The 72089-nt window shown below is 44.7% G+C and overlaps 2 protein-coding genes, 1 long non-coding RNA gene and 1 pseudogene across 3 annotated transcripts; 2 read left to right on the top strand and 2 right to left on the bottom strand.

Moving 5' to 3' along the window:
* The window catches only part of LOC127775608 (replication protein A 70 kDa DNA-binding subunit D-like), an 8196-nt pseudogene extending 1580 nt beyond the window's left edge, over nt 1-6616 (top strand).
* A 29117-nt stretch (nt 6617-35733) lies between these two features.
* LOC127777114 (cytochrome P450 89A2-like) lies at nt 35734-37507 on the top strand. The gene has a single exon (XM_052303627.1). The coding sequence runs from the start codon at nt 35734-35736 to the stop codon at nt 37276-37278; it is 1545 nt and encodes a 514-aa protein (XP_052159587.1). The 3' UTR covers nt 37279-37507.
* An 812-nt stretch (nt 37508-38319) lies between these two features.
* On the bottom strand, nt 38320-42016 carry LOC127777113 (galactan beta-1,4-galactosyltransferase GALS1-like). Its single transcript, XM_052303626.1, has 2 exons — nt 40562-42016; nt 38320-39070 (listed from the first exon to the last, which is right to left on the bottom strand). The coding sequence occupies exons 1-2, from the start codon at nt 41779-41781 to the stop codon at nt 38725-38727; spliced, it is 1566 nt and encodes a 521-aa protein (XP_052159586.1). The 5' UTR covers nt 41782-42016; the 3' UTR covers nt 38320-38724.
* Nucleotides 42017-55539: 13523 nt separating this feature from the next.
* Nucleotides 55540-70462, bottom strand: LOC127775815 (uncharacterized). The gene is made up of 6 exons (XR_008018041.1): nt 70040-70462; nt 58317-59010; nt 57986-58241; nt 56933-57891; nt 56109-56844; nt 55540-56025 (listed from the first exon to the last, which is right to left on the bottom strand). It is a non-coding gene; the product is annotated as an uncharacterized LOC127775815 (long non-coding RNA).
* Nucleotides 70463-72089: the final 1627 nt, after the last annotated feature.

Genomic DNA, 72089 nt, shown 5'->3' with positions numbered 1-72089 from the left:
GCTGCGGCCCTGTGCGATGGACATACAGAGCATGGTTGGAACATCGTCTGAACCTTTGCGGGTAGATCGGGGTAAGAGGCCGCGTTCCCTTATGGATTTTTCAGCTGGCTTATCCAAGCTGCATAGACAGCACCGTTGTTTACTGCGGTCAAAGCTGCCTTCTTTGCCGCCACCACACGCTCCTTCTGGTATGGTAGAAAGTTATTTTCATAGACATGTTATCCTTCTGTTATACCCACGCCGATTAAGACATGGTTATGATCTGCCTGTATTGTAGCTTCTGCTAGCAGGCCAAGCACTGCCTCATCAGCAACAGATAGGGAATACATCCAGTCGCTCAAGGGTTCGTATCCTGCAATAGGAAAAACAACCTATGCTTTGTTTAATGAAAAAAACATGTTTGTCTCACAATGGTAAAATGTGTGTCTTACAGCGTCCTACCCAGGCCGGTCATACTATGGTCCTCCAAAGCATGAGTGTCCATATTGTGGTGCTGTCTTTTGGTTCCAGGAGAGGGTTAAGTCACTCTCTGCTGTCTCAAAAAGGAAAATTGTCTATAATCTATGTTGCAAGAGCGGCAAAATACAAGTGCCTCGTTTTGAGCAGCCCCCAGAGCCTCTTGCGACTTTGATAAAATCTGATGGTGATGCTCGATCGAAGAGATTTTTAAGATAGATTGGATCATACAATTCATCCTTTGCTTTTACTTCGATGGGCGCAACCATCGACAGATCAATTAACACTGGGAATGCACCTTACGTTTTCAAAATCAACGGTGTTGTGCACCACAGGATTGGCACTCTTTTGCCATCGCATGGTGCGACATCAAAATTTGTGCAGCTTTACATCTATGATCTTGCTAACGAGGTCTAAAATCGGTTAAACATTTTCGAGAATGAACGCGATAGCAATGATAGGCCTGACCCTGAAATAATCGCAGCCTTATCGGCCATGCTTGACACGCACAACAAACTTGTTCAGAATTTTAGGTATGCCAGGTCACGACTTGCTGAACATGGCGATGAGAAGATAACTTTTTGTTTGCTAGGCTGCAATGCTAAGGATGATGTTCAGTATAATCTTCCAACAAGCGGTGAAATAGCTGCCATAATAGTTGGTGACTTTGATGCGAAGGAGTGCAAGTTTGATGTGCTTGTTCATGATAGAGATCATGGGATGCGTCATGTCTCATCGCTACATCCATCGTATTTAGCTTTGCAATACCCTTTGCTTTTTTCGTATGGCGAACGTGGCTTTCATCTAGGCATTAAATACGCTGATTATGATGGGGTTGGTAGGAAATACATTATGATGCAAGAGTTCCATAGATATCTGATTCATTACAGGCTAAATGAATCTAATCCTTTCACGTGCTATGGCCGGCTTAGTGACCAGGCCATTGTTGATGTTTTCTCAAGCATTGAAGCTAATAGGATATAGTTTATAATCGATCATCAAACCGAATTGCGTGCTGAGTCCGTTGAAGGGATTGTAGATGCGATTGATAGAGGGGTTACGAGCGGAGATTCAGTTGGTAAACACCAGGTACTCCCAGCTAGCTTTACTGGAGGCAGGAGGTATATGGTTATGAATTACCAAGACGCAATGGCAATCTCCCGTTTGTATGGCTCGCCTGACCTGTTCGTGACATTCACGTGCAATTCTAAATGGCAAGAGATTGCTGAAACTATCCGCTTCGAGCCTGGTCAGCAACCATCTGACAGACCAGATGTGATTGTTCGAGTCTTTAACATGAAGGTGAACGATTTCATCACTGATATTAGAGAGGGGAGAACGTTTGGTAAAGTGCTTGCAGGTACTAGCTCCCCTTTCCTGTACGTTGTTTTTCATGCCGCCAATTTTTCCGCTCATGCTCTTTTCCTTACCTCTTATTAGTTCTCTACACCGTCGAGTTCCAGAAGCATGGTCTCCCACATATACATTGCTTGGTTTGGCTTGCTACGCCCACCGCATATATTTCGGCATCTGTCATAGATAGCTTCATCTGTGCTGAGATACTCGATTTCGACACTGATCGCCTAGGGTATGAGCTGGTCAGTGAGTTCATGATGCATGGTCCTTGTGGCGAGGCAAACAAAGCATGCCCTTGCATGAAAAATGATAGGTGTTCGAAACACTACCCTAAAGATTTCCAGGCTGAGACTGTTATTGATGAGTCTGGATTCACGATATATAGAAGGCGAAATGATGGTCGATATATAACTAAAAATGGCATCCGTTTGGACAATAGGTCGGTTGTACCCTACAATCTCAACTTGCTCAAAACATATGAGGCACATATCAACATTGAGTGGTGTAACAAATCGAATATGATTAAATATTTATTCAAGTACATTACAAAGGGACATGACCGTGCAAAGATATACTTTGAGACTACTTCCAAAATAGGGAACATATCACCAAACCATGACCTAGCTCCTCCTGATGAAATATTAGAATATATGGATGCTAGATTTCTTTCTACCTGCGAAGCACTTCATCGCATATTTGAATTTGACATACATTATAGAATCCCACCAGTTGAGCATCTAACAGTGCACTTACCTGGCAAAAACTATGTTAGGTATGAGAAGGGTTCTGACTTGAGAGCGGTGCTTAACAGCCCCGGTGCAAAGCGATCGATGCTAACTGAGTGGTTCGAAGCTAATAGAAAATATACTAAAGCACGCTCATTGACATACTGTGATTTTCCAAAAGAGTGGTCATGGGAACCATCATCTAGAACATGGCGAGAACGTACACCAGCTGCGAAAATAGGCAGGATCTATTACGTGTGGTGAGCTTTATTATCTCAGGATGTTATTGATGATAGTTAAAGGAGCACAGAGCTACGCTGACGTGCGCACCCATAATGGCATTGTTTACAGCACTTTTAGAGAGGCATGCGAAGCGAGAGGGCTGCTTGAAGGAGACAATGAATGGTATCTTCTTTTTGATGAGGCTATAGTATCTGCATCATCGAAACAGCTTATGCAGTTGTTTGTCACTGTTATCCTCTATTGTTCTGTTGGTGATGTTCGATCCTTGTTTGATAAGTATTGGCTTCACATGTCAGACGACATCCACCATAGGTTAAAGAAAGCGTTAGATAATCCGCGGTGCATCATCCCACACAAACACTTGCTTAGCATCCTTCTCCATGAGCTTACAGCTATCTTTGCGAATAGCAGTGGAAATATAAGAGATTTTAATCTCCCAGTCCCAACATCTGCCTCACATATGCCTGCTGGTAATAGATTAATTGATGAGGAGTATGCACCCGATCCACTCATGATGTCTATGCACGCCGCAGATTCTTTGATTTCACAGCTTAATGCTGACCAGAAAAAAACCTTTGACACTATAGTCTCCTCAGTTTCATCGAAGCAACCTGGTTTTTTCTTTGTGAGCGGGCATGGGGAAACTGGGAAACATTCCTGTGGAATGCTATGATTGGAAAGCTTAGATCACAGAATAACATTGTTCTTGTTGTCGCTTCATCAGGAGTAGCGTCTCTGCTGCTGCCTAGAGGAAGGACAGCTCACTCCCGATTTAAGATACCAATCGATATTGATGAAACCAGCCTTTGCAATATAAGACGAGGCACTATGCTTGCTGATCTTCTTATTGAAACTACGCTGATTATATGGGATGAGGCCCCAATGACGCATAGGCGCTGTTTCGAAGCGCTCGATCGAACGCTGCGTGACATCCTTTCTGAAACTAACCCTGCAAATTCGATTATACCTTTTGGGGGTAAACCTGTTGTTTTAGGTGGTGACTTCCGACAAATATTGCCTGTTGTTCCAAAAGGCTCACGTCTAGCTGTTATGAACGCATCGGTTACAAACTCAGATCTATGGAAACATGTTACAGTGCTAACTCTGAATATTAACATGAGATTGCTGAGGCCAGCGTTGGCACAGAACGATAGGGACGAATTACATGAATTTAGTCAGTGGGTGTTGGCTGTTGGTGATGGCACACTGCCCATGATCGCAAAAGAAGGCGAGGTGGAACCTTCATGGATTACAATCCCTGACGATCTTCTCGTTGTAACAGACGGTGACAAGATTGCTGCTATTGTCGATGAGGTGTATCCCAGCTTCATTACATCATATAAAGACCCTGCGTATCTAGCTTCTCGTGCAATTGTTTTGCCCTACGAATACGATAGTTGATGAAATAAACGATTATGTTGTTGCGTTGCTTCCAGGAGCTCCAAGAATATACTTAAGCTGTGATACAATATCAAAATGCTCAGAGCAAATCCCAGATTTTGACCTATTATACCCCCCCTGAATTTCTTAACTCTATTAATGTTACTAACTTCCCTACTCATAACCTTGTGTTGAAAGAGGGTGTTGTGGTTATGCTGCTATGAAACTTGAATCAATCAGTGGGTCTTTGCAATGGGACAAGGTTGTTAGTTGCTGGTTTAGGCGAAAGGATTTTGAAGTGGATCATACTCACAGGATCAAACATAGGCGAAACCGCTTATATACCAAGAATCACACTGAGCACATCGAAAATAAAATGGCCTTTCACGCTTCAGAGAAGGCAATTTCCAGTTCGCGTGTGTTATGCCATGACTATCAATAAAAGCCAAGGGCAAACACTTGACCAAGTTGGCGTATACCTTACAAAGCCTGTTTTCATGCACGGCCAGCTCTATGTTGCCTTTTCAAGAGCAACAAGCCGATCAGGTTTAAGAGTGCTTATCTAGAATGATGATGGCTCATGTGGAAACCAAACAAGAAACGTAGTTTACACTGAGATACTATCCGCTGTGCTACAGGCGGTGATGTCCTCGTTGCTCTTTCACACATGTTCTTTCTCTCTTAACAGCATGACAGCCAGCATTATTTTTCCTTTACAGGCTGCGCCGCCTGGCGCTTAGCGCGGCTTTCATGAACAAGACATGGCCGCTCTTGTACATAAATTTTGCCATAAATATGTTCCATCTGTATGTTTGTACTATATACTCCTGGTGCGTCATGTGCTTGCTAAACCTGTCTACTATTTTTGTTGTTGTTCCCCTTGTTGCAACGACCCTTGCATGTTTACATGTGCCTCATACTTTTCATGTTTGCTGCAGGCTCACTATGGCGTATGTCCTTATTTCTCAGCTTCTGTATGGAGACACCAGCAAGCAGATCAAGACACGGCTCTCCAGGCTATGGGATTTCCACGATATCAATGATGAAGAAAAAATATATCACACTGAACTTGCCTTGCTGGATGAAACGGTAATCATTGACCGCACAACCATTCTCCCTCTTCCTCGTCTCCCACACACACATTCTCCCTCTTCCTCGTCTCCCACACACACTCCATTCATTCTCCAGTGCATACTTTAAATAGCACTGACATGCCGCTGTATATTGTAGGGCGCCAGTATACATGTGCAAATCTATCCATCCCTAAGAAATAAGTTCAAGGATCTCTTATAGCAAGGGAAGGTCTACTACATCGACTCTTTCTTTGTCAGATATGCCAATAGGACATACAGGCCTGTTGCGAATCCTTTGATGATTTCATTTACTAAATGGACTACCTTGGAAGAATGCATTGAGATCCCTGACAATTTCCCTAGCATCACGTTTTCGCTGACACCGTTCCAAGATGTTCCATCTCTTGTGGAAAAGAATCATTTCTATGTTGGTGCGTCTCCTTTCGATCACATTTGTCATCTATGTTTGTTTCCAGTTGCGGCCCTATATTTATCAAACTAATTTTCAATATGGGCAGATGTTATGGGTATCATAACTGAGGTTGGCGCAACAGCCACCATCCGCCCTAAATCAAGCAACACCGACAGCCTGAAAAGAACCCTGCAAATTTCAGATGCAAGGTAAGTAATAGCACCTATTTTTCTTCTTTCATTATGCACTATGTTTGGCTCACGATACGTGCACTAACCACCCTAACAAGCTACTAATATCCAACACCAAATAAATCATGCACAATTTACAAAAAACAGCGGCTGCACACTGCCTGTCACACTCTGGGGGAAAACGACAACTGCCTTTGAAGCACAGGCGATATTCAATGCTGGACAGATTGAGCCTCAAGTTGTTGTCTTTGTTGGAACACTTGTACGAAACTACAAAGGGATAGGTATACATGTACCAGCCTATCAAATTATTCCTGCACACATTGTATGAGCTTCTATCTAACACTGGTCTAATCCAATGCAGGCCTGACTTTGACTGGAAGCTCACCGTGCAAATGGTATGTCAACCTTGATATGCCCGAAGTTGCTGCCCTGAAACAGAGGTAATGCAATCCACACCGCTGCTTTTCCTCATGCCTCTAAAAGCATGCATTAGTGCTCCTATCATACACCACAACACATTGTTTTTAAGTATGCTTCTTCCGTGTAGCTTTACAGCAAAGTTTCAGCCCATCAAGTGGGTTGACGACGGTGGCGCAGCTTTCAGGCAAGATATTCCACAGAAAAAACTATACTGCAGATCCTTAGTCTCAATCCACACAAGAATAAGGCTTGTTCCGCTATATTTGCTTGCTGATCTCTTTTTCTTTGCCATCTGACATTAGCGATCAAACCGCATGTGGTTGCAGCGGGACCGTTTTGTCGTCAATATCACCATAACCAGCATAGCACAGCACACTTCGTGGTGTTACAACTCCTGCGAACTTTGCTCAAGAACCTCTAGGCCATATGATTTCACCTACAGATACACCCATTGTTCCTACATAGGTGTTCTTCGCACCTCCTATGTTGTCAGTTACACACCACATTATACCAGTTTTGCTTTTCCATGTAGGTACAAGGTTGTTCTAACCGCTACTGACAGCACTGGCGAGGCTACATTTATTCTCTTTGGAAAAACAGCGCAGCGTATCATACGCAAACCAGCTGAGACACTCATTGAGCAAAATCCACCTGACAGGGAATATATCCAGATGAAATTACAGCTCTTATCAACCAGACCTTTGTTTGGAATGTTAGCTTCACAGAGGATATCCTCATGAAAAACCAGGAAACATTACAGGTCAATAGCATCATTTCATCTGGCGGTACAGCACAACCCCTATTGTCTTCCTCATCAGATACAACAGTGCAGCCATTGGCTATTATGCCATCGGCCTCAGTGAGTTGTCTTCAGTCAGCACCAGCAGCAAGTGAAACCAGCATTGAGTCAAGGATGGACACAGCTACAGGAAAAAGCACATCTACAGAGCAGGCTTCGATGACGCCAACAACATACCCCGTAAAGCCCCCATCGGATTAGTGCATACAGCGCACAATCAACAAGCAAAAAGAGCTATGTTCTACCCATATCTACACCGCCTGCTCCACCCATTCAGGTTTCATGTGACCCCAATGTTTTTTTCACTTCATTACTGCTCGTGCCCTACATAGTTTCCCTTATTAGAACGTATGTCGGCTAACATTTCTATTCTTTGTGTCAGGCAAAACCTGTGCCAGATGTTACAGGGGTAGCTGCACAGCCTCCACCATCTGTCAACCTGTCCACCAAAAAAATCACCGAAAAAAGGTTTGTTCTCCTACCTTTCCTACCTTACGCTAATCTTTCTGCTCGAACCACCATAACCATTGTCTCTGCCAAATAGGGCCATGCCTACAGCCTCGGCCCCACCTGCTAAGAAATTGTTCAAGGATGATAGCCCCAGCAAGGGCGACAACAAGGTAATTACCTGGGTAGTCATCTCGCTTTCCCACAGATAAGTATACATGCTTCGCTCAATGCAGCTGACATACCCTTTCCTCTGTTCTTTTTGCAGTGAATCAAAGAAAAAGTATGCTGCTACTTTTGTTTCTCCCTACAATATCGTTTGCACCAGCGGATGTACTCCTCTGCTAGCCAGGCCTTTTGTTCAAGACCTCTTCCTTATCAATTTGCATAAGTAGTCTTTGTTTCCTGCAGTCGTTTTTCTGTTCGTCTATATCTATCTTTGGACCTTGAAAATCCACTGTTACTCCAGAACATAGCACTCTTATGTAATATGCAATGTTCCCCTACCACTCACACCTATGCTATATGATGTGTTTACATGTTGGGATCATCAGCAGGTCATCTTGCGCCACATGTTGCGCTTAATTTCTCTCTCGGATTGGTATGATAGCCGCAGAGCCATCTGCCTTAGCTCTGTTTTTGCAGCCTATGACAACTGCCGCATCCATTATGCAGCAGCGCACGCTACGCTCATCGTCTCCGCCGTTCTCAGCGCTGCTGCAATAGCTGCTACATTGTCCCCCATTTCACGCTATAGCTATGTTGGTTCTCCCAGCGTCAACAGAGAGGTTACCACCAGCCATAACAACAATCTAGCTCATCAACGCTCTCAGCCAAAGATAACTAGCTGGCAATACCCACATAATATTCAGATGTGCTTTCTAGCTGTCTAGCGCATCCATGCACATAATACAACCCAGTCCAAGAACCTACTACATGGTTCCTACAGCGTACAGGTCACCATTCAACGCAGAGCTAACACACTAGGAGCATACACCATACGATATAATCCCTACAGTTTACTAACACATTCATCCCTGCTCATTTCATACGTTTACACCTTCTTGCCACCAGCATGCTTCCCCTCTTCAACGACCGCTGTATTTTAGGCTCCAATCAGAATCAACGCTCATGCCTAAAGAGCTTCCTGCTGAGCTGCTGCTTTCATCACCATCTTATACATGCATAGACAATAGATGGTATGGTGGTCAGAATTTTTCTGTGTTCACGTATTGATCGACTAACCAAAGAAAATAACCAATACTTCCTGCGATACGTTGAAGCCTAGCTTGCATTTCAAATGCTTCCCTTACCACATCTGGATCCTCATACATCTCAGGATCTGGTTCTGCAGCATTCATCCATAAGTTTTAGAAACACAAGAAAACACAAATGAGCCTCACCTAGCCACACACTAGCTTTCCGGCATAACATTGATCTTACCTTTGGCACCAATATCACCCTCTGCCTCTGTGTACAAGCGAGCCTCCAGGTTTACCAGAAACAATTTCATGCAAACTACATCGACTGTTTCATACTTTAGTTTCAGATATGTAGACCTTGGGATTGATTCAACGCTTTTTGCAAAACCACAAACATAATGTTCATTTTTCGCCGCGTCAAACCTATAGGCCTGTGGATCGCAGAAAGATGACACCAAAGTCTCCATCTTTGATGGATGGTTTGCATGTTCAGAAACATTCTTCACTTTGATTTCAACTTTTGTCGTCCATTTTTCGGTGCTCACACCGTACGCATCTCTCCACACCCTGTTGGCTGCCAGAACCGGCCCACTTTCCATCCTGTTAATGCCATCGTTTCATGCCAACACAGCATCAGAAAAAGAAGTATTAACAGACAACCAACATTCACCAACTAACCTAGAGAACCACCTTTCCCCTTCCTATCTCAGCTCCAATGCCCACCCCCCGCGCATACTAAGCATGAAACATACAGCTAAAATATCCAATGCATCAATGCAAAACCAAAATGCAACACAGATCTCACTACAGAGGCATAATAGTCTACGCCTACATTCGTGCCACACTTTTACCCCACCAACCAACATACACCCAGATCCAAATATGTTTCTAGATATCTGCTCACATTTTCTTCGCACCAAAGCAATCTATACCACACTGCACATACATATGAAACAAAAATGCACTACCCTAACAAAACAGGCGATTTTAACCAAACAAACCTTCAGATTCACAAGCGATCCAGGAAACCCTGCCCTCCTCCACTATTCCCACCCACTAGCACAACCTCTTTCTTTCCTTCCTTCTTCCAACCTGCGCTTCCCCACTTCTAGATCACACCGCTACACAAGAGCGCCTTTCCCCTCTTATAACCTAGGTCAACGCTGCCGTCCTCCTGTCGAACACCCTCTGCCCAAATACCCCCCCCCACCCCTCCTATCTCCCAAAATATCCTCTGACAGTACATAGCTAAAAACAAAGTCCCATATATCTCCGTTCCTGCTACATGCTATGGCCCACAAAGCCCATGCCTATCTTCTTTCTTATTTTCTACACACTTTTCCTCCCAGCTTTCCACGGGTGCTGCGCGCGAAGCGCGCTTCCTCCGCTAGTATTAATTAATTGCAAGTAGTCATAGAAGTCCCCACATTAATCCTAAAAATTAAAAAAATAGAAATTCTAATGCTAATATTTCAAATCTCTAGTTGAAATCTTCCACACTGAATTTGTTGATTTAGTAAATTAAGAACTAATAAGAGTGAAGTGCACCAGCGGTCCCTAAACTTATGCGGGTGTGTCATCTAGGTCCCTAAACTCTCAAAATGCATTTTTGGGTCCCCGAACTTGTCTTACGTGTCATATAGGTCCCTGAACACAGGCATGGCTGTAGAATGCCACGCTCCTGCACCTTGCCACGTGAATAGGGCCATGCACTGCATGCATCTATCCACACGTGCTACCGAGCGGAGGCCAGCGAGTAGCTACGGCGGTCTGGCCGCCGTGTCGCGTGGAGAGGTTTGTCGTGTCGCGCCTGGGCGGGGAGGCGACATAGCCGCGCGCGGCCAGCGGAGTCGCACGTGGCGGCGGCGGCGACGGCGGCGAGCCGCGCGAGGTCGCAACGTCGACAGCATAGGAGTTGCGCGTGGCCGCGGAGGGGACGGAGCCGTGGCTCAACGCCGAGGCGGACAACCACGACGGCCGGAGCCCCTCGGCGTTGGCAGAGTCGCGCGTGGCCGTGGAGGCGACGGAGCCGCTTGCCGACGCGGAGGTGACGCCGTGGCCCGCGCGGAGGTGGTCCCTCGACAGCGCTTGCAGCGAGCCGGAGCTCAAGCTAAGGCGGAATGGCCTTGGCCATCGCGAGAGGCGAGAGTGGAGGTCGTGGAGCGGCATGCGGGTTACTCGACTGAAGCCAGCGGAGTGCTAGGCGGAGCTAGCCACCATACGCGTAGCATGCGCCCATGCATGCTACATATGCACGCAGCATGGGAATCCAATGCATGCCGCCTGTGCATGCAACCATAACTATGTGGGCTAATTGAACAGAAGCCGCGACGTCGCTTGCGGCGCGGAGGGTGCCGAGGAAGCGGCCTTGGGCGAGGCGAGTGCGGCATCGCTTGCGGCGCGGAGGCGGAGGCGGCAGAGCTCGACGCGGAGAGCCGGCTGAGGCTGCCCGGCCGGGCCGAGGCGGGTGCGGCTTCGCCCGTGGCGAGGAGGCCAGTGTGGCGGAGCCGGCGGAGCCTACACATGTAGGCCGCCGCGCGCATGCCGGTGAGCGGAGGCGGTGGAGTTTGACGCTTATGGTTTTTAATTTTATTTTTATACATATGACTGACATGTGGGGTCCTCACCGACACGTAGGCGTCACCGGGGCATGCCACGTCATTGGATGGACCTATATGACACGCAAGACAAGTTCGGGGACCCAAAAATGCATTTTGAGAGTTTAGGGACCTAGATGACACACCCGCACAAGTTTAGGGACTGTTGGTGCACTTCACTCAACTAATAAATACAACATAGTTATACTCAGTTCGACTCTCAATATAGGTTTTCTAATGGTCAGTGTCAAGAATAAGGTATACCTCCTATACATGAATTCATGGAACACGCTAATACCATATACCGATTGTATACAAGAAGGTATTCTTTACTTAAGAAAATACAGTAAATAAATAAAGAAATCATCTTCCCGGAAAAGAAGGTGTCAGATTCCTATTTAGGGAAGATAAGGTCTCCTTGGGGTTGTACCTTGTTTTATATCTTTAAGTTCTACTTGGAAAGGAAGATAATATATGTTATAAATACGGCCCCCTAGTTCAGGTAGGGGTATCGAGTTACAAGCCATAGCCAGAATCGCAAGGAGAAGCAATCTGGAGGGAGCTAGAGCCATATTCGTCGAATAAATCTTGTCAGGCCATTCTCGACAACTTCTAGTCGGTGGGTTAGTTCAATCTTCTTGTTTTCTATTGTACTCCTTTTGCTATTTCCATCCATTATTAGTATAAAAAACGATTTTTCATGGCGTCGCCCTATAATTTTCGCTGGCGGTCATATGCAAAAAAAACGCCACTAAAAATGTAACGAAGGGTGAGGGGTTACGGCCACTACACCACGACATAGGTACAGAAACACTTGATTTGTTGGGATAAGTAGCTATCAGTGGCAAACCGTCTGTCGGTAAAGACTACTACCGACACACAGTTTGCCATGACTGTCTGCCAGGGGTCCAGCAGTCGAGAAAAACATCTACCGACAGACCTTTTTTTTGGCGGCAAATGTCTGTCGGTAGTTCAGTATTTTTCCTGACAGACAAGATAATTTCCAACAGACAAATACACCTTGACAGAAATTTCACTCCCGGCAGATGTCTGCCCTTATTCTTTGTTTTCCTGGCAAACTCTTTGCTAGATAATTCCTAGGAGATATTCTGCACTTTTTATTCTGTTTGAAGAATTTCAAATATCATGGAAAATATTTCACTTGTGTGATGCTTTTGCTTCCACAAGATGTTTCTGTGCCTTCGGTTTTCATTCATAGACATGCATGTAAAGCGCATCAATGCGATCCCAGTTTTCATTCATAGATATGTAGTAAAGCACATCAATGCCATCAACAGGCTAGAAGGAAATCTTGTGGCATATCCATCAGTAACAACACATTAACCATAACTTCCATAACTAGGTCCATATAGATCCCCACGTCACAAAATAATAAGTATGCTCATATGTCTCCACTGTATGCAGCAAAGCTACAACCATAAATCGATGAGCTTATATATCTTAATCCTAGCAAACTAGAATCTCCAAGATAACAGTATAGTACTCCTAACCAAAATATAGTACTTTAGATTTAGGTCCACTTTAAATGTCACAGTTTTAAAGCGCTCCTAATCAAAATATACCACATGCTACACCTAGATATGTTCAAAAGATTTCACACGGCAATCCATGAGTCTCCACCTTCCAAAGTCTTCAGTCATGCTGTGAGCTCAGCTCCTACCACTACCTGAAAAATAAAATGCATAAGGGGTTTATACAAGACAAGTGTAAGCCATACAACAACCGATGATTCAGTAATTGATTGCTACATTATAACATATTACAAGCACCATACAAGACACAAGTTTAATTTTTGTGAAGGTTCAATCTAGTTGACAATCAGTGAATATTTGGAGTAGTCGGAAGAATTCGAAAGGAAGTAAAACAGTAAACTTAATGAGTGAAGCATTATCAACTTTAGATAGTGTCTATAATTAGACAAAAGAGTGCATACCTGACTGATCCCGAGTTAGTAGTGCTGCATTTTCATCGTACTTGATCTATAAAAAGTTAATAGGAGTTAGTAGTATATATGCAGATCACACATAGGTAAAAACACAAATAATTTAGCCTATACATTACATGAGTACGTGGCCAAGCAATTGATCGCCCGAAAGCATTTGCCATTGTTTGTATGCTCCCATATGGACGAGGAAGCACTACATCCCTTTTAATGACTGAGTTCACAACCACTTCATAGAATCTTGGACCAAGAGCAGTTCCACCCACCAATGTGCCGGGGTTACTTGTTTGCACAGTAGCCTTCGCCACAGGAAGATTGTATGGAGCCACAAGAGAAAGAAGTGTGACTTCTTGGCCACCCTACAACAATATAACACGGTTTTCACAAAAGTAGGACTATAATTTATTTATCAAACTAAAGCTGAAACATAGATATTAACATAAGGACTTTGTAAGAAATTATACCCCCATATTTCTTCTTTCTGGGACTGCAACTGTCTTACATGGTAACTGCACATTCATAGAGTTAAGTGTCACCATTTTTTACTTAGTCCGACATAAAACACATAAAAACAATCTAGAACCAATAGCAAAGTGTTGCATACCTGCTGCCTGTAAGCATGGTTGCTAACTTCATGATCACTCACTTGTTGATCAACCTACAATGATGTGGCACAAGGTTTAGAGAAGAATATAACAAGTAATTTATTAGATCGAAACCAAAAACAGAAACATTGTAAAGTAGGACGAGTCTAAATTTATTAGGCTGGGGCCAAAACATAAACATTGACAGCAAGAATATCTAAGAAGTTATACCCCATCATGTCTTCCTTCGGGGATCGCAGCTCTCCTACGTGGTAACTACACATTTTTAAAGTTTGTCACTTTTTTCAGTAAGATCTATATGAAAAGATGAAAAATAAGCCAATAGCTAATGTTGCATACCTTCTGCCTGTAAGCGTGGCTGCTCAGTTCTTGGTCACTCACTTGTTGGTTGACCTACAACAATATAGCAGATTGTTTATAAAAGAATATTCAAAGTGAGAAAAGAGCACCGTTAGAGACTGTTGCTTACATGCTGCCTGTAGTCATGGTTTCTCACTTCGTGGTCATTCATTTCTTGGTCATACTCAGCCTCACTTACATCCACACTATCCTCGCTGGGTGTAGGATTGGAACCACGTTCAAGAGGACTCCCAACATTTGGTGTAGTTTCTCTTCCTTGACTAGCATAGAACATCCGCTTCAACTCTACAATCTCATCCCGTAGCTCGTCCACAGTTCCTTTAAGCATTGTGACCTCTTGCTCAGCTTTTTGTCGACCACGAATTGCCATTTGAACCTTTGTTGGAGTATATTTGCGATGCCCATGAATGCCCAAAGTAGAGGGTGTAGGTCCTAAACCAATAGAGCGAACATACCCCCTTGGCTCACGTCCAAATACATGAGAGAAAACATCACCTTCCTGCACAGTTTTCTCTCTCAATTCTGGATACTTTGTGGTTGCTTCTTGAAGTTTTCTCTAGAACAGAACCAATTTTAGCAGCAAAAAAATATGAATGAATGTAGATGTAAAGTTGGACTAGCTTACAATACTCTCTGCAGCTTGTGTCAATGGAGTCCCATTTTTACGTGTATGGGTTTTGATATACATCTCATCTCTGCGTGGCTTGTAACCATGTTCCACAAACTGCATTCATCGAAACAGTCTAGTGACAAAAAGGCACAAATGGAGTGAATACTAGCAAAAAAAAATTGTTTGATAAATTTACCCATTCATGTCGGGCACAAGCAAATGTCATGCTACCAGAGGTATGTGGAGTTAATACCTTGCCACGATTCATTTTGCCTCTTAAGCTACGAGCCTTCAAAATAAATTTAATTAAACAAACAACAAGGAAAACAATTAATGATTTAATCATCAGTGTACCTGTGCTTCTGGTGATAGCCAATGATGGACAAGCCACTCCCAATGTTCAGGTAGCACTCTTTTATCACAAGCTGCAATGAGTTCCTCCTCAGTCTTTGTCTCATTAAAATGGGCTTTCTTCAGATCAGCTTTGTAATCCTTCCACTTCTTCGCAGCAGTAGCCAAAGAATAATTTTCAAGCCATTCATCCATCTCATATACGCACTATGCCAAGAAAGGTTACATCCATTAGGTCAAAAGAATAATCCAAAATCAGTTCCTACACCTAGACATATAGCACATAAAAGCTTAGCTAAGAGCAGAGAATAACAGGAGCTACATTATTATAATAAAACAAGGGCATCTGTATAAAGAAAAAAAGTACCATGTCTTGAAGTCTTGATTGTGAGCACGATAATAGAACAAATTATTCTATTAATGTAGCCAAGACCTAGAGATGTAACGGTCTTCTTTGCTTCATAAAAGTTTTTAGGTAGTGCTGCACCTTCAGGAAATGCCTCTCTAAGTAAGTCCAGTAGCATGTCAAAGCTTTTATCACTCCATCCTCCTAGAAATTTTGTATGCAGCAAACGGACTAAGAAATTTAGTTTAGAGAAGGTCTTGCAACCAGGGTACAGCTCCTGACTTGCATCATCTACTAATCTATAAAAATCATCAACATCATTATTGGCATCCCCTGAACTGCCATCAGCAGCACCCCCCTCCCCCATTTGATCTAAACCATATGCCATATCTCTAAGCATTTCAGGAATTTCATCACGATCAACTGCCCTCTGTTCTACTTGAACTTGTTCATGTGTAGTGCAATGTGCAGAAGATGATGCTTCCCCATGAAAAATCCACAGCCGGTACCCATGCTTAAATCCATCACATATCAGGTGTTCAATTACAATGTTTGCTTCCAACCATGAACAATTAACACACTTCTTGCAAGGACACAGTATTTTATTTCCTTTTGCTGAATGAGTAAAAGCAAATTCTATGAAGTTATTGACACCACGTCTGTACTCAGTTGTGCTCCTGAAATACTATATTATTAGAGTTTGGACAAATGAAGATAGTGAGGCTAAACAATTCCATGCTAGTAATTGTGTGTTTGTACCTAGGCAGATCCATCCATCTCTTATCCATGCTTGCCTTTTATAATGAAATACTAAATGTCTGAATATAAAATGCAAATATTTGTTATGATACTGCAAAAACACAAATGGTTGCCATAGCTCTCAAGCTCAACAAGCATTCCAGTCATACATTCAAAAGGCAAAACATCGTGTAAAAAAAATAAAGTATGTAAAAGTAGTTAGTAAACCACATAGAAGTTAGAAAAACTGATGTCAAAGAGTAAGGGAAACACATATGTACCTTTTAGTTGTGCGTTTGCTTGTTAATTTGTTCTGGTTTGCTTCCAACCTTGTTGGTGTCTCTGATTACTCAGCAAGACCTTCTACATTTTTGGATAATAAATACAAAATTTTAAATGCAACCTCTGCGATATATTTTGCTCTTGTGCAATGCAATTGAAAAATTAAATAATCTGAGTGACAATCCTCAGGTTTAGAAAAGAGCATCTGTATTTCTTTTTACTTAAGCCACTGAACATTTGTATTTTCAGATGAAATACCATAAACAAAATCAAGTAATCACCCTGTTTATATGCAGTACAATGGGTTAGTTAGATACCATATCACTTAAGGTAAATTTTGTTAATTGTTAGCACAAATAAAAAGGCAGCTATACACCTAAATCCAGACAAAAATGGATGCTCGCATTTGATGGTCTGCTGCTTTACTTACATAATTAGAGGAGCCCCCTAGTCATAAACTAATAAACAGAGAAGGAGTTCCACTTCCATACCTAGCTAAATATGTCGGGGAAGTCAAGTAGACAAGAATTAAGCAAATTCCACCATAACTACTGAAGATAGATCTGCAATGGAAAAGGTAGAAAATTGGTTATGCCAGGGTGAAATAAGCACACATGAGTAGTAACATCTCAGAAGGGATGGGACAACAACCAATTGGAAAAATATTCCTTTTACAAAGACAGTAAGAACCATCATCTATCATTTCTACCCCATTAGTAAAATTAAAAATCTTAGCACAAGACTGAACATAAAACAGAACAAACAACAATGAACTCTGCTCCATCACCACATCTGCCTGGGGAATAAAGTTAAGATAAGGGGGAAGAAACATTAGGAGGGAAGGGGAAGAGGAAGCAGGGAATGGGGGGACAAGCTTGACCTTGTGTTGTTGATTGCAGTGGACAAAGAAACGCCGTCTTGAGCTTCAAGAAGGGACGATGGTGCCCAGAACCTCAGGTGAAGCAGATCTGGTGAGCACAGATGCAGGTGGCTCCCTAGGAGTGATGAGGTCGTGTTCTTGGTGATGAATCGCAGCCAAATGCGACCTCCCTGCAGGAACCACCTTGGGGGCGTGGAGATGGTGGATTCATGTGGGATGGGCCACATGGATGAACCACCGGGGGCAATACATCGTGGATGATGTGGGGGAGATGGAGGAGGGGACAGGAGGAGGTGGTGGCGCTGCTTGGAGAGGAAGCGGCAGCGGCGCTGCTGGTTGGGGAGGAGATGAGGCGGAGGCGGAGGCGGTGCTGCTACCTGCTAGGTCTTGGAGTGGGGATTTTTTCAGGTTTCTGAGAGAGAGTGTGTGAGAGAGAAGAGAGGTCTGTTTGTTTGGAGTTTTGGTGCTGAAAATTTTGTTCCGCGCCATTCCTTTTTTTGTTTAGCGCTCGTTTCTCCCGCCGATACATTTGGGCCGCGCCTTTTTTTTCGCCTGGGCATCTACAGATATAGCGACAGACAATTGGACGGGACAGATCAATTAGTGGCAGACAACTTGCCACTAATCTTTACCGACAGACAGTGTGTTAAAAAAATTTATTTTTACCAACAGACTGTGTGACAGGATATTTTTCGACAGACAAAGTGACATCTAAATTTTTTTCTACCGACAGACGACTGTCTTCTTTTTAGTGTTGTGGTGTAGTGCGGACCACTAGCGAAAATCAGTTTTCGCTGGCAGCCACGCTAAGAGGCCCGCCAAAAAAAAAGCTCTATTTTCGCTGGCGGTGGCTCTAAGAGGTCCGCCATAAAAAATCGGGTTTTCATTGGCGTCCGATTTTCCCTGGCGGTAACAGCACCGTCAGCGAAATAAAATTTGATGCTATAAAAGCACCACCCCCGCACCAGTGAAAACCCTGTTCTCTTCGCTTCATCCTTATCCTATCTCCTCCTCCTCCCTCCACTCCCTTTCTCCCTCCAAACCCTCTCTCCCTCCAAATCCACAGGCGCGGGCGACGGAGGAGTGCGCTCGCGAAGGCGGCAACGAGCTCGGGCACGGGCGGGGAGGGAGGATCCGCCGCCGCCGGACCACGGGGAGGCCGGCACTAAGCTCGACACCGTCGACTGTGCTGCCCAGCTCCCTCCTCTCCGACCGTGCTGCTAGACGTGAATTTTTTTTTGTGCATGTTATTCCAGATGATGCACATGTTTCGATCTGTGTAAATGATGTTTGGTCTGTGGACATATTTCATTTTCAAATTTCCTCTTCACACCTGTGGGCATATTCATTTTTGCTTTTCAAATTTCCTCTTCGCTAACGGCTAGGGCAGCTACATGGGTTTGATTTTCGCTGGCGGTCGATTTAACACGGCCGCCAGCGAAAATGAATTATCCCAAGATCTTGATCTTCGCTGGCCTTTGCTTTGTAGCGGCTCCAAATTCCGCCAGCGAAAACCTAAAACGGCCGCCACGAAAGATGGTTTTCTTAGTAGTGAATCTATATAAACTGGATTAGGGTTATTACTCATCTTGAGAGTCCGAACTAGTATAAATCTTTGTCTCTTGACTGCTTGATATAGTCTCGTGTATACCTGGTTCCAACGTTACACATACTCTACAAATACTATGGTCAGAGTATCCACCCTTGACACTAATGATCTAACAATTCAAATTTTTAGAATTAATAAAATAAAAGTTGTACTTGATATGAAGTCTTAATAATAATTTTTGATGATTCAATCATTTGAAAATTCAAAATTAATAAATATCAAGTTGTACTTGGCAAATTAGCTATAGGTTTTGTTATGATTTGTTACGAAATTAAAGATTAATAAAAACTAGTAGTTTCTTTCCTCAGGTTTTTTATGATTTAATAAGAACAAAACTCGAAATTAACTAAAGTAATAATTAATTCATAAACATTTACTTATACTTAGTCTAGAGCCTCAGTTAGCCTTTTTGGCGATTTCATCATTTTCAAATTCAAAATCAATAAATACCGAGGTGTGCTAAGTTTGGTAGTATCTAAATATAAGGGAGAATAGCTATTTTAGTCCCTAAAGTTTCTCTGTAGGATTAGTTTAGTTCCTAACATTTTAAATGGTTCAAAGAAATCCTTAACATTTATCATAAGGCCTAGAATAGTCTTTGGGTCCACCAAAATCATCATATGGATATGCCATGTCATCATTCATGCAAAATCTATGATGAATTGTCCAATTTACCCTTACATATATCATTAAAAAAATAAATATAAGGATGAATTAGACATAACCATAGGAAAAAAAATACTTCTTTTTTCACCCTTTTGAGGTATATTTTTTCTCTTACATATACCATATATTTTTTTAACTTTTTCCTTTTGTTTTTTATTTATGCGTAAGGGTAAATTGGACGAATTATATAGATTTTGCGTACGAAGGTGACATGGCATATCCATGTGACGATTTTGGTGGGACCAAGGACTATATTAGCTCACATGATAAATTTAAAGGACTTGTTTGGACAATATGAAAGATTAAGAACTAAAATGACCCAGGAGCGAAACTTTAGGGACCATATTAGCTATTCTCCCTAAATATAATATTCTTTTTTCATGTTTTTATACTTATAATATCCGTATTAATATATATATCCCAGTTATATTAATTGTTTAAAATATATAGCACATTCAGATGCATGGGTTGATGGCTAGAAAATGCAACAAATTACATAGATTGTCTAATGTGAAAATACAGTTCATGATACACGACTTGAATATTAAGCCGGCAGGAGAGGTCAGAGGATAGCGCCAACAGCGAGACCCACATTTCGGCGAATCGCATGCATGTAGCTGGCTAGATAGGCCCCACCCGTCAGCAGAAATATGGAGGAATGTTAATTCTTCTTCCGTGCAGGACATAGCTACCCAGCCATGGTGCGGTATCTCTTTCGGCCAAATCAACCAAAAGCTTTTATAAATTTTTTTCGCCGACTTGGAAACAAAAGGTTTTGCCTTTGCAAAGGTAGGAGCTAGCCAGATCACAACCGATCGAGTCAGTGGACGGCTAGCTCTCGCTGCTCCTCTGCTGGGTCAAGCTGCTGGGCTTTTTTCACCGGATAACGCCCATGACATGACGCTGCTGATGCAGCAGGGGCAAAAGTTGTAAAGCTAGGCTAATAAGCTAAGCTAAGCTGAGACATTGCTTTGCATCGCAGTATCCAAAGGGGATCTATCTACTGCTACGTACGTATCTCTCCCATTGTCTTCTCTCTCTTTTTATTTCACATGATCGCACGTATGATTGCTAGCTGCAAAGCCAACTTGGATTGGAATAATAATCATTCAGGTAATAATCAGGGGTTTCCTTTCTATCGGTTTAGTTCCGTGGTTGATTTGCCACGCTAAAGTCGATAACAACTGGCTCGTTACTGCAAACTACATACTCTGGATGATCTTCATTACGGAACGTCGGATGGCGACTGGCCCCGATGGATCATGGGCGGAGAGCTGCTGCAGCTAGCACGTAGTACAATGGATGATCGAGTGTTGAGGAAAAACAAAGAAAGAGAGAGAGCTGGCGATGTTGGGATATGTATATAGATGTCTATGTCGTCAGTATCGTTGATGGCCATGACGCCATGTGCTGTTACGATAGCAGCGAGAGAGAGAGAGAGAGAGGGGACGGCGAGCCAGTTTTGGTCGAAGGCCAGCAGAGCAGCTCTGCTGCTGCTCTGCTGCTGGGACAGCCTGACTTTGCTCCGTCCGCTGTGACCTGACTACCTAAGGGATATGCTCTTTTTTTAGCATTAAACTTGAGATATGGTGATCCACAAAGAAAAATCTCCACCCTCCAGTATCTTGTACGATTAACGGATTAACTAGGCACTTGGGCAGTTGGGCTTCTCTTGACTTTTCTTTCAAACAAACAGACAGAAAGCAGAAACAAGTGACCAAGGCATGAACAGGACCCAGAATTCAGATATGGTCAATTCTGAAAGGAATAAGTCCATATTGCGTCCCTGAATTTGTGCTCCCGATTGAGTCAGCCACAAAACCAGGTATAATACTTTCTTCATATTCGAAAACCGGTAAAAACCGACTCCTTCAATGGTTTGGAAAGTGGTTTTGAAAATCGGTTTTCACATGTAGATCCTATATGTCAGTGAGATATGATAAAACATATGCGCTTGGTCCCATATGCCGATTTATTTTCTCCTTCCCTACCTCTCCCTCTCTCTCTCTCTCATGTTCTTCTCCGCTGCGGTGCGGAGGACGTGCTGGCGCAGGCGTGCGGCGCGCGAGTGAGGCCATGCCAAGTCCCTTCAGCGTCGACGGAGGCTTTCCCGCTCACCGTGAAGTCCTCCAAATCCTACGGTAGCGAGACGTCCATGTCGCCCTCCCTCCGGCGCTGCTCTCCCTCTGCCTCCGGCGTCATCGGCAAGCACGTCCAGCGATAACGACCGTATCTCCTCCTCGGCGCCCTCGCCACCATGGGTGGACATCACCAGCGAGAACAGGGAACGCCATCGTCGCGTGGTGTGAGTGCGCCGCGAGGCTGCCAAGCACACGCATCGCCGTGGCGGTATTGTCCCCAGACGGCCTCCTCAAGCTCCATAGCTGCCGGTTTTGTTGTGATTAACTTTAAATTGTACGGGAACAAAGCTGCAAGTGATATGCACACGGTGACGTCATTCAGGAGCGAAATACTCACTCCCTCCGTAATTTAATGTATAACGCAATTGACTTTTTTAAGAACGTTTTACCATTTGTATTATTCAAATTTTTTTATAAATATAAAAATATTTATATCATGCTTAAAGAACATTCGATGATAAATCAAGTTACAATAAAATAAAATAAACATAATTACATTTTTTAATAAAACAAATAGTCAAACATCTTTAAAAGTCAACAGCGTCATACATTAAAATATGGAGTACTATGTAGCTAGCCAGATTCGTTTCACTGTTAATATATACTTCCTCCATCCTTAAATATTTGATGCCGTTGACTTTTTTAAATATGTTTAACCGTTCGGCTTATTAAAAACTTTTATCAATATTATTTAAAAACTTGAGTAGTAGTTGTATATTTAACAATAAATCAAATGATAGAAAAATAATTAATGATTACTTCATAAGATGAACTGTTAAAATGTTTAAAAAAGTCAACGGCGTCAAATATTTAGGGACGGAGGGAGTATATATATAGTTTGATGGAGGTACTTGATGTATGTCTCGGAGGAGGGAAATCACTCTGCGCGGCATGATTTCGTGTTGCCGCGGTGGTGACCGGCCAGGAGGTGGACGGTGACCATGGCGGTCTTATCCGGACAACCTCCTCGATCTCCATAGCTGCCTCTTCGGTGATGCCTCACCCATGCTGGGCTGCTGGCTTGTCTAGCTCGTCCGATACTTGCTCTCCGCCGCGTCAGCTTCTCCGTCCTGATCTGGGTTGGAGTATCTCCAAAAGTCTCTCTAAATCTAACTCTCTAAATATCTATTTGATCAACTCTCCATCTAATTTAGCCAGTCAAACTCTTATTTACTCCAACAGTCTCTCCATTCATCATCTCTATTATGAGCCTATGACAGTGGGACCCACGTGTCAGTCTCTACAACCCTTTCTTCTTCCTCATCTCTCCCCCCTTTTCCCCCTTTTCTACAACCCTCTACTCAGCTCACAGCAGGTGGTCTCCTCCGCTCACAGCAGGTGGTCCCCTCCGCCGCCGCCGCCCCATCGCCATCCACCGCCTCCGCTCGCCATCTGCCACCGCCGCCGCCACTCGAGCCGAGCTCGCGTGGACGCGGGGCGGCCAATCGGCGCGGGCGGCGAACACGACGGCAGGAGCGAGACGGCGGCGTCCTCTACTATATGCCACACCGGTCAAATCCGTTTGGGCATGGCGATGACAACGCTAGCAACGACGACCTCGGAGACAACGGGACGACGACCTCGGCTGGCGACAGATCTGGCGACGGCGTCGACGACGGCTGGCGACGGCACGGACGACAGCGGCGTCCGGCAATGACAACCTCAGAGACGACGATTGGCGACGGCGCCAACGACAGCTGGCAACGGCACAACGACGACCTCGCGGATCTGGCGACAGCGCGACGACGGCGGCGTCCGGCAACAGCGGATCTAGCGACGGCGCCGACGACCTCGACAGCACCAACGATGGCATCTCGATGACGACGGTTGGCGGAGAGAGAAAGGGGGAGAGGGATGCTGTTGGCGTGGGCCCACGATTGGCTAGGCTATTTTGGCTGGCCAAATTTAGCTAGTGCGAGGAGGACTTTGGCTAGCCGGATGGCTTGGCCAGCCTGATAGCCAGTCTTTTGGAGGGTGAAATTGAGCCAAAATTACCAAAATTTAACTTAGAGAGGAGAATAAGGAGGCTGTTGGAGATGCTCTTAGCCCCTCTCGATCATTGCCACCACCAAAAAACCCAACAAGGCCTTGCAACAGCGACCGTCGTGTTGACGTCAGGAAGCAACAGCTACCGGCCAGTCGCCGCCAGCTCGTCTATCTCGGGCGGTTTCCAGGCCGGCCCGGTCCTGATATTTCGGTGGCCTGGTAAGAAACTAAAAATATGGGCCCTCGATATCACGCCTAAATAATAATCTCTATATATATGTCTGCTTGTTATTGTATTGTACACCAAAATTATATGAAAAACTTTCTAGTCCCTCCATCCCATAATATAAAACATGATCAAATTTGGCACAGTCTTCAAAACTAATTAATTATATAATTTCTCATATATTATAAGGTTTATTATAACAAAATTATAACCACCTTAAAGTAAATTTAAATGTCAATCCAATGATATTAATTTTATAACAAATAAAATTTAATTTATATTATAATAATTGTTGATCAAATATTTTTAAAGTTGAATCTTAAAATGTGTGCACGTCTTATATCATAGGATAGAGGGAGTAATATTATCTCAAGAATTTATCCATTGTCCCCTTGAGCGATTTCTATCAAATTATCCACCCTTTTCTTTCTTTTCTTTCCTTTGTTTCTACCCGCTACATATTTTCTCGATGATAACATATCGAGGATGAACTAATAATTGAAAAGAAACTATTGCTAGTGCTTCGACTTATCAATTACAAAGCTGTAAAACTATATATAAATCTATAAATATAAATCTTACCAATTACTCCCTCCATCCCTAGATATTTGACGCCATTGACTTTTTTAAACATGTTTGACCGTTCATCTTATTTAAAAATTTTTGTGACATATGTAAAACTATATGTATATATATACATATATTTAACAATAAATCAAATGGTAGGAAAAGAATTAATAATTACTTAATTTTTTTAATAAGACGACATGTCAAACATGTTTTAAAAAGTCAAATGCATCAAATATTTAGGAGGGGGGAGTAATTGATTACGGGAGTGCACAACAAATGAGTCGGCAACATGCGCAAAGGAGCAGCTTTGGTCCAAGGCTCCAAGATCGATCAACCTAAACAGGAGATATAGAAGCCTAACAAAGAAGGGGGTCTTGGAATTAGAGACATTCAAAGTGTGAATAAGAGCCTGATCCTCAACTCAGCATGAAGACTCATTTCCAATCCTCAAAAACAGATTGCTCTCATCTTAAAGGTAAGTGTTGGGTTTAGTCCCACATCGGTAATTAATGATGGGGAAGCACAGCTTAAAAGGTGAGGGCGGTCCTCACCCATCAGACTAGTCTTTTGGGTTATGCAGTGTAACATCCTCAAATTTTAAACCAAAATTTGACTGCATCATGCTGGCTTTTGACTAGATTAGTGTGATTTAAAAATTTGTATGATTTTTAATTGGTTCAAGTGTTACTTCTTTAGAACCCTATTAATTTACCCTAATTATTCCCTTTATTCCAAACCTTAGTGAATTTGAGCAAATTCTCTCAAATTTCAAACTTTAGATTATTCCCTTAGTTTACCCTATTATTAGTGAGGATTTGCTATACTCCAAACCCTAGTGAAACCATTTCAAATTCATAGATTAAACTCATCTTTTGCTAGGGAAATATTCAAAAATTTCTGAAAACAATGTTCATTGTCCTCAACGTGTTCGACGAAATGCACAGCCCAGCTAGAGCAGCCCAACATCCCTTCAATCTTTCACAAAGTTTAGGTTTGGTCCTTGGGGACCACAACCCACTCAAAGCCATGGTTTTCTTTGCCTCTTCCTCCCCTTTGCGCACGTCGTCCGGGCGTCCGACTTAGTCGCGCGCCGAACCGCCGCGCGTCGGCTTTGGGGCCTCTTGCGCGTGCCTAGCTGCTTTGGCGCGCCATCGGCCATTCGATGCCCTCAGACCGCCACCGCCGTATCAATCGCGACGAAGACGAAGCCGAGATGACCTCCGCCGCAAGAATTGCCGCTCGACACCGTGCACGCTCGTCCAAAGCCGCCACCGAGTCTGATTTTGCTTCTACCCGAGGTGAATCGCGCCAATTCTCGCCGCACGGTTGGATTGAATATATACGGTGGTTTCCCCTCTCACAATTCAAACCAATCACCACCGAGCCGACCGTTTTAACCCTCACCGCCGCCACGCATCGCGCTCGGATTGGCGCTAACACGTCACCAGCCGATTCTACCCACGGTCAAGCCAATCCTTCGCTACTAAGTATTCGAACGTGGCCTCCCGCCACTCAATTTGATCTTGCCCGCCCTCTCACAGCCCTCTGCCACCTTTGCCACATCCGATTCCCGAGCTCATCCATGGCGATGATGGCGTCCGAGCTCATCCATTCTCCCTGGCCCTATAAATAGGACCCCAATTCCTTCCTTGTCCATCATCGATCATCAACAACCATAGCCCCACAACCCTGAAGCTCTGCTTCACCAATCCATCTCATCAACCACTCTCGCCCGTCGGTCGAACACCTTGTGCGCGATCGACTTCACGCCCCTCCATCCATCCTCCATCCTAAATAACCCTTAGAACACCTTATATCAACCATGTTCTAGCATACTAGGCCCTAACCGAAGCCTTGTGTCGAGTTTTACCTCGTCGCACCGAGCCGAGCATCGTTGCCCCTGCTCTGCTATGTTCTTCACGGCCGCAAAGTTTTTCCGGCTGCAATCCGCTGTTTCAACCGGTCTCGGTGAGCTCTTCCGTTTTAACCATCTACATACTCCCTAGAGTCCATTTTTGCATTCGGTTTGCATTGCCATGCCACCCTCTGGGCTGCCGACGTGAGCACGACCGCCGCTAATGGAGGCGCTCGTTGGCCAGTATTCTCCGTGTCTTGCCAAAGGTCGGCAAGCTACCTAAACCCTTCTAGGTACTCCGTAGATGCTCTAGGACCTCTCCCCGAGCCATGTCTAACTCTCACCACCCTGATCACCTTTATGGCCTAACCATGTCACCGCCGCCCTAGCCGCTAACCCACCCACACACCAAATTAGCTCCTCCGCTGCCGCTCGCCGTCGCCGGAGAACCCTAGCTCAGCTCCCTCCCCTCTTCGGCCGCAACCCCTTTCCCCCTCCAGCACCGCCGCAAACACTAACCCTAGCGCCGCCAGCCGCAAATGGGGAATGGCTGGAGGTTGAAGAAGAGAAGAGAGAGAGAGAGACTTACAGGTGGGACCCACACACAGTGCCATTTCACATTTAATTGATTTTCAAACTTTAGAAGCTCATATCTTTTAAAATATAGATCCAATTCCAGTGAAACTTGGACCAAAATTCTCCTAAAACCTTTCTCTATCTTTTGAGATCCCTTTTGCTATTTTTCTATTTTATTTTATTTTCCCTATTTTTCTTATTTTTGGATTTTATTTGAATTCCTTTTGAATTTGAATTTTATATGTCTAATCCTAGGTCTTGAGGATTCTTCTGACACACTAGATAATATCAGTCAATCTCAGGACATCAAGCAAGGCAAGTTACTATACACCTTTTGATCATTTAAGCCTATATTTTATAAACTATTTATTTATAGCCTTTCTATTCAATAGTCTATCTTATTATGCATAATTCAACCATAGAAACCAGATAATTTAGTATTGCTTACTTTGCTTACAATCTGGTTAAAATATCTTATACTTAGATTGGGACAGTACGTTAGAATTGGATGATTTCCGGGTGGCTAGTACTGTCTCGATCGATGTAGTTATCACTAGGTACTTATGTCGAATGAACGGGTACGACCGTAGTTTCTAGAATGGGGACAAACCTAGTTATTATGTTATTTAGCAATGTGGTACCTTTGTATAGTGGTTCTTATTTTTAAGTCCTCGAGCAGGAGGCAACTATAGCCGTGAAGGGCAAATTTAACCATTACCATGTACAGTTAAATGGTTTGTGATACTCGAGTATAAACTATAATGGTAATTCTAAACCCTGATCGAGATGACGTGGTGTCATACGATCAGTTACCCTTAAATACCTCGGGAATGCCAGAACTCCTCTTGCTGCTGTTAACATTACGTTCAGAGCATATGAGGATATAAGTTCATGGAACAGGTACCACAATTGTTAATAACCTAATACTTGGCCATGACTAAAGCCGATAATTATTAGCAAGTCATGGACTGCGGGTAAAGCGTACATCTGCTGTAGTAGAATATTTATGAAACTATTCGAATAGTCGTACTCATGGAATTGAGTACCGGTACTCATATGGTACCCTGGTTAGAAACCTAAAGTTTATAACTTTATAAATTCTTGCTTCAATACTTCCAGATTGTTTATTATTGCTTTTTGCAAAGGACTCTACTGTATGCCAATGCATAACATATTTCCATAGTAGCTTGTTGGGTATGGTGATGCTCTTATAACCCCTTTTTCAGATTTGAGTCAAGAGGAGGACCCCTATGATTATTACTACGATGACCCCGATAACTTAGAAAATCCCTAGAGGTTATATCTCCCTAGTCAGAATGTATAGAAACTTCCGCTGTGTAATAGTCCTACTTATGTTTAATTAGGTGAGTACCTATTATTGTAGAACCCCTTAGTTTTGTAAACTTTAACGTATGCAATGAAGAACCAGCTATATTGTATGTATCAATATTTACTGATCCACGGATTGATACATTAATCTTAGTCGGAACCAAGTAATTAGTTTTGGGACCCGACATGTAGGCCTAGAAAGTTGTGGCTCCGGTTGGGCCTGTGGTGGAGCAGGCCCAATGTGACCTGGGCAGCCCACGGTTGGTGGGCCGGGCTGCGCATCTAACAAGTGGTATCAGAGCCCAAGGTAATGGTTTGGAACACGGAACACTTTCCATGGGTCACATGGTGGGGAGGCCATGTCGACAAATTTTCTCCTAAAAATTTGACAGATGTAATTATAGACAAATTTTCTCCTAAAAATTTAACAGATGTAATTACACTACAATCGTAGTGTAATTACACTACAGTGTAACTTGTATATAAGTTTCACGTAATTTTGAATCGTTAGATCTATTACAAGATTTGTTTTGGTGAGGAAGAAAAAAAAAATCACAGCACACACATATGTGTAAGGATTTGTTCCCACAACCTCCATTTTACCGAAATAACATATTACGGACCTTAAAATTTGATAGATGTAATTATAGTGCAATTGTAGTGTAATTACACTGTAACTTATATGTGATTATACTGTAACTTGCATGTAACTGTAGTGTAACTTGTATATAAGTTTCAGGTAATTTTGAATCGTTACATCTATTACAAGATTTTTTTTTGATGAGGAAGAAAAAAAATCACAGCACACACATATGTGTAAGGATTTGTCTTCACAACCTCCATTTTACCGAAATAACATATTACGGAGAGGTTTTTGAAAGTTACATACAAGTTACACTATAGTTACATTGTAATTACATGCAAGTTACAGTGTAATTACACTACGATTGTCTGTCAAATTTTTGGGAGAAAATTTGTCGACAAATATATAGCAAAATCGCAAGTCTTCGGGGTCACATGGGTTGATGTGACGGGGGAGATTGTTAGGCCCGAGGCCCCGGTAACAAGTCTTCGGGGTCACATGGGTTGATGTGACGGGGGAGATTGTTGGACCTAATGTGTGATGGAGGAGATTGTTGGGTTTAGTCCCACATCGGTAATTGATGATGGGGGAGCACAAGTTAAAAGGTAGGGGCGGTCCTCACCCATCAGACTAGTCTTTTGGGTTGTGTAGGCTCAGGATCTAAAATTGTGGCTCCGGTTGGGCCTGTGGTGGAGCAGGCTCAATGTGACCTGGGTTGCCCACGGTTGGTGGGCCGAGCTGCGCACTCTAACGGTAAGTATTTCCCCAATTGTTCTCTTTGGGATGCTCCTAGACATGTCTCTAAATCAGTATACTGGAGTTCTGTGTCGCATATTAGGAAAGTTCTTAAACATTCAGTCACTTGGCAATTGGGGACCGGCAATATTTCCATTTGGAATCAACCTTGGTGTGATCTCAAAGATGATAACTTCAATTTCATCAAAACTAACCCTATGCCATATTAGGAAAGTTCTTAAACATTCAGTCACTTGGCAATTGGGGACCGGCAATATTTCCATTTGGAATCAACCTTGGTGTGATCTCAAAGATGATAACTTCAATTTCATCAAAACTAACCATATGCCTAGTAATCTACCCATTAAAGTTGCAGATTTGTGGAATGATGACAAAGATTGGGATGTTCAAAAACTCAATTCCCTGTTTGAGCAGGAAGTAGTTCACAAAATTTTACAGGTCCACATTTCTCAAGGAAGCACAGAAGACAAACTCTGTTGGAAATACTCAAAAAAGGTGAATGCAATACAAAAAAGCGCTTACAAGGAATTCATTAAAAGAGAGGAGCACAGGTACTCTCAGGTAAATCCTCATTCAATTGCTCTGATGAAAACAGTTTGGAAAGATAGAAATTTGCCTCCTAAGGTAAAGGTTTTCGCTTGGAGGCTCTTCAGAGGAGCTCTTCCCTCTTGTCTCAGATTGAATCAAAGAATCCATGATATTTCTGCTGCTTGCTGCGATGTGGTATGCCTGAAAGTGATTTTCACCTTTTTTTCCTCTTGTCCTTATAGCAGGTTAACTTGGATGGTTTCAGGATACAGAATCGATATTGACAATTTGCCTGCTGATGCACATCTTGCTCTGATTGCTGTTTACATTACTAACAATGGTCTTAATAGAATTAACTTAAACAATTTTCTTATCATTTGCTGGCAACTTTGGAAAGCTAGAAATGACATTAAATTTCAGGGCATTTTTAAGGAACCCTCTCAGGTGTGCTACATGGCGGATGCGATGGCTAATTCTTATATGCATGTTTTATCTCAGTCAAACTTGCAGGATCAAGAGCAGTCAGAGCTGGAGCATAGAAGAATGGACAGCATTCCCAATGGAAACAGGTGCTTTGTAGATACTTGCCTGGGAGAATGGAATCACAGGAATAGGAATTTTCTTTCATCTCCCCCTCAATCATAATGCTATATTCATTAAAGCCACTTCTAAGAAAGCTCAATCTGCCCTTCAGGCTGAACTGTTAGCTCTCCAATTAGCTTTGGAAATTTCCCAGTTTCTTCACATTGCAGGTACCACTTTTCTAACGGATAACTCCACCATTGCTGATACTGCAAAAAGGAGAAATTTTCTAGAGGAGCCAGGTCACTGGAGTTTAAGGCCTTTGTGGACCCAAATTATCTCTTCCACTTCAATTGATCTTATACAGGTTCGATGGGTTCCAAGAGAAGTTAACAAGATGGCCGACAAATTAGCGAAGGAAGCCAAGTCCGGTACCAGGAGGAACTTTATCCAAAATTGTCAAAACATTGAGCATTCTGCTTATCCTCATAGAAGTTTTTATGCTAGACTTCTGAATGATAACTTCAGATCTCTTAACTGTACGATCAACTATGTACTCTGTTTTTAAGTTTTAATAATATCCCCTGGTTTTCAAAAAAAAGGATGGGAACGTACATGGTGGTGTCTGGTGTAGTTGCTGCTCATCCTTCTCCTTCACATGCACATGTAGCAGATCACACTTCAGCCGACGAGCAGAACTTGTTTTTTCAGATTTTTATTTTTGATTTTTTTATACGTACGGGATACAAAGTTTATACACATATACAAACTTTGTATTTATAATTTTTTTAGTATTTTTGATTATTTTATTATGTAAGTATATAAAGTTTATATATGTACATATACAAAATTCATATATACAGTATACAAAGTTCGTATACGTATACGTATGTATACAACTTTAAATATATGTATATAATTTTTATACATAGAAAGTGTGTACATATTAAAAAAATATACACATATACTATATATACATATGTATATATTTTACATACATACATATATAAAAAGTATATACATACATATACATACATTAAAGTTTATACATATGTATATAAAAAGTATATACATACATATATATACGTATAAAAAGAGATGAGATGGGAGACTAAAAGGCGGTTTTTTGGCGTTTAGTGCGCGCGTCACACGCGGCGCGCAGATGGGCACATATCAGTCATACCCGTATATTAAACCAAGTTCACGGATCCAGGTGACACCACGTAAGTTTAGGGATTGATCATGCATTTCTCTATCTCTACTATTATAAAAATTCAATTTTTATCCAAGTAAATTTCGTACGTCATCCGATTAATTTTATCCGTCATCGTGTCGGTTTTATTTTCGCACATCGCAACCACGCTCCCACTACCAACCCACGAGTTCCTCTCCGTGATACACGCGTGTATGCTTCTTGGGCTTTGGGCCACCACCGGCTAGGCCATATGCAGATATGCTTGTTGGGCTCTTGCTGCCTCGGCAAGCCATGCCCCACCTAAGCCGAATGGCCTAATGGATTTTCTATGGGAGTAACCATGCATTTTTCGAAAGATTTTAATGATCATATCACATAGATTTTTTTTTCTTTGGATTAAAATCCAATAGACACAGTAAAAGACAAAAAGCACGGAAATGCTGCGCGCCAGGCGCCCGACGGCAGAAGAAAAAATCGGATGCTCGGGCGCCCGCGCCTCCCGCCGCTCCTACTTTAAATAGTTATAAAACGATTTTTCTCCTAAACTAATTATCCAATCTACGATCTGATCACGCCGTTGTATTCGTTGCAATTAAATCTTTATAACAAGACCACACATGATTATATTTCGATAAAAAAATATTTTAGCTTTTTATTGATATTTTTTGAATGTTGCATATGATCTCTTTTTATGTTTCAACTAGTAGTTTTACGATGTTTCAGCTAGTGTACTCGCGATGTTTCACTATGTACGGATCAAATGTTGCAGTGGATTTTGATATTATGGAACGCGTCGTTGCAACAAATCACGCGCATATTATGGAAACCCTCTATTAAGGGAATTTGGTTTATTTTTTGTTCTACACAAAATGTTTCACCTAGTGCACTCACATTGTTTCACTATGTATAGATCTAATGTTACAGTGAACTGAAATATTCCATTGCAATAAAAAACCCATATATTTTGGAAACCCCCTATTAAGGGAATTCGTTTAAATTTTTGTTCCACCAAAAAAAGTTTCACCTAGTGTACTTATAATGTTTCACTATGTATGGATCAAATGTTGTAGTGAACTTAAACATTCTTTCGCTATTTTCTGAAACATTGTTTTTATATAAGGTGAAACAACACCTGATTTAAACGAGTGAAACATTTTCGATCTACTTAGTGAAACAATTTTGATATACCTGGTGGAACATCGTGCAACATTTAAAAATAATTCAATAATAAGCTAAAAAAAATTTCATCGGAATATATCCATGTATGGCCTTGTTTTGAAGATTTAATTGCAACGAATTTAATGGTGCAATCGGATCATGATTTGGATAAGTAATTTAAGAGAAAAATCAGTTTTAAGTAGTTTTACATGTAAATCGGACGCTGACGTCATGCTGACGTCAGCGCCCAATTTTAACCTCCTCCCATCAGGCGCCCGAACCAGAGTCGTGTCCCAAAAAGCAACAAAGAAACACTACAATGGACACTTATTACCATATCTTCAAGAAAAAGATCAAATCCAATATAAATTTTAAAAATTGCATGCGAAGATTTAAAAATAACAATATAACTTACAGAAGAGTTTCATAAATTACATTAACGCACTGGAACATTCCATGAAGAATGTGTTTCTTAAAGTTCTCACATCACAAAATAAACTATGACCATCTGATTATATTTAATTTTAGGTTATCCCGTTGCAACACGGTATCTTTTCTAGCATAAAAAAATAAACTTTTTCCCCTCCCCGTGTATATTCTTCCGCTGTGAACAGCCGGGCGTGGAAAAAAAAAAAGGGACTGCCTTTACATTATGTGACAGATTTTCTAGCCTCCTACCATGCAGATTTTTCAAGCAATAGGATAAACATCTAACAGCCAAATTTAATCTCATCTATTAAATTTAGGGAGTAACTATAATATGACGTCATAATATTCAACAAAAAAGAAAGTTGACATGTAGACATGTATTTACACTGTAAGTTCCTAAAATTACATATATAATTTTAGTATATTTAAGATGCAAGTCACAAAATTATATATGGAATTATAGTGTAAGTGCGATGTAATTAGTAAGCGTGGGATCATAAACAAAATAGCAATAGAAAACACTGCTCAAATGCAAGGAAAAAAAAGCAGGCGTGTGTTTCGAAATCTATTAACTTATTAAAGGAATAAAAAAGAATCCTCCACGTTCGCTCTCATAGCCTAGAAATTCCCACATTAATCGGAGAAAAAGAAACACAGAGTTCATATAGAAATACAATTTAGAAATAGTTCAAATTCGGAATTAAAAAATAGGGAATATTGGAAGAGAAGACTAGAGTTCATATAGAAATACAATTTAGAAAGAGTTGAAATTCGGAATTAAAAAAATAAGGAATATTGAAATAGGAGACTAGAGAGTCCATATAGAAATACAATTTAGAAAAAGTTGAAATTCGCAATTAAAAATAATGAATATTGGAAGACTAGACTAGAGTCCATATAGAAATACAATTTAGAAATAGTTGAAATTCGTCGGAATTAAAAAATAAGAAATATTGGAAAAGAAGACTAGAGTCCATATACAAATACAGTTTAGAAAGAGTTTGAAATTCGGAATTAAAAATAAGGAATATTGGAAGAGTAGACTAGAGTCCATATAAAAATACAATTTATAAATAACTGAAATTCGGAATTAAAAAATAAATAATATTAGAAGAAAAGTATAGAGTCCATATAGAAATACAATTAAGAAATAATAGAAATTCGGAATTAAAAAATAAGGAATATTGGAAGAGGACACTAGAGTCCATATAGAAATACAATTTATAAATAACTGAAATTCGGAAAATAAAAATAAAGAATATTGGAAGAAGAGTATAGAGTCCATATAGAAATAAAATTAAGAAATAATAGAAATTCGGAATTAAAAATAAGGAATTTTAGAAATAGAGTATAGAGTCCATATAATAATTTAAAACTAACTAAAATTCGGAATAAATATAATAAAATTAAAAGTACAGTTTAGAGTCCGTATAAAAATATAATTTACAAATAACTAAAATTCGGAATTTAAACATGGGAATAAAGAGTTTAAAGTTAATATAGGAATACAATTTAAGAAGTAACTGAAATTTGAAATTAAAAATTAAAGAATATTGAAAGATGAGTTTAGAATCCACATAAAAAATACAATTAGAAATAATAAAAATCTTAGAATTAAAAATAAATAATATTGGAAGAAGAGATTGGAGTCTATATAGAAATAAAATTTATAGATAATGAAAATTTGGAACTAAAAAAAATATTGAAAGACGAGTCTAGAGTCCATATAAGAATATAATTTACAAATAACTAAAATTTAATATTAAAAATAATTAATAACTAACACGTATATAAAATACAATATGAATATTACACATTAGTAGTTTCGTAAAGTTAGTACAAAAGTACAAAATTTAAAATTATGTTGTCATTTTAATATATTTGAATAATACGGTAAGAAAACATATATGCTATTATACGAGAGAAAATATAATGATGTTAGCCACGCAATCTGCGCGAGCCACCATGCTAATTAAATAGTAAATGAGTGGGACCCACAGAACACAACAACAAAGTCTAGTAACAAAAGCCCGGTCCATCTCAAAGTCCACAGCCGTGTCTGATTTTGCTCAATCCAAATACAGCACGAATTTTAAACAAAGATGAATGGTAAATAAAAAGTGACAGATTTATCACTCTGTTTTCTGTCACTCTGAGGCTTAGCCATGGAGGACTGGATCTTCTACTCGCTGACCTTGCTGCTATGCCTCGCGTGCTCGCTGCTGCTGCGCGCCCGCGCGTCGGCGGCGGCGGTGGAGGTGGCGCCGCTGCCGCCGGGGCCGAGGACGGTGCCGGTGCTGGGCCCGCTGCTGTTCCTCGCGCGGAGGGATTTCGACGTCGAGCCGACGCTGCGGCGGATCGCGGCGGAGCACGGGCCGGTGTTCACGTTCGCGCCGCTGGGGCCGTCCCGGCCGACGATCTTCGTGGCGGCGCGTGGCCCGGCACACCGCGCGCTGGTGCAGCGTGGGGCGGCGTTCGCGTCGCGCCCGCGCGGCGTCAGCCCGGCGTCCGTGCTGCTCACCAGCGGCGGCCGGAACGTGAGCTCGGCGCAGCACGGCCCCATCTGGAGGGCCCTCCGGCGGTGCATCTCCTCCGGCGTGCTCAACCCGGCCCGCCTCCGCGCGTTCTCCGACGCGCGCCGCTGGGTGCTCGACGCCCTCGTCTCCCACATCCGCGGCGAGGGCGGTGCTCCGTTGACCGTGATGGAGCCGTTCCAGTACGCGATGTTCTGCCTCCTCGTGTACATGTGCTTCGGCGACCGCCCCGGCGACGCGCGGGTGAGGGAGATCGAGGCGCTGCAGCGCGAGCTCCTCTCGAACTTCCTCAGCTTCGAGGTCTTCGCCTTCCTCCCGCCGATCACCAGGCTCGTGTTCCGGAGGCGGTGGAACAAGCTGGTGTCGCTGCGGCGGCGGCAGGAGGAGCTCTTCGCCCCGCTCATACGCGCCAGGAGGGAGGCCGGCGCCGGCGGTGACTGCTACGTTGACTCCCTCGTGAAGCTCACCATCCCGGAGGACGGCGGGAGGGGGCTCACCGACGTCGAGATCGTCAGCCTCTGCTCCGAGTTCATGAGCGCCGGCACCGACACCACGGCCACCGCGCTGCAGTGGATACTGGCCAACCTCGTCAAGAACCCGGCGATGCAGGACAAGCTCAGGGAGGAGATCACCGCCGCCGCCGTCGACGGCGAGGTGAGGGAGGAGGATCTCCAGGCGATGCCATACCTCAAGGCGGTGGTGCTGGAAGGTCTCCGGCGACATCCCCCGGGCCACTTCCTGCTCCCCCACACCGTGGAGGAGGAGACGACGCTGGACGGGTACCGCGTGCCGGCGAACACGCCGGTGAACTTCGCGGTGGGGGAGATCGGCCTCGACAGCGAGGTCTGGACCTCGCCGGAGGTGTTCCGGCCCGAGCGGTTCCTCGCCGGCGGCGAGGGCGAGGACGTGGACCTCACCGGCAGCAAGGAGATCAAGATGATGCCGTTCGGCGCCGGCCGGAGGATCTGCCCCGGCATGGCGCTGGCGCTGCTCCACCTCGAGTACTTCGTCGCCAACCTCGTCAGGGAGTTCGAGTGGCGCGAGGTCGCCGGCGACGAGGTCGACCTCACCCAGAAGCTCCAGTTCACCGTCGTCATGAAGCGGCCGCTCAAGGCCACCGCCGTGCCGCTGCGCGGCGACCGATCAGCCGCCGCCGCCGTCACGGGTTCAGCTTGATCGAGCTAGGACCTCAACGACGACGATGGCGACGGCGGCCGAATGGTCATGGCTTCTCTTGCTCATGCTAATAAGTAGTAAGCTATTGTATAATGGTGATTAGATTAAGTTCCTCTGGTTCTTTTGGGAATTTGTAAACTAAACTAATGATGTACTAGTGTGTATGTACAAATCACAATATGGAGCCTAAATTTGTACTTTGTGTCTCACAATCTTGGGATAAGAACATTTGGAGATAGATGTCTATGTCGTCACTCGTCAGTATCGTTGATGGCCATGACGCCATGTGCTGTTACGATGACAAAATCTAGCTTAACTCGATCTCAACGATAGCAGCGAGAGATAGAGAGGTCCCTAGCGGAGCAGCTGCTATTGGGACAGCCTGACTTTGCTCCATGCGCTCTAACTGTTACAAAAGTTAATTGATATAGCGAAACGACGACTAACCTTCTCGATAGATTTAGTGATCAGTCATCTGGCATGATATACCAGATGACGATACAGGAAGCAGGAAGCTTCAGCTCAACAAGAAGCCCAGGCCCTGTGCGAGTTCGTCCCTCGTGTCTTGACCTTGCATGATCTCTTCGCGTGTGCTATGCTCGTCTGGACCGTTATATCGATCACCCAAAAACGGCGAGATAAGCGGACACCAGTGTTTGGTGGAGCAGAGCCCAAGGAGCAGCTACACCGTCCATGTCCACGCCATAAAACCCGGCGTCACGCCGTCACCGTCCTCACCTTCCAATTCCATTCCATCCACCCTCACCATCGGCGCATCATCCGCTCATCCTCCTTCCCTGCCATAACGAGCACTGCAGCACCGAGTGCAACACCGCGCCTAACGCATGCTGCCCCCCCTCTTCTCACATCACCACAAAGACCACACACCATCAACATTCTCAATTGAACTCTTCTTCCGACACTTTTTTGTCAACGTGGCACAAGATGCATTGCGCATTATCTTCAGCCCCACTGTCAAAAATCAAAACGAAAATGATTCTCCCCATTTATGCACTTTGAACAATTGTTGCACACATATACTAGTACTATATAAGATCCAACCTTCCATTAAGTTAGCAGACAATGAGACAAACTTTACAATGCCCCCAATAGGAGATGAGAAGAATCTGATGAAGGCACACTGTCAGTCTAATAAGCACAAATCTATAAAGAGATTGGAGCACAACACTAGGGAGAAGAAGGGAAAGGAACAAAGGAAAGAAAGGATATTGAGCCACAAAGGCGTGTTGCCCCCTGCACGAAGAGGAGAATGCTGAAGAGAACCATAACTTTACAGCGCTGCTTGGACACTGGAGTTAGATCCTCTCCCTCTGATTCTCAGAGTTGCGGCTTGAAGCACAGAACAGACGGCAACAGGTGGACACCGCCGACGGCGTCCGAAAGAATAAAATCATATATGTACCAGCAAAGTTTTGCATCCAGATGCTATGTATGGACATCCCCAATCGTCTGCTTCTCAAAGCGTCTGATCTCCCCTGCCAAGCGCTTCATGTTATCATCGTAGACGTATGGTATCCCCTCGAACATTACCTTACTGCCATTGGCGGGTTTCGGCACGAATTTCCGGCAGGGCTCCCCCATGACATTGATAGAATTATGATAGTGGTAGTATCTTATCAAGCTTTCTGTCTTGTGAGTTGTCCTCCCATACACATTTTGCGACATGTGCACACCAGTGGAGTATGCATTCCGTGCTTGGATTGCATATTTCCGATCACGCCTCACTCCGGTAATTGAATTGCGGAAGACAAGTTTCTCAAAGCCCCATTCCCTGAAGACCAATGACATATAACATGTGTCAGCAATGGCACCATCAGAATAAACATCAAGAATCAAGGCCAAAGGAGACACAAATAACCCTCTACCTTAAATGCACTGATGCAGAGATTCTTTGCTCGTGAAATGATGTGCTAACTCAAAACTGACAAACAGCCACAGGCAGTAGTTTCTAATTGAAACTACTGTCACTGTAAACTACAAAGACATTGAGCTACAAAAGTACAAAATCACACAATCATACTCATTATTGTCTTGACTTTTGACATCAACAAGAACCATGGCAATTACCCTTGCTGGTTGGGTACTTGGGTTCATTCTTATCGGGTTACAACTCTTTGTTACAAAAATGCTATGTCTGAAAGAAAAATCACAGCTATCTAAGACAGATAACAGAGAAGTTCATAAGACTACTCTGAGGTTCAACAAAGAAAAAAAAAAGGTGAGAAGCTTTTATTGCCACTAAGTAAATAAAATATTTTAGTAAATACTTGGGAAAATGGATGAGTAGCAGCTTTTGTTGTCTCATCACCAACAAATAAATCAATTTCTGTTCTCAACAGAATGATAGGCCTACAGAAGTGGGAAACACTATGGTTGTGAGGAAGTTTCTCATTTCTCCCCCACCAGCATTATCTCACACTATGCTTGAGCGGTTGTAAAACTATACAGCAAGAATGGAACTGTAGCCGTTGGAATAACACAGAAATGATCATCAGGTTTATTGTGAGTTCCCTACCAGTCATGCATTCATCAACCCATGCTCTTCCAGCTCAACAGAAGTATTCCCAACTGGGTGCCACACCCCTTCTCTTTCCAAAGATCCAACCAGATTGTTTTTCAACGGATTTCTATTTTTCATCAAAATACTAGTGGTTTATAACATCCATATTCTTCACATAGACTTGTCATTTTCATGGTACTCTACTTATATATCATCCATCTAGGCATGAATTATCCTTATTGGTAAGTGGTAACGCCCATTTGAAGTAAGAATGAAATGTAGAGACAATCTCCTTGATGCAAAGCAAATGACGGAACCACAATTCCCGGCATTAGTTCAATTCAGGAAATCCAACAAATATGTTACAGCAATGGACCAGGGTGCAGGGCCAAAGTGCCTTCAATCATGCAGGAACCAAGGGAGTAACACACTCACACTGCCCAAACAACCTACTACATAAACAAATACTTGTCTCTTGACTCTATTCTCTTATAGCTGTTTCAAGTATATGCTGTTCGGATTGATTAATAACAAATTGACAATGACTGGAGAAGCAATGTACTACTACGTTTGTGGCACTTACTTATCTCTACAAAGAATACCAAGCCCTCAAGGAAAGAACAAATTTCATATGCCAATTGCAGTATTGTATATCTATTGCGCGAATCTAGTTGGATTCCCACTGAAATAGCATGGCATAAACAATTGGACCTACAATTAACATAGGGAAATGCAAAATTAGGCAAGAAAAAAGATGCAAACCTCGAGTAGTCCTCGGTCGGATCATCGATGCAGAGCTTGCTGGACATGGGGTTCTGCTCGATGGTGAACTGCGTGTAGGGCTGGAGCTGGGCGAGCACGTCCTCCAGCGCGCGGCCGTCGGGGAGGTAGATGTACTCGTCGACGTCGAAGAAGAAGGTCCAGTTCGCGGCGTGCCGGTAGCGGTGGAGGCAGTCGTTGACGACGAGGAACTGGTTGTAGTAGTAGCCATCGTAATCCTCCTGCGCCCTGATGTCCTGGACGGTGACGCGGCCGGCGCTGACCCACGGATCCAGCACCGCCCTCACCTCCGGTGTCACGCCGCCGGCGTCGTGGAGGACGAAGTGGGACCTCGGCCCGAAGAAGCGGGCGTGGTAGGCGAGCCACTCCCGCATGCGGGCGGAGCTTAGGTTGCCGTAGAGGGATGAGCCGCAGTAGAGGTAGTCGTAAGCGAAGGGTGGCCGGAATCGGGCGTCGTCGTAGGAGCCCGGTGCCTCCTCGAGGGCGACGAAGCGCTCGTAGCGGCGGGAGGCGGTGGAGTAGTAGGCGTGGACGAGGAGCTTACCGCCGATGTTGTCGGCGTTGGGGTTGGAGGGGAAGGTGCAGTTGACGACGACGACGGTGTAGACGCGGCCGTAGCCCCAGTCCGGGAGCATCTTGTAGGCCTTGGTCCGGACCGGCGGCGCGCCGGCGGGAGCGTTGGGCAGCCACTCGCACTTGAAGTAAGGGTTGCTGAAGACGTGCGCTGGCTTGGATGCCAGCCCGACGACGGCGAACGTGCGCGGGCCGCCCCGGTACGCGCCCATCTGGACGAACAGCGCCGCCGCCGTGCCGTACGGACGGAGCTCCCGCTTGTTTGGGTCCCGCTCCCGCTGCCGCGCGGGCAGGGTCGGCCTCTTCGTCGCCGCCACCCTCGCGGCGGCGGTGGTGGTTGGGACCGTGGCGGTGTCAGTCGAGTTGGTGGCAGCGGCGGTGGAGAGGAAGGAAACGGCAATACCAGAGGTGGGTGAGCGGGGGAGGAGGGGGCATGGGGAGGAGGAGAGGGCGGCTGGGAGGAGGACGAGGGGCTGGTAGGGGTGGAGCTGCCAGAGCGCCATGATGAGGGTGAGGAGCGCGAGGGAGGCGACGAAGGACTTGACGTCGAAGCAGGTGACGCCGCCGCCGCCGAGCAATGCCGCCCCGCCGCCGCCGCCGTCCTTGCTCCTCCCACCGGCGGGCTTCATCGATCGATCGATCTATCAGCAAGCCAGAGCAGAGGGGATCGGAACGCGGCGGCAGCTGGATCGATCCGGCGCGAGACGAAGCAATGGGGGGAGGAGGAGGAAAGGTGGTGGTGATGATGATGAGCTTTGGGGGTACTATACTAGACTAGCGTGAGTGTGGGGAGTGTGGTGTGTGGGTGGATTAGAGTTCACTTGCTGCTTCTTTTGGCTCATTTGGGATTGGTGGGGGTGATGTGTGCTTTGATGATGAGGAGGAAGAGGTTAAGGTCAGTTAGGGGAGTGATTACTGCCATTAAAGATGGATTAGGGACCTTAGTTAGGTTAGGGGTAGAGGTTAGCTTGTGATTAAGCAAGTAGGTGCAGCCAAAAGGGAGTGTCAGAGGCAGGGGATAAGCACTGATGGGCCGGGATTAACTGATGAATCAACGAGCCGGGAAGATACTTAACAGATTCCCCTCCACGGCCAGCGTCGGCCGTCGGCCGGTCGCCTGGCTTCCCTTTTTTTCTTTTTTCCCTTTCGCGGCGTGTGGCCGGTCGTGTCGGTGTGTCATGTGTGACCAACATGTGTTCCGCGCGTCCGTATGACAGGACCGCCGTGCGCCACAGTGCTCGCTGTGATGTGCGCCGTGCGCCTGTGCGGCTGCCATGTTCTCGTGGTACGTTGGTAGGAGTACTGTACGTACGTACGACGCCCGCGTCGGATTGATGTCCGACTTTGTTGTGGCGTCAGGTACACGGAAAATCCTCCCGCCCGGGGCGGCCCATGCGGGGGAGCCTCGCGCCGCTGCCGCCCAGGCCCTACCGCACGCGTCCGCACCGTTCTTTTTTTTTTTTTTTACAAATTGACCCTTTTCAAAAACTTATTTCGAAACTAACCCTGGTAAAAACTTCAATAAAAAATAGACCGTCGGCTCAGCGCTAATGCTTTTGACGCTGAGGTTGGGCGCTTCAGCGCCAACGGGCCTAACGCTGACCTCGTGCCATCGTGGCGGCCGGGCCGATCCCCCAGCCGACGTGGCAGGTATCTCAACGTCAACCGCTTCGGCGCTGAGGTGCCCAACCTCAACGCTAAGTTGGCGCTGACCTTGGCTACTTAGAGCCCGGCCGAGGCCACCCCAGCCAGTTCTTCCTCTCTTCTTCCCCAGCTGCCCGCCTAGGGTTCGGTCGCCACCGCGTTCTCCTCGCCCAATCTCCCCCAAAAACCTCTCTAATCGAAGGTGATTTGTGCGGCATTGAGTTGGGGATCAGAAGAGAAGGTAAACCCATCTGTAAACCCTAAGTTCCCCAAAGTTTTATTGAATATTTTGCATTGTTTTGGTCGTAGACGTGGTTTGATAATAGTTGGCTAAGGATGGATTATTAGATGGAAAATGTGGGTGGGGATGAAGTGTAGAGGCGGCATATTTTTATCCATTTGGTTGTTGTTGATACATTTGAGAAAATATATTTGGGATGGATGTTTGTTGATGCACTAGGGTTTGATGGGAGATGGATGTGTGGTGATGGCCTAGGGTGTGGGATGGATTTGTGGTGATTGAGAGGGTTTGAAAGGGGTTGATGTGTGGTGATGGGTAGGTAATTTGTAAGAGTAGAGATTTTTTTTATCAATAATGTGTAGTATTTGAGTAAGGTATTTATTTATTGAAAAAATTTGACATGTTGTTAGCTTTTGAAGTATTGGTATTGCAATGGTAATTACAAATTACTTTCAAGTAATTAATGATTATGTATGGGTTAAAAATTGTAGATGGATAGATTGGTCCGGCTTCATTATGATGGTTGTGTGGTAGATGAAAGTACACATGGAAGCTAATTTGAGGGAATGACTGTTAGACAATTAGTGTTTTTTGTAAAGCCTACCTTTGAGGAGTTAATGTCTCGCATCAAGCATGAATTGGATTGGAGTGATGAGTCGGCTGGTATGCAAGGGAGATACGATGTGGGCGGCGGTGTCATATCACATAAGTTTATGTTAGACTTGAATGGAGAGATCAAATGGCAAACATATATAGATATAGTATTAGGGTCACATTTCAAATCTCTTGAGGTATTTGCATGGAAGAAAGATGGTAGGATAGGGAAGAAAGAACTTATAAACCTGAATGAAAGTCCACTCATAGAATCACCCATTAGTTCTCACGAACACTCGAATGCGTGTAATCGGAAGGAAGAATTATTTGAGGAAGACGTGGAGGTGAGCGAGGGAGTACATGGTGGGGAGGATGTGGAGGTGAGGGAGGAATTGCATGGAGAGGAGAATGTGCCGGTAAGGGAGGAAGTACGTGCAGAGGAGAATGTGCCATTAAGGGAGGAAGTAAATGTAGAGAAGGTAAGAGAGGGAGTAAATGGTGAATAGGATGTAGAGGTAAGAGCGGAAGGACATGTTGAGGATGGTCGGGAGGTAGGAGAGGATGAGGAGTTATCTGATGAAGAAGCTAATGCTAAGGATGTAAGTATGGGCTTTAGGGAGTTGGTTAGGACAAAAGTGTATAGCCGATAGGATTGTGAGAAGGCTATGATAAGTAGTGGATTGAACCCAGGCTAGTTGGATTATGATACAGAGAATGAATTGGATGAGTCTGCTTCCGACTCCGATGATGATCGTCCAGTGGCCAAGATGTCGGAGCAAGAGAGGACTGTGTTTGAGAAATTGGTCGGTAGAAACCCGGAAATAACACAATTCCAGGATCTTACCAGATCCAGGCTAGCAATTGCAGATGGGGATCCAGAATATGACGATGCCTTCGAGCCGATGTATGACGAACCAAGGAAGGAGTTGGAGTTTCGATCGATGGAAGACCTGAAAATATGGCTGCAGAGTTATTCTATCCGTGTCCACCGCCCTTACCATGTGAAGGAATCTAACGCGTCAGTAAAGTATACTGTGGCTTGTCTCGATCGCCATTGCAAATGGCAGATTAATGCAAGGAAGAGTGGAGGAGATAGGTGGCGGATGACTAGGGTGGGGGAAGACCACACATGCTGTAGTGCGGAAGCAACCGACAAGCATTTGCAACTTACTTCGGGGCTTATTGGAAACAGGTTACAGGTATTTGTCCGAGCTGAACCAACTTTGTCCCCTGCAGCTATTGTCGAGGCAGTTGAGCAAATCTGGCACTATCAGCCTACGTATGGCAAAGCTTGGCGTGCTAAGCAAGTTGCTATGAAGGTCATTTGGGGAGATTGGGACGAGGCATATGTTCGCTTGCCTACACTGCTATGTGCCATCAAAGCAAAGAACCCTACCATGCATTTCAGTGTTGAGGCTCACCCCGAGAAGTCAAGGATGGTGGAGGGAGTGCAGAGGCGAGTATTTGGATGTGCATATTGGATATTTGGACATTCCATAGAGGCATTCAAGCACTTGAGGCTGGTGCTAGCAATTGATGGGACTTTCTTAACCGGTAAATACCAAGGTACATTGCTCACGACAATAGGGGTCGACGCAGGGTTACATCTTGTTCCTTCGGCGTTTGCTCTAGTAGAGAAGGAGAATACATCCAACTGGGAGTGGTTCATCAACATGTTGAGAAACAACTGATCGGTCCTAATAGAGAAGTGTGCATAATTTCTTATAAACACCCTGGCATTTTGAACTCCATCAACCTCCGCATGCCTCAGCACCTAACCATTCACCACAGGTGGTGCATGAGGCACTTATGTGCTAACTTCTGCATAGCTGGAGCTACGACGGATCAAATGAAAGATCTCGAGTGCATATGTTAAATAAATGAGAAAGCATTGTTCCTAGGTGAGATAAAATGCCTCTTGGGTGTGGTCGGAGAGAGGCCAAAGAAGTGGCTAGAAGACCATATGGCACATAAGGTCAAATGGGCAAGAGCATTTGATACCAACGGGCGTCGGCACAGCATCATGACCAGTAATATGGCCGAGAGTTTCAATAATGTCTTGCGAGGCATTTGAAAACTGCCGGTTACAGCTATTGTGGCATACACATTTTTGAAGTGCAATAGTTGGTTTGTTGATAGACACAAAGAGGCAACTGTAGATATCCTGAGTGGAAAGAAGTGGCCCACAAAAGTTAAGGACATATTGGAGGAGCAACAAAGACGAACTTTGGGGAAAAAAATAGCATGTTTCGATTCCCTTCAATGAAGTATGAGGTTAGCGAACAAGGCGGAGTCATGGCGGTTGGGGTGCAATGGGGTGGACGCCACTACGTTGTGGTTGCAAGAGATAACACATGCACCTGTCAGTTCCCTCAGCTCCATCACTTGCCATGCTCCCACATGATAACTGTTTGTAGGTTGCGAGGTTTGGATGTCGAGGTGGCCCCCGGAATGTGTTATGATGCTTCCAATAGAGCTGTGCAGAACACATACTCCCCAAGGTTTGAACCTTATCTAGATCCATTGCAATGGCCAAGTTATGACGGAGAGTTCTTCGTTTTGGACTTGTCGTTGAAGAACAACACACGAGGAAGAAGAAGGACAAGAAGGTTCAAGAACGACATGGACAAAGCGTACAAAGGTTCAGGCAACCGACGGTCCCAAAAGCCGAACAATACAAATTCAGAGCCGGTCATGCAAAATAGATGTTCTCTATGCCATGAACTAGGCCATAAGAAAATTAGGTGCCCGAAGCGAGACAAGTCTAAGGATCGACCGAAAAAGCGTCGTAGGACCGGGGGAGGTGGTGCGGGTAGCACACAGGTTGGATTGGATGAAAATCATATTTTTTGATGTTGTAAATTCAGTTTGCATTACAAGTGTTCAGTTGTTATTTCTAATTCATTGTTTAATTTGTGTTGTTCTAAATTCCTTTGTCATTGTGTTGTTTGCATTTGAATTTTATCGCACATATATTATGTTCCAAATGTATGAAGTACTAATGATTCCATTTTCATTTGCAGGATGGAGCACGTTTTGGGGTTAGAGGATTTCTACGAGGAGAAGCACCGGGCTCCCTAGATTGCGAGCGGAGAGGTTAGCACCAACATTATTCAATTTGTTTCCACAACCTTTGTATATGACATATTGTCGCTAACTATATGTTATTATATTTGTCTATTGATGCAGCGCCTGAAGACCCTTCGAGTCAGAGGTCACACGGCACACATACTATTCGACGACCGGTACGTCCCGTACCTACGGCGGGCGAAGCTCTTAGCGTTCGTGACCATGGCGCAGCGACCGGTGCCTATGTTCAACACCGCTACTCTGACGGCCCTCGTGAACCGGTGGCGTCCAGAGACTCACACCTTCCACCTACCTTGCGGGGAGCTGACGGTCACTCTAGAGGACGTCGTCATGATCCTGGGTCTTCCTATCCGGGGTCAGGCAGTCACAGGTGACACAGCGTCGGGGAACTGGAGGCAGCGGGTCGAGGAGTACCTTGGTGTGGAGCCTCCAATTGCACCTGACGGTCAGAGGCAGACGAAGACCTCAGAGGTTCCTTTGAGTTAGTTGCGTGCCAACTTCGGTCAGTGTCCAGCCGAGGCAGACGAGGCCACGGTGCAGTGATACTGCAGGGTGTACGTCCTGTACATCTTCGGCAGTATTCTGTTCCCTGACTCTAGTGGAGACATGGCCTCTTGGATGTGGCTATCGTTACTCGCGGACTGGGACGAGGCGGGTACCTTCAGCTGGGGGTCTGCTGCCCTAGCATGGCTCTACCGGCAACTTTATGATGCCTGCCGAAGGCAAGGCGGGGACGCCAACCTAGCAGGCTGTGTTTGGTTGCTACAGGTTAGTTCACGCATATTCTGTTTCGTAACATTTTAATTTAATGCTTAAAAGTTGGAAGCTAACATATGTGACGCAGGTTTGGATGTGGATGAGGCTTCCTGTTGGTCGGCCCATGTGGAGGACCCATCAGGTTTGGCCGCATCAGGATGCAGTCCGACGTCCCACTATAGCTCACCTGTGGGAATCGGTCCCATCTCTAGTACTAGGCCGCAGGAATTTGGCCTACTACCACTACACAAACGAGATGGACTATCTACAACCAGAACATGTAAGCAATACGTCATTCTATCACACATGAAAATGGTTTCTTACTATCTACTATTAAATATGAATCAATGTGTTCCATTTTTTTTTGCTACAGGTGGTGTGGAGGCCATATGAGGCAAAGAAAGTGCTCGAGCTAGACATAAATCCCATGTGCCATATAGAGGATGCGTTGAAGACCCTACGGTGCCCACTTATCTGCTTCTATGCAGTGGAGTTCTAGATGTGCAACCGCGTGATGTGGCAGTTTGGGAGGCTTCAAACAATCCCGCACCGTTTCTCCACAAGTATCGACCTACACAAGTTAGTAATTTCACTTAAGAATTTTTTTTGCTTGCTCAGTTCTTTTCATGTCAACATTTATTAAATATTCGAGTTGGATATTTTGCATACCTGCAGGGTGGACCGCCGGAAGAACAAGAAGGTGACTGATTGGGCTTACTACCATCAGGATCATATCACGCAATGGGAGAAGTTCGAGGAGAATGGAGTACTAGACCAGGGTTAGCACAACAGGATGGAGTTCGACGCGTACTTGGCGTGGCTCCACAGGACCTACCGTCTTGTCCTACGTCTGGCATGGACGCTAGCCGACATAACGGATGTAACGCCCCGATTTTCGTTCGGGATTAAAAATCATTAAATAATGCATTTTCTAAAAATTAAATAAAAGTTAATCAATTTAATCAAGTGAATTATTGGGAGAATTAAAATTTTCCCTTAAAAAATCATTGGCCGAGAATATTTTGTAATATTCTTTGTGCCCTAAAACACTCTCCGGATTTTTCCGTGAATTTTCGGAGCTCAAGAAATAATTTTAAAAGCACAAAGTTCATTTTAACCAATTAAATAAAAGAAAAACAATTAAAAATCTCCCCTCCTTCACTTTGGGCCACTTTCGGCCCAAAGCCCTCCTTTCTCTCCCTTCCTCGGCCGGCCTCCCCTCTCCTCTCTTGGGCCATCAGCCCGTTTCCCCTCTCCCTCGCGAAGTCTGTTTTACGTCCCCCTTCCAACTCTCCCTCCCTCTCTCCCCGACAGGTGGGACCTGTGGACCCCACCTGTCATCCCCTTCCTCCAGCTCCAACTGCCGCCATGGCCGCCCAAGCCACCCCACGACGCCGCCGTTTCCGCCCACCTCCTCCACCCCGCGCGCGCGCTCGTCCGTGGGACCTCGCCGCCCACGTCCGCGCCGTTTTCCCCCACCTCTCCCCTCCAAAACCGCCACCCACACCCCACGATGCCGCCCACGCCACCGGGGGTTGCCACCCCGACTCCGCCTCTCCCGGGCTCAATCCGGCCTCCCCTTCCCTATAAAAACATTCCCGCACCTCCCTCTCCATTTTCCCCTCTCTCCCGAGCCCTCCCGTGCACGAATACCATCCCACCACCGTCGCACCTCCCGCCGCCGCTCGCCGACGACCCTCCATCCGGTCGCCACAGCCGCTCCCACCACCGCCGTTCCGCGCGACCGCCACCAGCGGCTTCGCCGCGTCGTGCCACACCCCGGCATCCGCTCCATTTCCCCTCCCCGCCTCCGAAGCACCGTCGCCACGCGCACCACCTCCTTCCACCGCCGCCGCCGACTCCAGCCGCCGCTTGGTGCCGCTCCTAGCCACGCCAAGTCGCGCTGTCGCCGCCGCTCGCTTCGCAGCGCCGAGGAGCACCTCGGCCGCCGCTTTTTACGGCCGGGATCCCGCCGGAACACGGTTCCCCTCGCGCCGGTGAGCATCCGCCGCCCGTTCTCACCTCCGACCAGCGATTCATGCCGCTGGGAGCCCTCTCTCCCCCTCCTAACCTCTCCCCCATCCTCCCCAGGTCCTTCCGGCCGCCGTCCGCCGGTTCCCGCTCGCGGAACGCCGCCGGGCTGCCGTTCCGCCTTTGTCTCGAGGAGCGCCGACGCCGAGCTCCCCCGCCTTTCCCCACCCCTCGCCGCTGCAGCCCTCGGTGAGCTCTCCCTCCGCCTCCTCCTTTTTCCCCAACCTTCGCCGCTCCGCGTGCCCGCTGCCGCGACGCGCTGCCGTCGCCGGCGGTCGTCTGGCCGCACGCTGCCGCATGCCGTCGTTCGACCGGGTCGGCTTTGTTCCGTGCCCGTGTCCCGGCTGCGCCGCCTCGTAGGCGCCCGATCGGCTTTGGGCCGATCCGGGCCGTTGGTTCCCGTGGACCGGTAGTGGACCGCCTCGGTGGTCCCCGGTCCACGGTGGACCGACGCCCTTGTGTCGCTGACCGGTGGGGCCCGCATGTCGGCGCCGGCCGCCCCTTGCTGACGTCAGCGATGATCTTTTCCTTTGTAAAAATAAATAATAATTGCACAATAATTCGTTAATAATTCTAGAAATTCATTTAAATGGCTCAAAACTTCTAAAATTCATATCTAATTCATTAGAACTCCGAATGGAGCCATTCAACTTGCAAAATTCATCTAAAATTGAGCTCTACATGTTTGTTTAGTTTTTATGTACTGTTTTCTTGGTTTTTATTAGAGTTTTTCCTCGTTTTGCGTGCCAGCGTGTAGAATCCGTCGTTTCGGAAGTCCGCGGTCGCGAGGAAAAGAGTTCGGAAGATTGTTTTGAAGAAGCAAGGCAAGTCACACATTCCCCTTGAACATGTTGATCCCAATTTATAAATGTTTTACCATTTGCAAATAAATATGCATGTTTTGCTAATTACATGGGATCCGGGTATTACTTATCTGCTCGCTTGTGCCATGTTTACTTGATATCTATTCTTTGTCAACCTTGGGTAATAAATCGACTAGCTCATGTTACATATGTGACCTAGCTAGAACTATATGCTTAGCCATGCTTAATTACCACTAGCTCAGTTGATGGGATAATTACAGTATTAGACCTTTTTAGTATCAGAATGAGCTGTGTGCTCGAGACATCTGGCCATGCTTCATGGTCGTAATTATCCAACTAAAATGCGACTGAATGGTGGGCTGTGGGTGCATGGTTTTGCTAGTCGCTCCCATGGCAATTAAGGACCGGTTCGCGGGAAACCCTGGAAGAATTCCTCGTACTTACCACAAGCCAGCGTGGGCAACGGCTGGGCTTGTAGTGTAGCTTTTCTCTAGCCGCCGTACCCAGGCGAGGGTGGGCGTGATGGAGTTGGGTCGGCCGGGGTGTCCGGTTGATCGGCTTCCGGATTCACTGCGGCACGAAAGGGGGGCTGCCCGTTGCCTGCTGGAGGGGGAGCGAACCCTAAGGTGTGGTGCGATCGGTTAGAGGGGGTTATGCGAAGGGTCCTGTCACAACCTCTTTCCAATATGTCGTGGTGGCATGTCGGTGCACGGAAACGTGTCGTGGGGCTGTGTCTTGTGGGTACAGTTGTACACCTCTGATCAGAGTAAAACTATTCAAATAGCCGTGCCCGCAGTTATGGTCGGTCGACCAAATTCACCGTGATTAGTCCCACCTTAATAAATCGACCCAATGCACTGTAGTTCAGGTGGGTTGGTTGGGCCTGTTCAACGTGGTGTAGCGTTGATCAGTGGAGATTTAGTATTACCTTAATTACTCAATAGTTTTACTGTTTTGCTCGATAAAATGTTTTACAACTGCCTTTATGCAAATAGCCACAAACCGTCCTTGTGTCCACTTGCACGTCTGCATCGTTGGTGTGGCTTGCTGAGTACGGTGGTTGTACTCAGCCTTGCTATTATTTCCCCCTTTTCAGAAGTGTAGTGCTTCTGAGCTGAAGACGAAGTTAGAAGACCAAGGCTCAGACCCTAGTTGAGTTTTGCCTGTGGAGTGGAGCTGAAGCCCCACTAGGATCGTCTTTTTCCGCTGCTGCTGCCTTCGTTTCGGTGCGAGGACTAAGTGCCTCTTCTGTAAGTATTTTACGCTTTATTTACGTTTGGAACTGTATATTACTTGTTGTTTTGTGTACCCTGGCTGGTCCTGGACAGGGATTTAATACACAAGATAGTCTGGATATTTGGGTTAAATTTCTAGGCGTGACAACGGACGACCCCGAGGATGTTGAGGAGCAGAATGAGTACGATACTCGTACCCGTCAAGGTACCATGGTCGAGACGGGACCTGTTCGCGACAGAGTGGTTAGTTCTAGCACTATTTGGTGATATGCAAGCTCTCGCATAAATGTTGTGACTAACTTCATTTCAAACTTGCAGGCTCGAGAGCTCTTGCGGACTGTCAACGACGTGGGAGTGGCGCTTGGCACGGCTCCTGGCTCGGAAGGAGAGAGCGGCACCCGGTGCAATGCCCTATAGGTACTCTTTGAATAAGAGATGAAACTACTTTGTTTTTTCCAAAAGCGATAACTCAACAGGATTTATTTTTGCAGAGACTATGGCAGCGATGTCGGAAGTTGGCAGCAAGGCTGGGCTGCAGGGCGACTGATGTGATCGAACATGCTCATGCCCACCAAGAGGGGAATGAAGAAGGGGAGGTGGGTGATGAGGAGGGCGAGAAAGACAAGGAGGCGGAGGAAGAAGGGGATGAGGAGGAAGAAGATGAGGGGGACGAAGAAGAGGAGGCGAATGAGCTCGGTTCCTCGCAGCTGGAGGACGCACCAGAGTCGTCACAGCCGGATTTCTTGCAACCCGGTATGTCTCGACCACGACGCAGGAGGGCTCCTTCGCAGGACTGGCTCGAAATGTGCTCTAGCATTTATTACCACGTCTTACGGACTCCAAACGAAATTAAACATCTGATAGTATGAAACGACAATTATTACACGTGCACATTACAACGCGTTGACGATTCCAAGCTAGTACTACTGGGTGCATCGTGGGTACTTGCCCTTCCTTGCCGCTTCTGACCCGGTATCCTTCGTACGCTGTGCCCTAGCCAACTTTCTTGCCCGATCTTCAGCACGCTCTTCCTTTTCCCTATTCAGTCTAGCAAACTCCCTTAACTCCAACTCCTCTCTCCTTTCCCTCTCGGCCTTCTCCTATGCGGCATGCTGCCGTTGCCGCTCCTCACGCTCTTCCTGGCGCTCACGCCAGCTCTGAATCATACTCTTATGGAACTCAGTCATCTCCTTGTCAATCCACTCCACAAAGTCACAAAGAGGGGGTGGCATCTTAGGTTCCTACACATTAAATCACATTTTATATCTTCACGACAGATGACCATATATGCAATACGAAACAAATTACACTACAAAAATTTACCTTCACCGGAATCTTCGCCTTTCCCTTCCTTCCCTTAGGCACGGGCTTAGGTTTCTCTGGACTGTACGAGTAGTTGCGGCACATCCAGTATCTCTGGCTATAACTATCCCAGTCATCACTTATCTGAAAACAACACTCATCCCCACACCAACACATTGGGCGCTTCACACCCGGTGGAGGCAGCTGCTCAAGGGCAAAGCCGACGTCATCATTCTTAAACATCCTATAATTACAAAAAGAAAACAATCGCTACATCAAATGCAACATAAATATTAACACATACATACTCCCCTATGACAATACATCCATCAACCAACTATGGTTTAGAGAAACATAAGATGGTATACAAAAACTAGGGTTCTTAACGATGTTATAAAATCAAAATTCAACAATACGAATCGTCCATAACTACCTAAATATTGAAGTGGAACATTACACCCCTCTCCCTTCCCCCTAAATCACATCCCATCCCGCACCACTTTTCTCAAGCCACGTGTTCAACCAAAATGAGCAATGAAAATGACCAATCGGTTGACAAATTTAGGGTTTCTCGAGGGGGTTTCCTTACAAATCGATGCCTCACGCAATGCCCACGAAATGCCCTTCTATTTGGGGTGGATTTGGAGAGATTTGGAGAAGGGAGTAGAGAGGGCGACAGAGAGGGATGAAACCTAGACAGGGGGAGAGGAGGGGAGTGGAGAGGAAAGGTGGGCTACTGCTTGCCCGGGAGTGTACTAAGTAGCCAAGGTCAGCGCCAAACGATTTGGCGCTGAGGTTGGGCACCTCAGCGCCGAAGTGGTTGGCGCTGAGGTACCTGCCACGTTGGCGGGGGGATCGGTTCGGCCGCCACGGTAGCACGAGGTCAGCGCCAGGCCCGTTGGCGCTGACGCGCCCAACCTCAGCGCCAAAAGCATTGAAGTTTTTGGCAGGGGTTAATTTCGAAATAAGTTTTTGAAAAGGGTCAATTTGTCAAAAAAAAATGGTGCGTCCGCACGCCACCACGTGTTCCTACCACAGCGCGTTGTCCCGAGCCTGGTTGGGTCTAAGAAAATATGTGCAAGGCTGAGGGGGTGTTTGGGACTTTAGTTCCTCTCCCAAACACCCCCTGAATTGTTGTTCTCATGTCCAATCTTCTACCATTAGAGCAAGTTTAATAGTATAGCCAATTACTAGCTCCAAATCATCTATAGCCAATGTAATAGTTAATTCATACAATAGTTGCTTACTATACTATTTATACCTGGTCCTATCTGTCATACACACATTATATCTTGGAGTCCGTGCTGCAGCTGGCTACAGATCTGTAGTCCGCTGCTCTTCTCTCTCTTCCTTTATCTCTTTAAAATATATTTATAGCTGGCTTATAGCCTACTATAGGTACAATAGCAAACTATTAGCCAGCTATAAAGAAATTTTAATGAGATAAAAGATGAGAGAGAAGAGCAGCGAGTACGGACTCTAACACACAATATATGTATGACATGTGAAACCATATATTAATAGTATAGTAAGCAACTATTGTATGAATTGGCTATACATTGGCTATAAATGAATTGGAGCTAGTAGTGGGCTATATTATTAAACTTGCTCTAAATGATCTGTTGTTAATCGAATCCATTTAATGTTCGGTTTATCTGTTTTAGCTCAACATATATTTTCAGAATAAATCTATTATGGTCTTTTAGGGTGGTGTTACATATATTTTGAGAAATATGATGTTAGAGTTTGATAATGTCTTATATTGTCATTTAATAGATTTAAGGTAAACTGAACACAGGAATTAGTAATAACAATAAATGAATGGTATTCGTTGTGACATAGAAAATGTCATTTATTCTGTAAGTTGATTCAGCAGAAAGAACAATCAGTGTCTGACAAATGGCAAAGTACTAATGTTATTTATAAATCAATGGGAAAATAACACAAGTTCCTCATAAAAGCTTAAAAATTTCAGGTCTCAAATCCAACTTCTAGCAAGCTAACAAGTATCAATCCTAAAATCCAGAGCACGGATAAACAAAAAATCTAAATAAGCTCCCATAGAATTGTTGCGCAAATCACATTTGACTATAGAAAAACATCATCAATCCCAATCTCGATCCCAATAAATCACGGCAAATGCAAACTAACAAATCCTAATTCTAATGTTAAATATTTTGTTGCTCTACTTTTTGATCTCTTCCTCCCTGTCCCCTGATCAGTGTTCACCTTACCGTTTTTTTTTTGGGGGGGGGGGGGGGAGGGGTTACTGACCCACCGCAGTAAGGAGGTAACCACGGTAACCGCGCGGTTACCGCGAAAAACCGCACAAATTTTGTATCCAAATTTTTGAATTCAAAATCCACGGTAGCGACACGGTAACCGCACGGTTTGGTACGGTAACCGCGATATGTTGGAACTGAAATAAGAAAAATGAAAAAAAAAGAATGGAAAAATACTAAAATGTGAGTATAATTTGGGATAATAACAAAAAATATATGGGATACTTGAGAACTTAACATGTGGTTATACAATAGAAACATTCGGCATGACCTATTCTGTATTGTGGAGTTGAAATTAATACAATAATTCATAACATTATAACAACAATAACAATCATCAATCTCATATTTCAAAGCATAACGATGTCCACATGTAGGTCCAGAATAACAATATAGTCCACAATAACAATAGAGTCCACAATATAATATCCACGATTACAATTCTAGTTCGAATGAAAGGAAATAAACAAGTACATGCATAGCTACGCATTCCACCGATTATATGCCATATTGTACTCCTCTGTGGACATGAGCATCAAGCCATGTGAATGTAGCAACCCCGCCTTGTATTCCTCCCAACTTTGACCTGTCCATGATGATGTTGTTTGCCACTGAGCGTACAATTGAGCATACCACTGAGGCTCTTGCCATTCATACACCCATGTAGTAGCAGGATAATCAGAAGATTGGGTACGGTTGTACACATACGTTAGATAGCCACTTTCAAAGCTAGAGGTACTGAATGAGCTAGAGCTATCCTGTTGTATGACACTGAATTGTTGCTGTTGTCGGGCTCCTGGTGCAATGGTAGTTCGTTGAGAGCTTGGAGCACCATGATCCCGGTCCTGAGTAGCACGAGTGAAGTCGCCCTTACCTACAAATCAAATAATTGGAAGAAAATTAACCAGTACTGAATTGGATGGTGAAGGTTGAAATAGCAATTGAATTATATCACACCAGTGAATTGAATAGGGCTGTGGTGATCTGACTGTTGGGTGTGACCCCTAGGAGGCACATTAGTAGTGCCTTGGCCTCCTTGACCATCGTCGTCGCCGTCATCTATTTTAGTTCTTGAGCTACTATCATTCGACTCTTGGTAGTCTGGGCTTCCTTGGGTCTCTTCATCGCTATCAACACTAGTCGATCGTGGACCTCTGCCCTTTACCTTTTTAGATGGACGTGCTTTTGGTAGCTTTCGAGTCTTCCTTTTTTCCAATATGAGTGTCACCTACATTCTTATCAGCCCACTCAGCAATACTAGAAGCTCCCATGGTCCTTCGCAGGTCATCCAAGTTCACTAGGTCAGCCACAAGTTGACTAGGCAGGGGAGCGTCACTCTCAGTTGAATCTTCATCTAGTTCGGGGCAAGCATTAGAGCGAGCATTGTCCATCCATTCGTTGATATGATTATTAGTTTCATAGAATGAGAGGTCTGCTAATCTTTGAAGGGGATCATCGTCCTCCACCCTAATTTGGGCATTTGCTTGCTGAATTTGAAGGCGAAGGTTGTAGTTCACATACACTAGCTTGTTGAGCTTCTTGTGGGTAAGTCTATTACGGACCTTCGTATGTACGAATGCGAATGTGCTCCAATTCCTTTCACATCCACTGAAGGAGCAACATTGACCAACCAAACACAACGCAAGCTTCTTCAATTTCGGCGTGTCTGAGGCGAACATAGACCACCATTGTGCTGCAAAAGCCAAGTAACATGTCATTTTATAATTCTGAATACATCAAGATCAATTAGACATATCATAGTTCCATGATTAGAAACATACCAGGTGAAGTTTTCCCATCTATGGCCATTTTTCTTGCTAGTGCCCTCCCAAATTCGCCCGTCTTACGTCGGTACATCTCAACCTCCAGCAAAGCGGCGGCAGCCGTATCGATGTCTGTCATCCACTCGAATGCCTGTCGGAGGTCTTGGAAGACAGTAGCACTTGGAGAATATGCGTAGTGCGTCCTAGGGTTCAATGCGGCAGCTATAAAACATGGCACATGTTAAGTCAGAGTTACATAATATGCCATGTGGATTATGTTATGACCAATACTTATTGGCATTGATGAGAGTCTCATCGGTTAGGTTGTGCATCCTTGTGTTAACAATCTCCATGTATGCTTCAAGCTCTTCCATTTGATTCGCAAAAAGACTGTCGTACTCCATTTTGAGCAACTGATATCTCAAAAGTACCTCACTCAAATTGGGGTTCTTATCCTCGTTAGCAAACCGAAGGAATGAGTACATAGGTTGGACAGAATTCACTACTGCCTCTAAGTTCTCCCACCAAGCCATGCTAGATAGACATGCGTGTGCATATCTACCTTCCGAAGTCCCACTGAATTTGCTTTGCATGAACACAGAGGAAGCCATCCATTGCATGAAAAGATCTCGCTTCCTAAGGAAACTCTGGAGAAACATGTAGTTTTTTCCGAACCTTGTAGCATTCCACTTAACCAGTTCACCACCTATAGCTGAGACCATCATAGCATGCAACTTGTTATGATTGTATAGCCATATGCAAATTTCCTTAGCACTCTCAATCACCATTTCGTGGTCTGGCATTTTCCCAACCTCCTTAAGCATCAAGTTAACTGTGTGTGCCACACAAGGTTGCCACACAATTGTCTTGTATTCTTGCCGTAGTACTCTGCATGCCTTCTTGTAGTTAGACCCATTGTCAGTGATAATTTGAACAATATGCTCAGGGCCTATTTCGCGTACCACCTTCCTTATCTCCTGCATTGGTAGATAACATAATAAAAATTAGTCCATGCCCCTAACACTGACGATAAGAGGTGATGAAGTAATTTGTTGCATGAACCATATCTACCTTCAGCATGAAGTTAGCATCCTAGCTTTGCCCGGTCGCATCAATGGACTTGTGGAAAAACATTATTCCATTGCAGTAAATCAAAAAATTGATGACCGACATACCCGTCGGACCTGTCCAAGAATCACACATGATAGTAACACTGTACTCATCCCAATCCTTCTTGAACCTATCAAATTGCTTCTTCACATCCTTCTCTGTAGAATCAAGATATTTTCCATCTATCTCCTTACCAGTTGGAGAAGTACACTTTCACCTACAATTGACGTATGAAGTAAGTAGTTTGCAATGAGTTAGAAAAAAAGAAATTCCCTAATAGATGCATACGTACCCCACTTTCGTGTCTCCCGAACAGCGCTCACAAAGTATGAATTATCGGCATTTCTATCAGGAATGCCGGCGGTAAAGAAGAACCTTGCCCAAGACTCACCAATGGCTTGCCTAGCTTGCTTCCCCTTCTTCGTTAAGAATCCTATGTCAATGCGTGGCTGCACAGGGGCCTTGGCAGATGCTAGGTTGTAATCTCTCACAGCAGGTGACTCCCTATGAGACGTAGCCCTTCGTAGCATATTGGTAATTGGGTTACTTCTACCTTTCTGTGCCTGGGGCTGAGCGGATCCACTCCCACCGCCATGCTCATAAGTGCCACCGCGGTCCTCAACATCCCTCCTAAAGTTTTCCTCTTGTCGTGAGGCTGCAATGGCTGCTTCCATTTGTTCCTCCTTGTCGGCATCACCTGTTAGGTCATAATAGTTGACCCTTGCCGCTTCAACCCTTTTTCCGATATCACTCTTATGCTGGTCACCTGGATCTTTTATCCTGTCCAACCACGCTTGAAGAACTCACGGACATCCGGAGGCACTGAATTGCAATATGTAACCCCCTTCCCTCTTGCAGCCAAGTGTTGCTTTAGTTGTGTTGCCCCACCACCGCCCCTCTTTGTATGGCAATACTTACAGCGCCATCCAGGTGGGATATTCTCCCCGTGCTCCCACACAGGGTCCCTATTATCTGCCATCTCCACCCTGTATCAAATGCATGAGAAATTATCACTGCTAATTATAAACATACCTCCTATGATGCAATAATACGACGTAATAATATGTATACTGGTAAGCATGCACCCAAATTCTTCCATACTATGACATATTTAATTTAACCTATATGTACATAGACCAAAGCAATCAAATATACTTCACATGCACGGTTTTAGCCAAGCACGGGCAACCAAATGCTGAAATAAACTCATATTCCCAATGTACTTCACATAATCCCCAAATATACTCCACATGCATATTGGTAAAAATATGTTCATGCATATTGACCTAAATCCCCAAATATGTTCATGCATATCACGGTAAAAAAATACAATACCACTGTTCTAGCCACGGTAGCCACGGTAGGGAGGACGGTTTCCACGGTTTTCACACGATTACTGCACCTACGTATATCAGCGCATAGCTAACGAAGACGACGGTAACCCTCCAAAACCGCACGGTTACCGTCCCTAACCGCGCGAAAACCATCAAAAACGGAGGGATTACCTCTTGCCCTTCGACCCAGGCGGTTACCGCCGCTTGCTGCGCGGGAAGCGGCCTCGCCGGCGAGGTGGCGGATCTGGCGCGGGCGCACGCCGTCGCCCCTTCGGACCTGAGCGCAGCTACGCGAGATGGGAAAAACGGTAGGAATCGCCAGAGAACGAAGCAGAGCTTCCAGGGATATTTTCCCCCCATTGTGGGCCTTATTGGGCCTCATGAATAGTGCATGCTTGGTCCATTCCATTCAATCTTTTTTCTTTTTTATAATTGACAATAGGTTTTGTGCTCAAATTTGAATTTACATTACTCTTTTTGATGAAATTTTTTCACCATAACAACATACAAATCAAGCTTTACATCCATGATTTTTTTTTTATTTTTTTTCAAATTTTTGAATTTGGGTAAAATTTGCCCAAACCCTACCGCCGGTTTTGATTACCGACCCCCCACGGTAAGCCCGGTAACCGCAGTTACCGCGCGGTTACCGGCGAGAAAGTGAACCCTGCCCCTGATACATGCACATAGAGTAGGAGCAGCAAACTCATACCTGGGAGGGCCCTCTGTGTTTACCACTTCACTAGAAACCAAAACGAAATCCAGATAGAATGTGAATTTATACCCCAAACCAAAACCTTGCAAAAATCTCACAGAAAACATATAAAACAAAAACTTATTTCCAGCCATGGCAATCAGGATTTTTTTAAAATTTTTGTTCCAATTCGGAGCTTGCAAACAAGCCATTTTGAACATTAAGAATTCTTATTAGATGTACAACAGTTGATAACAAAAAAAAAATAGATATATTTTGCTGCATTCTTCCACTGTACAGTAAATAGATTAGTGAAAGGCGAAAGGAGTGAAATACTCCTAGCTACGCAAAATATTATTTTTAGTATAACATTGAAGAGTACAATTTCATTAATTGGTTATAGATTGTCGACGGAGTATATCCGTCTATGATATTTATAAAGTATGGGAACATTGGAACCAAGGCATGCATGAGATCTTATCTAGTAAATAAGGGACAAGGGTATATACTAGTTTAGACCCTCAGGATAAATAATAATCCTACTCTAGTATGTATGTATATCGGGGAAAAACACCATACGGATTAGAACGAGGGAGCAGACTAGCTAATCAGATCCACCAACTAAAATCCACCGAGTATGCCTCAGTGGAATCTTATTGGCGACTAGGGCTTGACTTTCACCGGATTGTCTCTCGATGTTGCTCTAGCTATGGCTTGTAATTCGATCCCTCCCCTCCACGGGGACCTTATCTATGCTCTCTATAAAGTTAAAGCCCACTAAGTCTAAAGCTTAACATGCAACCATGCCACATCATCACCTACTAGCAATAATTACATATTTAATCTCATGCAAGTATACAACATGATCTACAATTTATTTAATTATACAAATCAAAATGCAAGCATATCCAATCATCACCCCTCATATCATTTGCACAATATTTAACAAATCTATCTATCACTTTTATAATATTTAGCATATACTTATCAATTTGACTGATAAGCCCTGATGTTTCATTATTTTTTTTCTTTGCACTCCTAGCTTGATTGTAAAAAAAAATATTGAGGATTTCTTAGTAATTCACGCGGCAAAGCGCGGGGAATCACTTAATAGTTATAATGATGACCGCCTTCTTCTTGAAGTAGAACTTGGAGAACCAAAACCAACCCTCACTCAATGACATTTAATCAGAGACCTATCGGACATAGTAGAGTACATGTATAACAGACGGAACGGGCGATGGCGATTACGGCTCCAGAGGGTCGCCCTTCTTCCCGCTAGCTCCTCTCTCGCTGCCCCTTCTCCTCACCGCCCTTCTCTTTGCTGCACACCGCCCTTCTCCCTGCCAACTCCTCTCGCGCCAGTCGCAGCCCGTTGCTTGCCGCTCGTCACCCTTCTCTCTGCTACACACCGTCCTTCTCCCCTGCCCGCTCCTCTCCCGCTAGCCATAGCCCACCGGATTCTATGTGCCGCCCTTCACCTCCGCGCGCCACCCTTTACTACTAAAAAATGATTTTTCATGGCATTACCCTATATTTTTCACTGGCGGCCATATAGGAAAACCGCCAGCAATAACGTAATGAGGGGTGGGGGGCTACGGACCACTAGGAAAAACCGATTTTCGCTGATAGCCGCGCTAAGAGAACTGCCATAAAAAACTCTATTTTTTGAGGCGGACCTCTTAAGTGTCCGCCAGTGAAAATAGTGTTTTCGCTAGCGGTAGGTAAAGAGGATTGCTGAAAATTTTTCTTGAGGCTAATAAAATCCGCCGCGCGCCCCCACGCTGCGCCTCTCCCTTCTCCCTCGGTCTCTCTACCTCTCTCCGAGATCCAAAATCCCTCTCCCTCTCCTCTCTCTCTCCTCTTCCAAAATCCCTCTCCCTCTCTCTCTCGATTCGGTGGGCGGTGGCACACTTGTTATAAAAGTTAGTCGATATAGCGGAACGACGACTAACCCTTCCGATCGCTTCCGTCATTGATCACCCAAGACATGCCAGATGACGACACAGGAACACACGATATTTGTTAACAAGGTTCAGCTGAAGCCTACATCCCCGGGGCTCTGATTATGGGCGCTCCTCCCCAACCAATATAGCTCCTAGCCGCTACGAGTCCATGGCCTCGCCGCCATCATCTCCCTGCGTGTCTACGCAACATTGTAGTCGCCATGGTTACATTGTGGTACTCCCCTCTCTATTTAAGAGAGATACCGGGTTACAGAGTCCGACTCTAACTCCACCCCCTAACACCTATTACAACTCCAAGTCTAACTGTAACCAAATAGAACTAGTATATTCGACACCTATCCTAACAAACTCCACCTTGACGAATATACGCTACCCAGAAGTAGTAGAATCACCATGCCAATCCTCCTGTCCTCCAGACTTGGCTTGTCTTCTTTTTGCAGCTTCACCACGAGCTACCCGACGAGCCGGCGCCAAACCCGTCGTCTTCAAGAGACTCCGCTATCCCTGTAATTTCTTCCTCTTGGACTCCACCTACAATAGTACTCTACCTTCTCTCCTATCATCACAGTCGTCTTGCCAAGCAAAATTGGACTCCTCCTTAGCTGTCACATCATAGACTCACCGAAGACCATGTTCACCTCCATCTTCTGTCTTTGATTTGATTCGATCTAATCCATGGCCAAATGACCGATGTCATCACCAAATAGATAAATCAAACTCACCAGACATAAAGAAAACCCTTTCTTCCTTGTCGTCTTATGAACCGAGCCAATAAATCCGACATGCACGCTTTCCCGCATCCGTAGACTGAGCTCCATGATAAATTGAGAAGTTCACCATCGCCTCGAATCACTCGACGAATTACCACGATAGTCTTCCCTCTTCCTCTTCAGTGACGCAGATTTCTATATATCCCCATCATGCCAACCCATATATCGTGGATATATCCTATACTGCCAAACAATATCGTTGACCCCATCAACGATATTTGACCCGCTGTTGCCCGGAAAATTTTCTTCAGTCCTGACCTAACTCCATATATCTCAACCTCTCGTCGAGTCCCAGATATATCTTGTTGTCACTAGATAATTTTATATGCGACCTGACCAGCCTGTTGCCACTAGTCTACTCGCCCTTCACAACTGCAAGCTATCCATATGTAGAACCTTCTTGTCCTTCTTCTGGATCCGTTCACAAATTTTTGCAACGAACCACTCGTCCGTTGAACCCGGTCTAACTGTCCAAGCTTCGCAGTCTAACCAGTCCGTCGGTCTGACCACCTTGTCGGCCCGATTTAACCGATTTACACGCACCTCACGCACCACTCTCCTAAGCCAAACTTGTTTGTCCCTGCATAGCGATCTGAATCCGTTGCTTTCCCAACGCGTCAATCTCAAGCGAATTGCCCTCTGTCTTGCTGCTTGCATTAGCACACCTCTGGCCTAACTGGACTGCACTACGTCTACATGCTGAGCTTTTAATGATCGTGCATGCCACCATGCATTCCTTTGTTTTCTCCATGCATATCCACGTCATCCTGCATGTCTCAATTCACCAATCCTATGCTATGCATGTGGGCAAGCAGATTGCAGCCTGGTCTGCTTGTACGCTTGGGCCTGCCTCCTGAGACATCTCCGATCGCTTTGCAGCTTAAGCCGTCGCCGCTAAGCACTTCTACATTGAGCTTTCAAAATTGATTCTTCTACGAGATCAATTTGGCCCCTGCCCCACGACAACACTATCGTGTTCAGATCGGACTCTTCCAATCGAATCCGACTCAAACTCCTTTGTGAATTCCTGCCGATCTTCTCTCTGCTCACATGAGATTGCTTCGGGCCTCCTGCTCGGTAGTGTGCACACACCGTAACGCGTATGACATGTATCCATACATATCGTCCGTGCCTTCACACGCACCGCAGTCGCAGCCCTCGTGTTCACCGTCCGCGACCTCGTCGTCCTCGGCCCTGCACGTCCGCCGTGCCGCGCCACGCTCATCGACTTTGCCCTTCCGACACTGGCCTCCTTGCCGCCGCGGATCCACGATCCCCGCGTGCATCGGGCACGTGTTCCGCCATTGCCGGTCTGATCGTGAGCGAGGTCGTTGCCTCCGCAACGTCCTCGTTGTCGCCATCAATCTCATCGCCACGACTGACGATCTCCTGTCGATGCGCGATCCCCACCTCGTGTTTCCTCCTCCACATGTCTTCTTGATCCAATGTTGATCCCCACCTCGTGTTTTCTCCTCCACATGTCTTCTTGATCCAATGTTGAAACCTTCAGCTCTGATATCACTTGTTATAGTGCGCAGCCCGGCCCACCAACCGTGGATCACCCAGGTCACATTGGGCCTGCTCCACCACAGGCCCAACCGGAGCCACAACTTTAGGTCCTGGGGCTACACAACCCAAAAGACTAGTCTGATGGGTGAGGACCGCCCCCACCTTTTAAGTTGTGTTCCCCCATCATCAATTACCGATGTGGGACTAAACCCAACAATCTCCCCCGTCACACATCGAGACCAACAATCTTCCCCGTCGCATCAACCCATGTGACCCCGAAGACTTGTTACCTGGCCTCAGGCCCAACAATCTCTCCCGTCACATTAACCCCATATGACCCCGAAGACTTCTTACATGGCCTCTCCACCATGTAACCCATGGAAATTGTTCCGGATTTCAAACCTTGGGCTCTGATACCACTTGTTATAAAAGTTAGTCGATATAGTGGAACGACGACTAACCCTCCCGATTGCTTCAGTCATTGATCACAAAAGACATGCCAGATGACGACACAGGAACACACGATATTTGTTAATGAGGTTCAGCCGAAGCCTACATCCCCGGGGATCTGATTATGGGCGCTCCTCCCCAACCAATATAGCTCCTAACCGCTACGAGTCCATAGCCTCGCCGCCATCATCTCCCTGCGTGTCTATGCTACATTGTAGTCGCTATGGTTACATTATGGTACTCCTCTCTCTATTTAAGAGAGATACCGGGTTACAGAGTCCGACTCTAACTCCACCCCCTAACACCTATTACAACTCCAAGTCTAACTGTAACCAAATAGGACTAGTATATTCGACACCTATCCTAATACGGGGTGGCGGGGGAGGGGGTGGCTCGGCGGCAGTGCGGGGTGGCGGTACTCGGTCGTAACGGCGCGGGGGAAGGTGTGGCTCGGAAGCGGCGTGTGGGGTGGCGATGTGGTGGAGGAAGAGGATGACACGGGTGGTGGAACCGGCGACGGCACTCCGGCAGATCCTGGCGATGACGCAAGGGCGGTGGTGGGCGGATCCTGGAGGTGGCACACGGGCGGATCTCGGCGACAGGCGGCAGATCCGTGGTAGGGCTGTGCGACTTCGACCGCATGCAACGACGACGACAGCAAATGAGGCCGTCGGCGATGACGACAGCGATGGATGATGAATGTTGTTGTTGTTTGTTTGTTCGTATTCAACTGATGTCGATGTCTGTTGATTTGTTCATGTGGATGATGGATTTGTTCATGTTGCTTGTTGGGAAATTGCAGTCAAAAGGGAATTTAGGTGGAGACATTGCAGTCAAAAGGGAATTTGGGTGGGTGATTTCTTTCTTTTTTTCTTTTTTTGAAAAATATCACCGCTGGCAGTCGGCTTAACCCAGCCGCCTACAAAAATCGATTTTCGCAAGCGGTGAAGGTCCGCTTGTGAAGATATTGGTTTTCACTGGCCTTTAATCACTGGCGGGGAGTTGAGCAGCCTGTGAAAATGCATTCTGACCGCCTGGAGAAACCCATTTTCTAATAGTGCTTCTCCCAGCTAGCTCCTCTCCCGTCAGCCACCACGTGCCGCCCCTTCTCCCCGCTAGCCGCCGCTCACCACACCATGCTTCCCCCTGGCTGTCGCCCTGGAGGGGATTGGGAAGAGAGGAGAAGAGAGGGAACAAGGGAGATAGAGAGGAGAAGAGACGGCGGAGAGAGGTGAAGAGAGTGCTAGCCACTAACATGTGGGACCTGCGTGGGTCCCATTGCTCACTCAACCGTATTGAGTACAGTCAACTTGCCACGTCAGCTAAAACCGAATATAATACTGTCGGGTCTCAGGTAATCCGGTTTTGCAACTTGAGGGGCACGAACTCAATGTTAAGATGAGGAAGCTTTAGTGAACTTACTTAGGAGTACAAAGGCCAAAATGAGAATTCTGTCCGATTAGCCCACCTAAAGCCCACAATGACCGATGGACCGTGGCTCTGAATTTAAGCCCACCGAGCTTCATTTCCCTTGGCCCACTGCACGCGAGACAAATGACGATGCAAGACTTGCTGTGCATCTGAGTATCTGGGAATTTGCTAATTAGCGCGTACGTACGCGCTATCAACGTTGTATATATGCAACTTTCATTAACACCGAAATTAACGGCACAAATTAGGTAGGTACGTACATCGTACGGTAGGAGCGTTTTTTTTTTACATGCATACGGTAGGAGCGTTTGTGCCGTATACAGGAGGAAAATATTTTTTTAATAAAAGATCTAATCTGATGGTGTAAAATAACGGGTCCACTAATTTAAGTGAAAAATCAACGATAAGATTATACAGTGCCATGTGGCGGTCTAAGAGCGTTTGTAAGATGTTTAATGCACTTTTAGTATATAATAACTAGGAAGGAAGCTCGCGCAGATGATGCACGGGCAATTCACTTATTGTTTATAAAAGGAATACTAAAAGATATCTCACCATATTCACTATTAGAATCATTACCTTAGAATATTTATTCCATAAAATCTTCGATATACTATATGATGATGCCTATTATATTAAAAAAATCACTTTATTATCTCCATCCTTCACAAACATACGAGTTAATATGTGTTTTGGTTTTTTATTTTATTATATATACATCTAATTCACTTATATATTTTCATGGGTAATGTACGAAAGAATAATTTATATTATCAAAATTGTTTATGATAATTATTAACACTATTAAGATGATATTGGCATAATTATATAGGGACATAATGTGGTTCCATGTGCCATTTTCGATCGTACGCATGTATGTAATTATGTATGTATGTATGTATGTATATTTTTCATTGTGAATAGTAGTCTCTCGGATCTATATAATTTTTCTTCGTTTTTTACAAATATTTTCCTCTTCTAGGGGATAATGTGTGTATGTGTATTCACAGGATGGGTATGCATGCGTTTATATGAGCGCCCAACTAGTTTTTACATCGTTAGAAAAAAAAAACATTCATGAAAATTGGCGGGGTGGTGTCAAGTGGTGCCATGACGACATGGCTTCCTCGACAACATCGCTAGGAGTTAACGCTGAAAAAAAACTACCATACAGGAGGAATGGTATATACACTCTTTTTTTTTCTTTTTACATCTGTTGTGTATCTACGTATATAGGGAGGGATTAATTGTTTTTAGGAGCAAGGGTGTCGGCTCCCAAAACTAAAGATTCGAAAACCGACGTGTTTAACTGTATCAAGCCCTGGATCAGTAGATTGATACAGCTTCAACAATCTGGATCATCATTGCGTACAGTTGAAGAAGGCTCCAAAGGAGATGTTATTACATAAATTAATAGGGGAATTTACAAGATTGTGGCTAACTATTACAGCAGAAGCTTATAGAGTGACTCAACTCTAATGTTTTGCTATAGACTTAAACCATCTAACTAATCTAGATTTGTGAACTAGGTTGAAATAAGACTAACTTATATGATTGAATTCCTGGCTTCGGCAAGAACTTCAAATTAACTCTGGAAAAAGGGGTTTGAAGCAAGGGTGAGTACAATGTACTCAGCAAGCTATTATATTCAATAATGAATGTATGAAAAGGGTAATATTTGAGTAGGGTTACGATTACTTGCAGAAGGCAGAGAATATAGAAATAGAAAGCCTGATGTTTTAAATGCAGCAGCATTTAGTAAAATCTTGAATTAGGTTTCTAACCAAAGTACCATATGAGTCCCGATACTCAATTCCGTGAGCACGGCTATTCGAATAGATTCATGTTTATTTTACTGCAGTAAATGTACGCTTTACCCGCAATCCATGACATGTCAATATTCATTAGCTTAGTCATGGCAAAGCTTTTCGGTTACTAACATCAGTGGCACCTGTTCTATGAACTCTCATCCTCATGCGCTCTGAACGTAACGTTATCAGCAGTGAGAGGAGTTATGGCGTTCCCGAGGTTTTTAGAGGGAGAACTGGTTGAGAGACCCCTGTCATCTCAACCAGGTTTTCACAATACACACACACTTGAGCTCAACAAATCATTTACCTGCGCCTCAGTAAATGTTATAGTTGCCCTTCGCGGCATATGCCCTTCGCGGCATAAGTTTGCCTCCTGCGCGAGGACTTAAATAAGAACCACTGTACAGAGGTACCACCTTTGCTAGACAACCTACTTTGCAAGGTCTGTCCCCATTCTAGAATTGCGGTCGTACTCGTTCGTTTGACATAAGTACTTGGTAATAACTATATCGATTGAGACAGTACTAGCCACCCGGAAATCAACCAATTCCTACGTACTGTCCCAATCTAAGTTCATTATATTTTTATGCAGACTAACTAGGCAGGGCTAAGCAAATCTAGCATATATCTGGTTTACTATATGTTCAGGTTATGCATTCAAAATCATGAATGACTAATGCATAGAATAGAGATATAGAATATAGGGTAATTATGTTCAAGGGGAGGAATAATAACTTGCCTTGCTCCAACGCGAATAAATCCAAGGTAGGCAACCTGATTATCCGATCCTTGAAATACCACAGGTTGCCATCCAAAATAAAATAAACTCTACTGAAGGAGAGGAAGAGCCAATTTCAATAAAATCCATAAAATAACAAGAAAACGATAAACGACTAAAAGGGCTAGGGTTTAGGGTATAACCTATCTCCTTTATAGGGTTGGGATTATTGGGCTAACATTTTATGTGGAGGTTCTAAAGGGTTAGAGACTAAAGTGGATAGGAGATTAAGCAACATTTGTCGCTTATATTTCATGAGTGGGTTTTAGTTTCTTGGAGATTAGGGGATATACTAAATAATCTAATTGGTTAAGTGGATATGTGGCTAGTAACGGTCGAAGTTGGGCTTTGGTAGAAGAATGGCTAGGATTTACTTGTTCTCGAGTCGATTCTGAAATAGGATAGCATATCGGCTCGTATTTCATGTATAGGTTATGGGTAGTTGGAGGGTAAATGGTTGGGATGATATTGTAGCTGGCGTGGAGTCTGGATAGCAAGCTGATTGAGGTAGGATAAATATCAGCTAGGGTTTAGGTGTTTGCTAGTCGCTGCTAGAGTTGGGCAGTATAACGACTAGAATTGGTATATTCTCTAGCCGATGTCAACAGACAGCATAACGGCTAGAGGGATAGGAGGTTTGTGTGGGTTTAGTGGGACGGAAGTGTTACTCCGATAACCGTGAGTGGCGGCAGAGCGGCTAGGATCACACAGAGCCCAAGAGCTAACTGTGCGGCGTGCTGTGGAGGTCGAGGGAATAGTGAAGCTCCGACCACTATACGCATCGAGGCGTGGGGTGCCAGGAGTAGCACTTCGACCTTAAGGTTTGGTTTTTCCGGGCTTTACAACCAACGGTCCGACATCGGGGATAGTAAAGGTTTTGCCGGGCTTTACAACCAACGGTCCGACATCGGGGATAGTAAAGGTTTTGCCGGGCTTTACAACCAACGGTCCGACATCGGGGATAGTAAACCGCGAACGTCCCCATGGAAGACGTAAAGTTCCAACCGGCGGCTTTTTAGTGGCTAAAGGGTATTTTGGAAATAAATGGAAAATATTTGAAAAGGCAAATATAAATTCAAACGATATTTGAATAAATTCAAATAAAATATTAAAATAGCAAATTTGCTGTCAAAAGATAGGGTTTGAATTTAGATGAATTTAGGTCCAAGTTTCACTGGAATCGGATCTATGGTTTAGGAGATATGGGCTTCTAAAGAATAGGATTTGAATTAAATCTAGAAAATATGAAAGTGTACTGTGTAGGGGCCCACCTGTCAGTCTTCCTTTTTCCTTTTCTTTTCCTTCTTCCTCCCGTCTTCTCTCTTCTCTCTGTTTCACAGAGAACCGAGAGAAGGAAGAGGGGAAGGCGAGCGGGCTGCCGGCGCTCTGGTGGATGGGGACGGCGGCGTCAGCGGCGGCGCGTGTTCCCGCGCACGGCGCACTTAGGAAGGGCAGTGGAAGGCGAAGGGAACAAGGGAGGAGGCCGGAACGGCGAGCACAATTGCATGAACCGGAGAGAGAGAGAAAGCTCCGGTGAGGCTCGATTCAAAGGGGAAAAGAAGGGGGAAAGGGGTAAAATGGGTTCGCCAGAGGGAGGCAAAGCCGATGGTGCAAGGATTTGGCTAGGGGAACTATAGAGGAGGAGATCGACCGATGGCGGCGTCGGCCGGACTTGACAGGAGAGAGAGAGAGGAAGAGCTTCAAGCTCTGATAATGTGAGGAGGGGAGGACGATCTCGCCGGCTATTTATAGGCGGTGGATGTCGGTTGCTTATGGCGGTTTCGGAGGAGAAGGCGAGAGGAGACACGGCTGCGGCGGCGTGAAGAAGAGAATTACGGCGCCGGCTTCGTTCTCCTACTGGCTGATGAAGGCGGTTTGGTGCAGTGGCTGGCGTCAGCAGGGTGAGGTGGCGGTTGACGTCAGCGGCGGATGCTTAGCGGCGAAGGAAAGACGGCGGCGACGGCTCAAAGTTGCGGTGGCGGCGGCAAAGCCGCGAACGGCAGCAGCGGCGACGTGGGCGCCCTGTGAGCCCACAGGAGAAGAAGGCGACGGCTCGGCTGGGTGGTTGGGCCGACTTGGGCCGAGTGAAATAGAGGAGGAAAAAGGAGAATTCGGCCCAATCAAAAAGGAAGAAAGTCTAATTGTCATAGAGGTTTAATTTAGAGGAGAGTTTGTAATTGGAAGCAATTTGGATGGCTAAGGTTTACAAGGGATTCGAATTCGGAGAATATTTGAATAAGAAGGTTTGAAAGGAAATTATATCCAAATATAATTTCCAGAAGAGATATTTTCTGGTTTATTTGAGTGCAATATCTTAGAGATGGAGTTTATTTAATGCACTCAAATAGGAATTCAAAATATTAAACACCATAAATAATATGGCTCTTGATTTGAATATTTTTGAGTATGTGGAGAGAATATGGAGGGAGTAGAATAAATAGAATGTTAGCCCAAGATATGTCGTATGAAATTTAAAGAATTAGACATGGGCTAAATAAGGTTTTCGATTTGGGGTGGAGGGATAGAGTCTATTTTCTTAGCACAAGAGCAATTATTCACAATATTCCTAATAATAATATTTCTTGTGCCGAAGAGGGAATCAAGCCACAGGGATTAAATTGGTGGCTAGATCAAAAGGAGGAACTTGAATATTTGGCGATAAATAAGAATAGATTTGAAATCAAAGGATGGGTCGACAATTAATTCCAATAAAATTGGAATTGATTCGGTTTAGGTTTGGAAGAATTTCTTGGACCATAATTCATAAAAGTAAAAAGGATTTTCAAACTAAATTTGAATAAAGGAAATTTTGGTCGAAAGAAGGTTTAAGATGCAAAATCAAATCAAAGAGAATACCTCAATTTAACAAAACCAATTTTTAGAATAAAAACCATGAAAGATTTTAAATACCAAAGAGGGATTTTATGCATGTTAGTTTTAGGAGGTCCCTCTAATTATAATTTCTTAGGTTTAGGAAGGTTATTAAGAACATAAGAATCGGCATGATGCATATTCAGAAAATAGCAAATTTTCAGTATGTTACAAAGGGATTACTTGATAGATCTAATATAATGGTTGAATATAATGGATACACCGGTTAAGTGTTTTACTTTTATTCTTAGATTTTGTGTTATTTATTAAAGCGTTACGTGGCATCTTAGGATTGTAGGAACGCTATTAGTCATACTTGGCAATCTATTTGTAGTCAACTATTGTTTGATGTGGCTTGATGGCAACCTCTACTTACCTATCATTTGTTGATGATTACCCATTCAGTATTATTTCTTAGCATATCGTCAAATTCTTTTTATAATGTCTTAT

Source organism: Oryza glaberrima, chromosome 6 (genome assembly GCF_000147395.1).
Source record: "Oryza glaberrima chromosome 6, OglaRS2, whole genome shotgun sequence".
NCBI classification, from domain to species: Eukaryota; Viridiplantae; Streptophyta; class Magnoliopsida; order Poales; family Poaceae; genus Oryza; species Oryza glaberrima.
The sequence above is the reverse complement of the archived record's forward strand: the minus strand, read 5'-3'. Positions and strand labels throughout refer to the sequence as shown.

Coding starts and splice junctions, on each gene's coding strand:
- LOC127777113 (XM_052303626.1), bottom strand. CDS start 41,781: ATGAAGCCCGCCGGTGGGAGGAGCAAGGACGGCGGCGGCGGCGGGGCG. Junction 39,071..40,561: donor CCGACCGAGGACTACTCGAG/GTTTGCATCTTT, acceptor ATTGGTCTTCAG/GGAATGGGGCTTTGAGAAAC.
- LOC127777114 (XM_052303627.1), top strand. CDS start 35,734: ATGGAGGACTGGATCTTCTACTCGCTGACCTTGCTGCTATGCCTCGCG.